This window comes from Gossypium hirsutum, chromosome D12 (assembly GCF_007990345.1).
Source record: "Gossypium hirsutum isolate 1008001.06 chromosome D12, Gossypium_hirsutum_v2.1, whole genome shotgun sequence".
NCBI classification, from domain to species: domain Eukaryota; kingdom Viridiplantae; phylum Streptophyta; class Magnoliopsida; order Malvales; family Malvaceae; genus Gossypium; species Gossypium hirsutum.
In genome coordinates, this window is record NC_053448.1 from 15,798,577 (window position 1) to 15,870,665 (window position 72,089).

Sequence of the window (72,089 nt, forward strand, 5' to 3'; positions counted from 1 at the left end):
ATTACAACAATTGCAATAGATACAACAATGTCCCTATTCTTTTTTCTAAGAAGGGTAAAAGTGCAAATTATTCTAAAATAGTATTTTCTAAAATCTAACCTAAAAGAGCTAGTGCTAAGAATCTATAAAAATTCTCCCAAAAATGTGTCATGAAGTATCTTTTATAGTCCGGCACAAATTGACTTCTAATTGACAATTTTATCCTCACTTAACACTTGACTTAAGCTTTGTTGGATTGAAAATTGCCCTTCATATTTTTTTCCTTGTCAGAGTTGGTGTCGTGACATCCTCAGCAGACTACTCCCTTGGTGTTTTGATCTTCAGTTTCATAACAAGAACCTTTTTGGTGTAGCGACATTGCCCTCAGGTGACACGACTTCTTTAACTTTGGAGACTGTGATCGATGTTGCAAATTGCTAGATCAGTGTTGTAACAACAAAAGGTTGGTGCCGCGACATCATGCCCTTTATGTTACGAATTTGGAAGGAGTTCCCTCGATTGTGCATTTTGTTTAATTCCAACTCTTTGATTGATGGTGAAGGCATTGGTGTTGTGACATCAACAACTTGATGTCACGACCTTGATTCTAGTTTAGGCCTTTCTACCCATTTTCACACTAACCAAGTGCCTGAAACAAGCTCAGTTTAAAGGTTAAGATCCTAATGGCAAAAACTTGCCATTTTATTCCAAAAAAATATATATATAAAAATGCAATAAAAACTAAAACTAAACATGAAATCTAATAAGTACAAAATTGTAATAAAAAGCACTATTAAATACTTGAGAATAAACTCTTCAAGTGTTTAAAGAACTTAATTAACATATATAAATACGACATATCACCCAACATTAGGGGTGTTCAAATGGTTGGTTCAGTTAATAATGCAACTAAATTACTATTAACCGAATTACCTCAAATGTAAAAATCTTTAAATGTTAACCGAACCGAATTTTTTTTCAAATACATTAACCGAATCAAAATATTTCTGTTAATTTGACCAGTTAACCAAAATTTATATGTTTTTGTCTTTTGGTTAAAATAAGTATAAAACATATAAAAAATACATTGCTAATAAAAAAATTATATTATATAATATATTATTTATTTTAGTTAATTCGGTTAATTACTTAATTTCAAACCAAATTAACCGATAGCTGAAATTTCAAAAACTCATTAAGCAACCTCTAACCGAACTAAATTTGGCCACCAATCGATTAACCAAATTAGGTCGGTTCGATCAGTTGATTCGGTTTTAACCAAACTATGAACACCCTTACCCAACATCGAGATTCCTCAAAAGAGTTTAAAATAGTAATAATGTGTATAAATGGAATGTGAATTAAATTGACTCGTAATCCAAATGTAGCATCACTTGCTCGGGTTATTGGATTAATCCGGGTAAGTAGGTGTTAAATCTAGGCACAAAAGCCAAGTAATGTTGTTCTTGACCATGTATGCTTTCCATTGGAAGGGGGAAATAAAGCTTGGGTAGTTAATTTTTTCCATGAGGCGGAGTTCATTATTCTCAATGCTATAGCACCCCAGAATAACTTGTGGACTTGGTTAGACTTTGGTGTCAAATGGCTCGTGATGTAGATGTCTCGAAGATTGAAAATAAGAACTGGACGATGTGTTTGATCAAATAGTCTGATCCTTGTTTTCGAATGAAGAAAAAACACAAATTTTCAAGTATCGATTAGAAGTTTTTCTATAGTGGTGACATTGATCACTCAGTTATGTAGGATTTGCATAATTTCCTTCTTCGTTCTTTTATTTTAATTGTTTTCATTTTATTTTCTATTATTCTATATGTTGTATTTGTTAATTTTCTATTATAGGTACCCAATAAGGATGAGTAAAGCAAGACAGATCAAAATCGGCCAACCAGATGCCACGCCACAATACTATGACTTGGGGGCATGAGGTCGTGACATGCTAGTGAGGGCACATTTCAAATAATGGGTTAAGTCGCAACTTGAAGGGGTATAACATCGTGGCTTTTTGTTTTGATGACATGACATAATGGATTGCCCGTGCCTTGGATATTGCATTTTTAATATGTGAAAGGGGACACCATTGCGATGTTGTGTTCAAAATTTAAATTTCTTGTAGCGCCGCAGTTTGGAGCCAATTAAAAAAGTTTCTTTTAATTTTCTTTTTATTATCTCAATCGTTTCTTTTTATTTTCCTTCCTTTTCTTTTATTCTTTTCTCATTTGAAACAAGGTTATCTCATTTTATCTTCCCTTTTGCCATTTGTGATTTTTCTCAAAAACCAAAAGAGTGATTCTCTTCTCGACTACTTTCCCCAATGTGTTATCCTTCCATCTTACATCTCCATTAATAGATAAGTTATTAGCATTGATGTTGATTGATGGTGACTTTTGGGGATTCCATTATTGATCTTTGCTTTAGAAATTTATCACCACTCTTATCTTTTCTTGCATATGCTTGTTGTCTTTTAAATTTCTAATGTTGATTACTAGGAAATATAACTAAGATTTACTCAAATTAGTGATTTCTAATGAGATTTTAAGCATTGATCAATTGTTCCTCTTGTAGCTAATGGCTTCACACTAAAATGATAGTAATGCTATGTTTTCCTTCTAACCAGTATCTCCACTTGGTCTAAATCAACTAACGGAAAGCCCTCGAGCTATCCATTCAGTCTCACTCAGTTAGTTGTCGCACCTCTCAGTGGTTGACATTTGGCTCAACTAATTTGGTTCTACACGATAAACTCTCATTCTGGTCTCATCTATCTATAATTTCCACATAGATTTGTCAAACCTAAATTATTAAGCATATCAAATCATTTATACATAGCATTAATACCAAATTCATGTAAAAGTAAACATTAACAACAATCTAAACAACCAATCACATGAAGAGTTCAACCCATAATCATATTACGCACATCAATAAAAATGATTTCCATATCATATTTATGAAATTGAATTAAAGGAAAGTCAAATTGAGTTTAGATCTACTCATTCAAGAAGAAGAATCATCTCTCATTGATCTCCATTGAAGTTGATCTCTATTCCAATCCCGTTGCCCATCAGAACTTATAGTAAAATGCAAGGGTTTATAAATGGAAACTAGGGAAATGAAATTATAAAAGAAATAGGAAATGCAGAGAAAACACTTCAACAAATCAAATTTTTTGTTCTATCTAATCTTTCCTCCTATTTTTTCAGCTATTATGAGGAGTAACATTTATATTAATGATTTAAAAATAGTTCAATTACATTTTCCCCTTAATTTGAAATTAAATTAAAGCTCAAAAAGTCAATGGTCGTGTCAAAATTTCCTGAAATTACCCTTAGTAACCGCTTTAGATCTTACAGTTATAATGGTCTTGTCGGGACAATGTCAAGCTTGTTGTCGCGACAATGATGGCCTATTTCATGTCTTTAAACAAAGAGGGCAGTGTCACATTAAGGTGTTTTTTGTGGTCGCAACAAGACATGGATCCTCCAAACTTCATAGCCAAGTCAGTGGGCATCTTGTCGCGACAAGGTTGTTTTCATGGTCTCGACAATGCCAGACACGAGGTCTCTATGACCAAGTCAGTAGACTCATTGCCGCGACAAGGGTTCTTCTTGTCCAATCTTCCAAGCCACTTTGTGTTCCTCACTATGCCATCATATGTTTTGACCTACAATGCCAATTTCACACAAGGTAGGTGCAATTTTATACTTAAATAATACTAAAATAGGTGCAAATTAACAAGTAAATGCCTATAAAGAGTAACAAAATTAATAATAAAACAAGAGTTATACAATATCTAAACAATAATAACAAAATAAAAGCAACATAATAATGAAATATGACAACAAAATAGTGGAAAACCAACAAGAAAATAAATTTTTTACATATTCGGGACCAAACTCTAATTAAAAAACTTTACCCAAAATTCAAACCAATTTTTAAATAAACTTTTTTTTCTTTGTTGAACTGTTTTTCGGATTTATATTCTTATTAAAGCACTCTGACTTTTGAGACGGATTGTCTAATTTAGACTCATTTATTTACTTTGAAGCGCATGCAAATATAATAATTCTTTTCGAGAAAGAGAGCAGCAGCATAGGAATTGAAGCATGAAAAAAATCACGTGAGTGGGACCCAGCAGTCAATTGGATGAGTGGGGACAGCAAACATGAACCAGTAATACTCTGTCATTCCTGAGCTTTTTTCTTTTCTTTTTTTCTTTTTCCCTCTCTATGAGCCTGCTCGGAATATTTCTTGTCTTCTTGTATGTTCTTTGCTATTTCATGTCCCAGTTCCAGTTCCAGTTCCAGTTTCATTTTCTCTTTTGGTCTTTAACATTTTCAAATCCTTTTAGGTATTATCTCCATCTTCACAATCACTTATTGCAAAGTATAAAACACCCATTTTATTTTTTTTGGTTGAAAAATGTTTTATGGCGGAAGGAAAGCATCAAGATCTCGCTCTCATTACTCATTATTGCTCCACATTATGTTTTTTTCTTTTTCCTTTTTATGCTTAATGGTTCGAATGATCACAGTCTCACATTGCCGCATTTGCACTGAATAATGCGAGCTTTTGACTCTCCAACGATATTGCATCTCACATTTCTCCATTTCACGTATTCTCTGCTCAATATTTTACTATGAAGTTTGGTGAGTCTTTTCTTTCACAATCTTGCCTCCCTTAACCTCTTCCTCTTTTTGCGGGTTATAAATTAATTACGGAAATATTAGGTTTTAGCTGTTTATTATTCAACAGATCAGTTGTTCTCATATGCTTTTTTTTTTTACTGCGTATGGTTCTTGTCTGTCTTTTCCTTTGATTTATTTTGTTATGTTGTCCGTATTTCAACCTAATTTGGTCGATTGGAGTGAATTACTATGAGTCTGATGTACTGATTGCTTTCTAATTGTTAAAAATGTGTTATAAAAGTTTCTAATGAGCAGCATTTGGCTCCAAGGACTCTTGTTTGCTTCAATTGTTTGCTAGAAATGAACTTGTGTATATTGTTGATACGAGATTAGATTGGTTATTCCCATTGTTTTATGCACCTGTTGTCACTTAAATTCCACAAAACAAATATATATATATTTATATCAATGGGGAACTATGAATTGTATGCAATAATTCGTGTTACTGTTGAATTGCTTACCTCAAACATGTAATGAGTCATTGTCATTAATGGTGACATAATTGATTCTATAAGAATTTTCCTTTTATTTCTCTATATGTTGTATTCTAATTCCTTGAGGATATGTTCAGCTCCTGGTTGGTCTTTCTAAATTTTCCATTAGAAGCCTGTTCAGAAGTTTTCTCTCTACTCTGAGACATTATTTTTAGAATACAAAAAAGTCTGCTCCTGAAGGCATCTCATCAAAATCACTGTTGTTTTTTTACCTCATATTCCTCAACTAATATCTCTAATGCATACTGCTGATTGTGTGTGCCTGATGTGGAGCAAGTACTCTCAAGTTAAACCCCTCAGAACTAATCTGAAATCTCAATAAAACTTCTCCAAAATCTCACCTTTTTACGACCAGTGCTTTGACATCTAGATTGCCACAGAATTATCTTATGAGTGCATGAATTGACTCAGGCTCTCAACAAAGTGATTTGGTGTCGTCCCATGAGCAAAGTGTAAATGGAAGTTTCAGAAAGTTTACATCTGGTCCGTATGTAATTTTAACATCCATTTTCTAACAACTAGTAGGTTACAAATTTACTAAATTTTTCTTTGTGATATCAAGTTAAGCCTATATTATTTTCATTTTTGTACCATATGCCCAGTTGTGGATCTGCAGACATTTTACTAGAACCATTACAACAATTTCTCATAGAACTAGAAAATGATATATCGGTATGATCCTTAATCAAATACGAACAAGTACATGTAATGGTCCTTGATTACTATGTTGTCTATAATTCCTGCAATCTTGTTTTTGCTTAAGTTCAGGGCAAGGTATAAATTTACTCCTAGAAAAGAAACTTGACTTTGACAGAAAGTTGCATTAGCATGTCATGTTTCACACAATAGAAAATATTAATATAGGAAATACATCCATCAGATCTAATTAACTTGATATTGTTTGCAAATCTTAATATCAGGCATGATTTATGTTGTTAATTTCACTTGTTACTTTCCTTGTTTCTGCAAAGTAAATATAATGCTTCATTTTTACTCTTATCAAATTCTTGGAATTTTTCCTTTTGTACTTTCCTTGATTTTGAAAGTAGAAATCAAGCTTTAGATGATTTTTTCCTTTCTCCTTTTCGATCTCTTTGGGCATCCAGCATGTTTTCCTTTATATTTTAGCATTTAACTTTTTGTTCTTCTCAAACATACTCCACTGCAAAACTAGAAATCTGGAATTAATGCAGACTCTAACAAATAATATGGGTCAGGTTTTGTGCGAAATGATTTAGACTCTTCTCCGGGGCAGAGCTTAGATGGAAGTTTCAGAAAATCCAACTCTGGTTAGTTCCACAACTTCCTTTTATTTGATTTTCTCTTGAGTTGTAAAAATTGTGTGCTATGTTATCTTTGTCTTGCTCAATTGTCACTGTGCATTATGAACTTATGGTTTTAAGCATGGTTTAGATGTGTATATTATGCTGTTCTTTCATTTAAAAGTTCATTAATAAAAATGTCAGACTGGGCACGTTGTGGATGAATCAGTCTGTACTGCAAGTTTCAGCCAGCCCTCATATGCAGTCAATATATCTAGAAAATCATAAAAATAAAGCACATTAGAAATACTTATAAACAAGAAAAAGGTGGCCAAACCTTGTACCATCTATCGAAAAAAGTTTTAGGTTGCCAAAGAACCATATGTAGAACTTAGATGTAGTGATCTGGAGTTCTAATCAGCACTCGAATCCTTGAACACCAAGAGACATCTCCTGGTTATAGCTACTCAATTGTTTGGGCTCCACATTATCCATATAGCAACCTTCTGAAGGTCGGATAATAAACTAGTGGCCAGTTTGTTTCATAAACAAAAGATGCTAAAACACTTCTCTTTCTCGACATAAACTCACAACGGAAAAATCTTTTCCTTTTCCTTTTGGTTGTGCGGGAAAATAAAGAAAAGCTAGAGCATGGTAGTGGGTGTAGCAAAAGCGTCAAATCATACTTTATGGTTCGCCTTAAGCAAAGTTTTGTGTACTTGCGTAAATTACAATCTTAATTACTTCTAAATGCAACTTTTGCAACCCTCATAAGCTTCAATCTAGTTCCTCTTTATTTAAGATTTAATCAATTAAGTCAAAGTTAATTCAAATTTTGGTTCTAATTTCAGGAATGTTACTTATTATGTGGCCCATTGGACTTCCAGTATGCTAACACTGAATATAAATTATATTTCAAACTATAAAAAAGGAAATTAATTTGTTCTCATAGGTTAGGGGATGTATCTAGCAATGCATTAGGATCTCTTGCATATTGAAGAGTCAAGGTAATCTCAACATAACCTTTTAGTGCTTAGTCTATCAATATAATTCATTCCTTTTACCATATTTCTTAGATGTGGTTCTTAGTTAGCTTTGTGAATTCTAGATTGTTCTTAATATCTTGAAATTATCATTTTTTGTTAAAAGACTTCATCTAATTGAGCAAAAAACAATTGAGATGTGTCTCGTTATTATCACCTGAAGTGATAAATCCTCCAGAAAGTACTAATTATTTCCACATGCTTCATGCAATATCCAAAATTATCTTATTACATCTTTTATTAGGACTATTCAAATAAATCTAAGTATGATGGTTCACGGACAAGATAACATGGCATCAAAGTCAGAAGACTACCACTTACATGATTGACACATAAAAACGATTCTAGAGATACTTGAGTAAGCTAAGAAATGGAGTTCTCATAGAAGCAGATATTTAGTTAACTTGTTCTTATTATTGTTACTTGAATTTTTTGGTTATGGTTTCCATGTTAATGTTGTTGCAATGTGAAACAACACTGGTATTAAAATGAAATTGCATCCATCACATGATAAAAAATGTGGACTTGGTCTTGTGTGGAGTGGGAAATCTGAGCAGCTAAGAAATGAAAGAAATTCACATGCATAATTGAATGAATAGGGTTTTGGGTTTTCTAGCAACATTTCACTAAAATTCTCTTATTGATAATGAAAAACCAATCCCATTAATATTCGAGTAGAGTATTTATACTAAGACTTTTACTAATAGTTCTATTAACCCTTTAGTAAAATATTTAAACCGTCACATTAAATATTTAATAAATAAAGTAAAACACTAATAGAATCAAATAAAATAATGTAAAATACAAACTTTAAATAATTAAACTAAATTTGATGCTCTTGCACATTTTCCCCTTGTTGAAAAAGAAAAAAAATGCCTACTTCAGTTGCAAAAACTTTGATTGCCTCCACATAAACTTCAAGATCAAGTATCCTTAACTCATCCTCTACAATCCAAGTAATTTCATGAGTTGGTCTTCTCAACCAGCTTAATAGGAATGGCCTATAGGCTTCACTCTTCCATGATCTCACCTTTTTAACATTGAGAACTTCTTGCATAACCTCGCTTTGCCTTGCAGAAAGTTGACTAGTTCGGTAACAACAATCATGTTTCCTTCTTTGAATTCTAAAGTGGAACCTCAAAATCTAAGCACAAATTTGGCCATTAATTCGGGTCTGGACAGCAAGTGGTAAGACACACTAGATCTAAGATTAAAATAAAGAGATCAATGAAAACCAACTAAAAGAGAAATAAATCTTATGATTAATGTGGTGATGGGTGGCCTTGAGTAGTCTTTATTGGGCCCTCCTGATATGGACACCTAAATGAAGCACAAGTTATATTTAATAATCAAGAAAATAAATTTGATTTGGAAATAAACAAGAATGAAATTGGGCTTATTGTTGAGTAATTGTGTAGCACCCTTCACCCATCCTAATGTACAGTATGAATAGGAGATGCCACCTATAACACCTCATACTTGACCTGATTGTCTTGCTTAAGTTACAGAATGCCACATTTGTTGCCGGAGCAACTACAATTCAATTTAACGACATAAATGTGCTATTAATCATAATACTCATTCAACATATGTTATATATTCATTTTTGGGTCCTTTATAAGCTTACGAAAGCTCTTAAGGTGACTTGGGGTTGAATAATGACTAAATTGTGAAGTTTTTAAAATATCGGGTTGGTGTTGTGACTTCAAGGATTCCTCGTCGCGACACAACTTACTGACTTGATCTCGTTGCGATGTTAAGGGGCCTAATGTTGCGACGTGACTGCCTGTTTCCAAATGGTTTAAATAATACCAATTCACAATGACTTAACAAGTTGACCAAATTCATATTCAACTTGTTTTTAACACAACATATACATCCAATACCTCAAATATTACATTAAATGTTTCATCACTAACCAAATCATCAAATTAATCATTCAATTCAAGAACAAACATTATCATACAAGACCATTCTACCATTCGAATCATTCAAACATTAGGCATTATATATATGCAAGTTTAACTTTTCAAATATTATACCCATTTCAATTACACAACTCACCATTTAACATATCAAAATTCACCATTTCTAGCATTAACTATCCACATAATCATATAATATACAAAATCGACTCACAACTTAGGTACATGTCATATATCGAAATGAAAATGGACTATAAAAATATTGCTGAGTCGAGGGTCGTTTGCTAAATGTTGAATCACACCTCGAAACTTCGAGATTTACCTAAACCTGCGCACGGAGTAAACAAACCGTATGCTGAGCGATAAAGCTCAGTGATACTTCCATGATTCAAGTCAATAAAACACAAGTATTAATTGAATGCATTTAACCAATTCAAATTCAATCTTTAGCCATATCACATACACATACATGCCCAAAGCTTTCAATATCATATGAAATATACATATAACCATTTTGTACATCAATTCATTTGATATTAACATTTAAACTTATCATATCATGTCATTCAACATTACAATAGAATGGACGAAATCATATCATTTGTTAAGTGCCAATTTTTATACCATTTAAACATTCAAAACCATTCATGTATCAAACATGTATACCTTTAATATTAAGCTATCAATTTTCATGTTCAATCAATATCATTTAACCATTTAACTTACTATTCAAATATCTTTCTGGAGTTTATTAACTCATTCGTATTCAATTCGCCCTTAGAGCTTGATTCTAAACGGATCACATAATCTTTTATATATTTTCTTATCGTAAATTACATATATGCATTCATATAGTTCTTTATTATCACATCATTTCATACACTATTATCAATTCACAATTTTATACCATATCAATTCAAATAATATATTATAGTAGTTTACTAAAATTCGGTTTATTTCATTTTTCAACGGATTCGGATACATGGTTGAACTACACCACACTAAGATACTCGTATGAGTGAAACTACACCACACCTAAACACCGAAATGCTAAGCCTGTAGGCATCAAATGCATATTCATATGCAAATACATCCCTCCACCACACCAAGGTTTCCGTAAAGACAAATAATACTCGATAATTCGCAACAGATGTTGGGTGTTGATATAACCTATCATAATCTTCATATCATCACATATCCTGTACAAGCGTGCATATGACGTTATTGGTATGTCAATCCTATCCTAACTTTTTACTAAGTTAAAATTGGCATCATATATTCTTATTTGCATTATCATACTTTGTAATCATTTACATTTTCCTGTCATACCCTATAATCGGTCACATTTGTATGTTCATACCTATGTACTGTACTATCACATAATAATTATTTATCTCATTTCATTTTAATTCATCATTAGCATACAATATATCTTATCTTATAACATGTTTCAATCCATTCTTACATTCAAATCATGTCCCACTAAATTATACTACTTTCCATTTTATTCAATTCAGTCAACTATCTCGATATTCAATATCAATCATAACAAATCAATTCATATGATTATTATGAAGTCACCTCGATGCTCAATCATGCAATATGACATGAATATTAAAGAAATAAATTGATCTCGAATAATAAAAGCATAAATCGTAATCTCGCGTCACTCATTGACGACTCTCACTTTTCTTTTTCCTCTTGACAGCCCGTCATCGTCTTTTACTACGATCAATAATTCAATAAATAAAACAATATAAGATTTTATTCAATCCACATTCAAATATAAAGCCACATATTTTGCATTTTATTTTATTTAGTTACTAAACTCGGGATAGGTATATCTTTCGATATTTAGCTTTAGATCAAAATTTAATTGTGCATTCTCTCATCAGGGATCTTATACTTTCTATTCCTAGCATAATTTCATAATAGGTTTTTAATTTATTTAATTTGGTCTCTAATGTAACAAAGTTATTAATCAAGCTTATTAAGCTTTACAATTTAGTCATTTTTATATTCTAAACTTAATATCTATCAATTTCAAGCCTAATTCATCATTTTCTCAAAAATGACATCTTACTAAAATTTCAACAATTGAACAAATTGATATATGAGCTAGTTAAATCAAACTCTCATGGGCACAAATCTATAAAAAATTTATGAATTTAACTTTGTTATGTTATAAATTTTGATGGTCAAATGTTAAAACAATTGAAGAATTCTCTGTTCTTTTCTTTCGAAAATGGAACTATCAAACTAATAAAGAAGATGATGCTCATCTCCACTAACTTTAATTTATATAGTTAGAATAGTTGTTAATTAAACTAAACTAACCATGATTACTTATTTAATTAAGTGATTTTTTAATTATAATTTGAGAACTTTAAAAACATTTTAAAATCATTTAGAAAAGGTTTGAGAGTGATAAAAAATGTCAAAAGGCCCAAAACAAGCTCTTGGAAGCCAAAACAAGTCAAAACAGTATAGTGGGAGACAATGTGGTGCATACTGTTGTTACATTGCATAATGTCGTAACGTTGTCTTACATGACATCGCGATGTCACTTATTGTAAGTTTAATGTCGCGACATTTGGAAAGACGATGTCGTGACATCACTCCTTGTATGCTTAATGTCGCGATGTTGCGAGAGACGATGACGCGACATTGTGCTAGAGCAAACAAAAAACTCTTTACATTCATATATCTAAACGCTTTCATATCATTTCAACAAATCCCGAACCAATTCAAAACATATTCTAAGCTCATTCTATCACTAATATAACTCATTAATATATTCAAGTATAACAAAGAACTCATTTCGGTAAGGAGACTATTTAAAAGGGTTTAAATGCGCTTGAAAAATTTCAAATGTTTGTGCCACACTTAATCTCTATGTACATGTCGATATCTTATTACAAAACCTTCTAAATTTAAACAATTCGACCTCAAGCGGTGATGTGATGCTTCCAAAACAAGTTCCCAGCTTCTCGGACAAGCCCCTTTACCTATGCGTTTAAACAACTAAAGTGTTGAGCTCGAACAACTTAATAAGTACTCAAGATAAACCTACTTATTCTATTTCTTATTAGTGTTGAACCACATTAGGAGTATTTATTACAAAATTCACATAAATCACATTTAGGAATATCTAGCGGATTCATTTCTCATACCATATTATAAGGGCCCAACTTACTAATTATTTATCATTAAGCGATCACATTTCCTAATTCAACTATATGACTCCTAACAAATATTTAATTAAATATGTCCTTTTTTTATCAGAGTTTGATGTATTATATAAATTATTTCCTTTCATTAAGAGCATATAGAAAACAAAGATTTCAATTTCTATCTTCATTTTATAGTCCTTGTAAACATTTCTTAGTTAATAGCTTTTCTTTTATTGTTGAATACCTAATTTCTCATCGTATTTAGCTTATCACAATTTCATTTATGCCACAATTGGTTGGAACGAGTTATCAAAATATAATCATTCTTAGCGTACCAATTGTTCAATTTCGTTTCACTTATTTATCCTAGTCCTTAGTACGTACCATTTAGTTCAAATATAACTAGTATACATAGGCAATTCTTACTAACAAGATTTTAATTCATTTTGCCTTTAGTAAACTCTAGCAAAATGACTCAAATGTACAGGATCCATTCAAACACTAGAGAGCACATAAGTGTTAATCCTCCAAAACACCAGAGAACACGTAAGTGCTAAGGTATCAAAGAACGGGCATTATTGTGGAGCCCGAAGGCAACAAAATTCCAGATGATAATAGAACACTAAATCACAACAAAATTCCATATCATATCAAAACTCAATATCAGATTAGATCTTCATATCATAACAAAACTTCATATCTAATCTCTATTGGTATGCGAATTGTATTCTAATTATTTCAATAAGTTTACTAGAGCATATTCAGTTCAGAAGTAACTTATTTCAATTAAGGTTATTAACACATTTATTGATCATACATAGTCGTTTCCAGAATTTTGCAGAATTCATAGGGTTCGGAGTATATTTAGGCAACCCCCTTGTCTAATTCAACATATAGGAGCCGAAGTGCTTTCACATACACATTCAAATCCATATTAACATAGGCTTTATAAATATGTTAATTATTTATATTATGGTTTTCATGAACCAAATATAACAAATTCATTTATTTATCAATATTTTCATAGCAATTTCTGAGTCGTCATAAACTCAAATATACATATTTCCACATTATCACATATCAAATCTCATCTAGTGTACAAAATGGTTATATTAGCATATTAATTTTTAAAATGACCATGGTGACATATTAACTTGCTTTCCATATTAATACCACATTTCATACATAATCACATAAATCAAATAATTCTCATTAACCATTCTCCATGGAAATCACACTTTCATAGAATATTTCTATTTAACACTTAACTTATAACCAATGCTTATTTAGCCAAAATTTTACAAACCACCCTAACAAATAACCAATGCTTATTTAATTCGTATAAAATATATGACCGACTATGGAAGAGCCTTGGCGTAATCATCCATCCTTGGTTTTATTCGTTCAAAACTCTTCAAACTTAGCTCTTAAGTAATTCCAACGTGGCTAGCTACTACATGGACCATTGGGTTAACACAACTTGATTCATTTATGGGCTTCATGGGTTGCGACACTTCTAATGGGCCTTGAGATGCAAAATCCAACAAAATATGAGTTTTAATGGCCCAACATGGGCGTCATATAATGGGCCTTTACCTCTAGCCCAAAGCTTAAGTCCATATGACCCAGTAACATTATCCAAATTTGTCCTAAAAACATAGAAGTTTACTACAAAAATTCCAATATGCAAGAAAAGCTCAAAAATTGTAAGTCCTCGAAATTGAATTTCATTTTCAGTAGTTATTACATCTTACCATGTTATATCTAACAAACTTTTGTATTGTTTAAAAACTTGCTTGGATTGTACAAAAGTGAGGTTTGTAAAAAAAAATAATGACATTTTTGTGCACCAAAAATGGAAAGGTTCCAAAATGGTAAGTTCCCAAGAGTAGGAACTACTAAAAACAGAACTTTCCTATTAGGGATGCATTTGTTGGTCAAATCTGTGAGAGAAAACAAATAACAAAAAAATCTACCATAATCAATGGAATAGTTGGCAGCAAGAATCAAGGGAATATGAAGGATTTGACCAAGCTTAGTCTATGCAAATTTGAAACTTTATTTTTTCTAGCAATTTATTTCCTATAATAATGGAATAAGCAAAGAAGTTTATTTCTAATGTTCTTTTAAGGTTTGAAGGTTTCCTCTTAAGAGCCTTTATTAGCTTTTTCTTTTCACCAAAAGTTCCTTCAAGAAGGGACACAATGCTAACAAAGGTAAATCCACTCTCTTTGAGGAGGATATTCCAGTTCATTACCTAGTGGCCTGGTCTTATTCTTGTGAATGCAACAATTTGGTATTCGAGCCAAGTGTCAGGGGAGATTCAAAATGGAAGACAATGGTGGACACACATACAAAAAACTGAAGCTATTTAGGAGAGCTGTCCAATCACATGTGAAAGTCCTACATCTACTCAACTAACAACCTAGGGGTGTGTTAGCAAGCTTGGGAAGCAATGGAAACCATCTTGCCTATGATGATAGACGTATTGGGGTTCAAACATCAACATTCATTCCCAGGTACACCAAACTTGATTTTCCCACCTATGATGGTATTAATGATCCATTGGGTTGGTTAAATAATTGTGAGCAGTTTTTGAATAACAAATGAACTAACGATGTTGACAAGGTTTCATTAGCAACCTTCCACATGACATAAGAGGCCTAGATGTGGTTTTACAAGATAGATTAAGAAGAACCAACCCTATCTTGTGTTATTCAAAGAATACTGCCATTTAAGGTTTGGTCCACCATTGAGGAAAAACCCCATTAGGAGAACTCTTTTAACCTTTGAAAAACTAGCATAGTTGATGATTATTTAAGGCAATTCCAAGTGCTACTAGCTCAAGCCACTTCAGTTCAATCATGCCAGCAAATTGGCATTTTTAACATAATTAAGAGTGGAAGTAGAGCTTCAAAGTCCCCAAAATCTAGTCACATTTGTGAGTTTAACTTGTGGCTTTGAAAGAAAATAGCAATGGGCTCTATCCAAGGAGAAAAATAGCAATGGGCTTTGAAAGACAGTTAACCAAGACTTAGACAACATCGAAGGCCATTTTCACACCATCAGTTCCTACAATGCGGCTGCAACTGTAGCAGGAGCAAAATCAACCTCAATCTCGAGGACGGGCAACACCAGGGAACCAATCTTCCAGTGCTTGACATGGGCTAAAATGGCCGAAGACAAGGCCATGGGGTTGTGCTTCAATTGCGATTAGCCCTACACTTTTGGACATCAATGAAAACAACTTTTTTGGCTAGAAGTAGACGATTGGGATCTAGAAGTGGATTAGCCAAACTCCTATGAAGTCCCTAAAATCTCCCTTCATGCGATCATTGGAGCTTGACATTCAAAAACCATGCAATTGTTAGCACAAGTTGAGAACTACCCTCTCACAATTCTAGTTGATTTAGGCAGCACCTGTAATTTTCTAAGTGAACAAGCGATTGAGAAATTGAGTCTTCCAATGAACTAAGAAGCAGGATTGAAGGTGATAGTAGCAAATGGTGCTAAAGCACTAAGCTTAGGAGTTTGTAAGTTGGTGAACTTCAAAGTGGCCCAAAACTCTTTTAATGCTAATTTTTGTCATTTCACTTGATGGGATTTGATTTCAAGGTTGAATACAAGGCATGGAAACTCAACCAGGTGGTAGATGCCTTGTTTTGCAATGATGAAGCTGAAATCTTTTCTAATCCTTCAATTCCATTATTTGATGCTATTCAAGAGGAAACAAATGCCTCGAACACACTCAAGGAGATGCATACTGGAGTTGAGAAAGATGCTCTCTATATTTGTTGAACCATTAGAGGGGCTGATTATGTACAAAGGGAAGGTATATATCTTACCCACTTCTCATGTTACTACTATAAATATCAACTTTGCATGGTAGCACACATGAAAGGGTGCAATGAACTCTCTAACAAATTTATCGAGACTTTTATTGGAAAGGAATGAAGGCAAATATTCAAGCTTTTGTGGCTTCTTATGTCACTTATTAGATGAACAAAGCAGAGCATTTGCATCTAGCTGGTTTTTTACAGCCACTACAAGTTCCTACCCACATTTGGTTTGACATCTCAATGGACTTCATTGACTGATTGCCAAAATCAAGAGGGAAGTCCATACCTTTTTTTGTGGTTAATAGATTTCCCAATATGCACATTTTATTCCTATGGCCCATACATACACTGCTGTTATTGTTGCTCACATTTTCTTTGAGTAGATCTCTCGTTTACATAGCCTGCCTCAATTAATTGTCTGTGAAGAAATGTCTTCACTAGCACATTTTGGAAGGAATTGTTCAAATTATGTGGCACTCAACTTAATTTCTCTTTTGCCTATCACCATAAACAAATGGTCAGATGGAAGTTGTCAACCATACAGTTGAGATTTATCTTTGTTGTTTTATAAAAGATATAACCCACGAAGTTGGGTCAGGTGGATTCCTTGGACTGAATATTGCTACAACACTGTTTTTCACACAACCCTCAAAACTTCACCTTTTCAAGTAGTTTATGGTCGTGATCCTCTTTGCTATCTTACATTATTAGGCCTAAAACGGTTGATGGAGTTGACCAAGCCTTAATCAAAAGAGATGAGATGTTGGTCATAATTTCACATTTTTTATTGCAAGCATAGAATCACATGAAGCCCACTTATGACAGGCCACGGTGATCTTGAATTTTCTCTTGGAGATTGGGTTTGGTTGCATCTACAACCCCGTCAAAAAACTTCACTGAAAGAACGGGTTCACTCCTAACTCTCACCTAAACTCCATGGACCTTTCCAAATTGTACGACGAGTTGGCCCTCTAGCTTATCAATTGGACCTTCTACCTAGTAGAGAGATTCATAATGTGTTTTATGTCTCTCGCCTCAAAGTTTTTAGTGGAGACCCCCTATTTCGTTCCTAGCTTGCCCCCACTATCGAATGACAAAGTAATTCCCCAACCTCATCATGTTTTGTGATCACGCCTTAATCGTGGAAAGTGGGAAATTCAATTGCAATGGCAAGGTATGATACTATAGATGCTACATGGGAAATTGTTTCTTAATTCCATAATGATTATCCTTAATTTGAGCTTGAGGACAAGCTTTTTCACTTGGAAGGGAGTAATGTTAAGGATGCATTTGTTGATCAAGTCTACATGAGAAGACAATAATAAAAGATCTACCAAAATCAATGGAATAGTTGGCAGCCAGAATCAAGGGATTATGAAGGATTTGACCAAGCTTAATCTATGCAAATTTGAATCTTTATTTTTGCTAGCAATTTATTCCTATAATTTTGCAATTTTATTAATGTTCTTTTTAAATGATGTAATGCCTACTATATAAAGGCCATCAAGAAAGGGAATGGAATAAGCAAAAAAGTTTATTTCTAATGTTCTTTTGAGGTCTGAAGGTTCCCCTTTCAAGAGCCTTCATTAGCTGTTTCTTTTCACCATAGGTTCCTCCAAAAAGGGACGCAACGTCAAGAAGGGTAAATCCTCCCTTTTAGAGGAGGATATTCTGGTTCACTGCCTAGTGACTTGGTCTTATTCCCATGCACACAACATTTCCAAAATGGAAAGCTTCCAAAAATGGATGTTTCCAGAAAATGTAACTTTTCAGAACTCCAAAATGAATCCACCGAGCTTCATCCTTGCACTTTGAAACGTCATGAACATCATGAGCTTGTTCAAAATGGCTAGAAACAAACTCTTGAACTCAAATGAGTTTACCCTTCCTGAGCTCGTGTCAAATTCTTTGAGCTGCCCATGTTGAGTGGTATCACACATCATTCCTACCTCCTTGTCTTTTGCCTTTTAAATCTTTCACTATTGAAAATACATTCAGTTTGTTGATTTTGGATGTAGCCATCTCCTTGTAAAGCTAGAGCATGAAATTTAGTTTAATTTTATAAAGTTTGCGTTTTAGGTTTTTTAAGTCTATTTGTGTTTTACATTATTTTATTAAATATTTAATTTTTCATTTGATTAACATAGGTCTCTTAGTAAGAGTTATAGTTTAAATATTCTACTAGAGGATTAATAAGACTTATAGTTAATAGAGGGTTAATAGGATTGGTTTCTCATTACCATTAGAAAGAGTTTTAATAGAAGAAGGTTGCTAGAAATCCCACAACCCTATTCCTTCAATTATGTTTGTCAATTTTTTCAATCCTTAGTTGTTCAAATTTCCCACTCCATCATTGTGGCTAGTTAAGACTGCTATATTCATGCAAAGAAAGCCCCATGGCTGTCTAAGAATGATGTGCCAAAGGAAGAAGCAAAATAAGTGGTTTGCAATGAAAAAAAAAACACTAAGAAAATGATGTGGTTATTGATTAAAAGTAGGCTAATATTAGGCTCTTGCCTAACTAATGAATTAAAATTATTTAAAATTAGTAATAGTGAAAATTGAACATGATAAAATTTATAGTTATAAAGAAAATATAAAAAATTTATTTATATAAAGTAATAATGTGTTGTATATTTTTAAAAATATTTAATATGATGGAATCACGTACTTGTATTTCATTTTCGAATCCTTTTTAGCCTAACCGAGGAGTTCAAAAATTTAAACAAAAGACGAACTGGACACTTAGATGTATAGGATATGGATGGACGCCCATCAAAGATATCCTCCAAGTATTCCTATTCTTCCTATGATATCGGGTGCATGTCTCACAAGAGGCTTGCCAATGCCATGCACTAGTCTTTGAGCATTTTCGATGCTTTGTAATGACAACATAATTTAGGAATATGCTTTTGAGATTAAAGATCTTACTATTATAGCCCTTCGTGGTTTCGTTGTGAGACCTTTATTTTCTATAATCTAAATTGTAACATAGCTCATAACAAGCACCTACATACTATCCAAACTATCCTATACTTCAACCTCTGAATCAATTTCATGTTTCTTAAGGAGATTTAGCATGTACTAGTCACAAGCATTTCCAATGATTTGCATTGAAAATACAAAGACCAAGAACAATTTACGAACATGCTTTGATGTATAAAGATCTTATTATTATAACTTTTTATAGTTTCTTTTTAAGAACTTGATTTTATAAGCTACATTGAATTAGTCCTTAATAACTCTTTATTGTATTAACAATGTAGGATAACCTTTTGACCATTTAGAATTACTGTTTGGTATGCACAATTGATGCTATCCTTGTCGATCTGATTTGTTCTAAGGCAAGTACAACATATACATTGTATCAGGCTTTTTTTTTTTTTTTTAATTCTCAGTAGAAAAAAGAAGTTAAATGTTAGAAAAAATGAGGAATAAGAAAAGGAAATGAACATATTAGAATATGCTGCTCTTGGTCATCATATTTCATGTTTTATTCGCGTAGATCATGTACATCAAGTCTTAATAAATTAAAATATATAACTATTTGTTGAATGTAAAAAAACTTGGAACCATTAAACATATCTTGAAAAGCATCATATCGTTATAAAGATATCGGATTGATTCAAAAATAACCGTGTGTATCAAGTAGAACTATCTTGCTAAATCCAACGGTTTGTATGTTAAACTATTATTCATATAAAAAAGTTATAGAAGTTCGTAAAATTAATTTAGTTTTTATCTATTTTAAGTAGATTACTTCTCTAATATGGAGGCATATATATCCTAAGATGCTAGAGAACACTATATTTTTTCCTTTTAAGATGAAATATTACAAAACTGTTAGCTCGCAGAGTCGTATTTGTATAAAAAAATGCATAACCATACTTACATGCACGCACAAGTGCATGGATGGAGCCTGAAAATTCTTTGGCCTTGCATCCTGAGCATTTAGCTCAATGATTGGTTCATGATCTCCCTGTTCAAAATAGTAGGGTTTGAATCCTCCTTTTCCTGAATAAACATAAAAAACTCTTTGGACTTTCCATGTTCAACCATAGAATAATTTGCCTGCAGTTGTCCATTTTCTCTCACATTAAACTTTTTCTGCATTCAATTATTACCCTCTAAATTAAAATTGCTTGGATTTTAATGTGATGTAGTTATCTCTACCCATTCTGTGTCTGGAGTTTCATCTTCAAGCAAGTATTTTCAAACTTCAAGAAGAGTCTACAAAGGGCTGAAGGACTTTGGAAGGGAATTCATAGACCAGGAGCTATTTAACCAGAGTCTTGATGATTGGATTTTGGAAAACTATGGTGTGGATCAAGTCACAGGGGAGCAGCCATTTTTAAAGCCCCCCTTTCTGACTGATGAACTACGCAAGCTTGATCTAGCATTGGAAGGGGTTTTTTTTCAGCAACTATTCCGAATGCCATGTTCTCCTCTTGCTTCTAAAAGTGTAAAGGAAGATGGGTATCATGCTTTGGAAGACTTTCTTCATGTTATTGTAAATGGTCTGTGGCGTACATTTTGGCGTAAAAGTGGACCACTGCCATTCTCTCTATGTTGTTTCCATCATCCTGGATCTAAGTTTTATGCTATTGAGAAAGCAATATCAAGAGGAAGGTTAGAAGAGCTACGCGGTTTAGCTTTAATATCTAAAAATGGGAATAATCTAAAAGTTCATTGGAACCAAGTAGTGGAGTTAGTCTTATTTAGACAAAACATACTCTCAGGAAATGAGTTAAAATTGTCCGTCAGCACCATATGTGAAGCCCTCTTTTATGGTGTTCACATACTTATTTCTAGGTGTCTGAGCAAGTCCAGAACCATCAGCGATGATTCTGTTTTTATTATGGTTTTTGATTCTAAATTTGGTGCAGTGATAAAACTTGGAGGTGATCTTAGTAAACTAGAATTGAACACAGGTGATCCGTACCAGTCTGTGGCCCATTGGATAAAATGTCATGCTGAAGTCCTCCTCTCATCAGTAGAGACAATATGGAATAGGCTTGGAAATGCAAATTGGGGAGATCTTGGGACTCTTCAAGTATTGTTAGCTGCTTTCTATTCCATTGTCCAGTGTAATGGACCACCAAGAAAGTCAATATCCTCATTGGCCTCAGCTCATAGCCTTCGTCTTCAGAAGCGTAGAATAGAATGCCGCCTAGCTGAGAATGAAAATGCCAAAATACCTTATCAACAGGATGGCTACCAACATGGAGAGATTGTTGAACTTGATCACAGTGATAATCCCCTGGTAAAAAATACATCACACTTGAAGCTTAGGCAGGGAGAAATATTGCTCTTGGAGGATCAACAACAGGGCCAGAAAAGTTTCCAGATACAGGAGTCCTTCATAGGAGGCAACTATTTTCTCTATGGTGCTATTTCTCTAGATTACCCCACACAGTTGTTAACATTGTATGTTGGTGCCCATCCATCCAGACTCGAGCCCTCTTGGGAGGATATGAGTCTGTGGTATCAAGTACAAAGACAAACAAAGGTACTAAACATATTGAAGCATCAAGGGGTTTCAAGCAAATATTTACCTGAAGTAATTGCCTCTGGCCGAATTTTGCATCCTGGTCCTTGCAAAAAGCAGACTCCTAGTGGGCGATGCGATCATCCTTGGTGCGGAACTCCAATTCTTGTCACGTTACCAGTTGGCGAACCACTTTCATATATAGTTGCTAGGGACGGCCCATTTTCCTCTGATGATGCATTACGCTGCTGCCGGGACTGCCTAGTTGCTCTAAGAAGTGCAGCAACGGCCAGTGTTCAGCATGGTGATATTTCCCCTGAAAATATAATCCGTGTTTTCAACATGCAAGGTACTAGACACAAAGTTCTGTATATCCCAGTTTCTTGGGGGCGTGCAGTTCTGGAAGACAGGGACAGCCCAGCAATAAATTTGCAGTTCTCGTCCTCTCATGCACTTCAGCATGGTAAACTCTGTCCTGCATCTGATGCTGAGAGCCTTGTGTACCTCCTATTCTTTGTGACAGGGGGCAGAATGCATCCACAGGATTCTATTGAATCAGCTTTGCAATGGAGGGAGAAAAGCTGGGCAACACGATCGATTCAGCAGCATCTTGGTGAAGTTTCGCCTTTACTTAAGGCCTTTAGTGATTATGTGGATAGCCTTTGTGGAACACCATACCCTGTTGATTATGATATTTGGGTGAAAAGGCTTAACAGAGCCGTGGACGGATCTGGGTCAGCTGATAGAGGTAAAATGATCGAAGAAGTTGCCATGACATTGAGACTGAAAAATGTGGCCGAGTCTTCAGGGACCTCTGGAGGTGGTACTTAATTTCCATTTCATGCTGGAGGACCGGAGTTCTAAGGAAACGTTTTGTTTTGTTTTTCCTCTTTTGTAACTATCCTTGGTTGAGATTCAATTTATTTTATTTTATTTTTTAAATGGCCTGGCAAAAGCTATATATTGTCAATATTATTCCTGTTGTTAAAACTCAGACACGTGAGAGCGAATTAATTCATTACTTTTAAGAGGCAAGGATTAATTCATCACAACCAACTGTATTTTAAGTAGTGAGCACAAACAATCCCGTATGCCCTGTTGTTAGGGGCCTAGGTTCGCCCCCATCATCATTGCGTAATAATGACCCGTAAAAGTACTGATAAGTTATCTAATGGAGGCTAAGATAATGTTAGTTTTTGTAAGAAAAAATTAGACTTATGATGGGTTTTCTAGGTGCTGTGGGTACAGACTGCATGGGGAAAAGTGGAGGTACCATGTAATGTGGAAATCCCCTTTATCTTGTAATAATGATTTTTCTATGTTGATACTAATATTTCCCTTTTTTGTGTGGATGAGCTTAGACGGTGTTTTAGGTCATCATGCGTCTATAGCCGTCCTATGGTAAGCGAGAGACAAAAGGTATGAGACAAATTGGTTGAATTTGCAAAGTAAGTTCAAAACATAATTGGATGATTACTGATCGAGTAAAATTCATAATGATATGTAATTAAGAAGAGTTGGTCAAGATATTATGCTAGAATGATTTCGTGAGTAAATAAATTTATTATTAATAGAAAAAAGGTTGGAACCTAATTATAAAATATATGATCCTTAATTATTCATGTCTAATCAGTCCCTCTAATAGTTCATTGAAATCAGAAACTAATTGTATAAAGAACAAAAGAAATGAAAATGGATGGAAATGATAAAGTTAGATAAATGGGTTACATTCGGAAAGGAATGTGTTTTTTCACTAAGCATACAAATGACTTTGAGAATTAATTTAAGTTTTTCAAATTATTATTTAATTAAATAATTAAAATTTAAAAATAGAATTAAATTAATTGGTCATTATGAATCCGTTGAATATGAAAAATTAAATATATTTTTATCACATATTCTTTTATGGTAAAATTGTCATTACTTTAACGAAATTAGAATTGGGTTGAGAAAATTATTTAATTGAAAAATTAATTAATTTAAATCAATTTAATAAATAATAATTATTTAAGAAAATAAAAACAGATATTGATTTGGATTAAATTATAAATTGTTGGGTTAAAAGTCCAGAAAGCATATATAATTTGACTCAATATAAGTGAGACCCCAAACTCTTCTCCTAGTTAAACTAGGAAACTAGTTTCCTATCAAATAAGTTTTATTTGTGTTCTACCAATTCAACCAGACTTCTTCTATCTCTCCTTATAAAAAGATCACACTAGTAGAGATAAAAAGACAACTTTGAGATATTGTTATTCTGCCCGAAAATAGTGATAATTTATTTTCTAAGTATAAATTCAATTTTCTGGGAATAACAGTTCTACTGGTTTCTATTGAGAGAGAATTATTTTTCTATTGAAAGTAAGAAATTGTTTCTAGTTCTGTGTTTGATTTGTGATTGTTCGAGCCCACACCCGAAGTGATTTGTGGTATGAGAATGGTGGAGAAGGTCATTCGGTTGAAAGTTAAAAATGTCTAGGATCCATCTCGCACAAAGCATGGGTATTTTTCGGGAAAACTTTATTGCTATAAATATCATAAACTGACTCATGTTTCAAAATTGTAATTTTTCGCTGTGGCAAAAAACTGTTTTCAAACTAGTTTTTTTTTTTAACAACTACATCAGATTGTAGGAGCCACTTACTTGAAACATTTCCTAACTAAATAACATATATTTATCATAATTTGGAAACAATCACAACTCATAATTATAAGCATATGTAATAGATGTTCAAGGACCCAACTAACATGTCTCAAGGTTATTCGAGGTCCAATTCAAAATCAAGACTCAAATCCAAACTCAGCTATCAAAGTACAACTGGATGTCTCGAGACATGCTTCCCCTATTTTGGACCCTTACATTCGATGTTCTGTCTCAAGACCATGAAGTTCATGTCTCAATACTAAGCTAACCCTGTATCAGGACATGTTCACCATGTCTTAAGACCATTACCCAAAAAATGCACAAAATTGTCATTTTTGTTATTGATGTCTCGAGACACTAGTGTTATTTCACCTACAATGTGCATTAAAACATTTTTAAATATACTCCAATACAAATCAAACTTAGGCCAACATGGAACCATATCATCAAGCATAAATTAGGTTCACGTATTAATTGGATTATGACCAAACGTGAAGCGATTATTAGTACGTGTGAATGCCTAAGGAATAAGGTTCACGTATTAATTGGATTATGACCAAACGTGAAGCTATTATTAGCACATGTGAATGCTTAAGGAATTAGGTTCACGTATTAATTGGATTATGACCAAACGTGAAGCGATTATTAATACCTGTGAATGCCTAAGGAATTAGGTTCACGTATTAATTGGATGGAAATTCATGTTCTTACTAGTTGATTAAGATTGCCCTAAGGTGACTTAATTCAATGAGTATAGGAATTATCGTTCCAATGACTTACAAATGTTTTCCAAGATTTAATGTAAGATGCATGCATTATCTTAATGCATATCGTCTGTTGCAAAAGGTTTTATAATATTTCCTTAATACAAAAATATTAATGAATGGATGTTTTATTTTTAGTTCGAAAAAATGACACCTACTCCCTTACTAAACATACTTATTGAGAACAAACTGAACAAAAATAACTATAAGGAATGGAAAAGGAACATCATGATTGTCTTAAGCTATGAGAAACTTGAAACAGTTCTTGATAATATATGCCCACGACCACTCAAAATAAGGCTAGAAAACATTGGGAAGAGTTTGATGAGATAGCTCATTGTCATATGCTGGCAAGTGTGACCAATACTCTTTATAAGCAATTGGAAAGATGTAAGGCTGCCAAAGTTATTCAAGACAAACTAGAGGACATGTTTGGAGGCCAAACTGCCTTGGCAAGACAGTCGGCTATAATTAGTTTGATGAATGTCCAACAAAAACCTGGTACTCTGGTCAAAGACCATATGATTGCTCTTATGGGTTGTTTTGTCAAGGCTGTAGATAATGAGGTTAATCTGGATTAGAATACACAAATAGAGACGATTTTCAAAAGCTTGTCCAAGGACTTTGTAGGATTTAGGACTGCATATAACCTTGGGAACAAGAATCTGACGCTTACACAACTCATTAAGGAGTTATAACCCTATGAGTTGATGTTGAATTGTGGTCAACTGATCCAAAAAGTAGAAGAAAACTTAATGATTATTGCTTCCTCTAAAGGGAAGGGAAAACATGCTAAAAGAAACAAGGGTTAAGTCCTTTAGCCCACCTAAAGTGGAAATGAGGAGAACCAAGAAGCCTAAAGACGTATCTAAGTCTAAGTGTTTCTTTTGCAATAAGAAAAGGCATTTCAAAGCCAACTGCAAAGAGTGAAAGAATTACCTACCCACTAAGGGCAAATAATGAAATTCTTAATGAAAGAAATTTGCTTAGTCGAAGATTCAATAGACCACTAGGTCATTGATTCTAGAGCCACTAACAATGTATGTATTTCTCTATAAGGGTTCAAGGAAACAAAAGATCTTAGAGATAAGAGCCTGTCATTTTAGACCAGAAGTGAGACAAGTGTGGCAGCTGAAGCAGTGGGAGATGTACATATTTATTTTGATAATTTTATGAAGATTAATTTGAAAGACATTTTCTATATATCAAGTTTCAAAAGAAACTTAATTTTTGTTGCACGTTTATTTAAAGATGGCTTGAACGTGACTTTTAATAATAATGTTGCAATATTTAGCTGTAACACCCCTAACCTGTCTCCATCACCAGATTAGGGTTACGGAGTATTACGGTACAATTAGAAACAATTAACTTCAATCATATATAATTAATCAAATTTAATAATAACATTCAAATATGCCTTTTAATTAAATAAGTATACACTTATGAACCATAAATCGAGCTTACGGAGACCTAAAAATAGTTTGGGAACATTCGGGATCATTTTGAAACAAAAAAAATATTTTGGAAAATTTGAAAACTTTTGGAAACAGGGGCCACAAGGCTGTGTGACAAAGCCTAGGCCGTGTGGTTTAAAAACATGGACATGTGGCCAATTGTGTACAATTCAAACTATGGGACATGGGACCTAGCTCGTGTGTCCGCCCATATAAGTATTCGCAATAGGGTCACACAATTGTGTCACAGGCCGTGTGCCAGACCAGGTGTGCACTTGAAGTTTGGTCACACGACCATGTCGCTAGGCCGTGTAACTCTTTGAGACTATGTGGTTCATCCTGCACTCAAAATTTAAATAACATACGGCCGTGTGGTGTGGCCATGAGACGATAGCTCGTGTCTCAATCCATGTGCTCCCTAAATAACCCTTAATGCAAGTCATTTCAACACCATTTCTTGGACATTAAACCAAACAATTTCAAAACACTTTCACACATTAAAAACACAAACATACCTAAAACATGCCAAAATCAATCAACCTATATGCCTAACCAATATGCCATCACTTGGCACCACAAGTCATAAACCAAATCAATTCAATTTCAATGTTAAAAGACTAACCTTAAACATACATCACACATACTGTTTGACCATTTCATTCACATCTCAATTCTACAACAAGTCACCTACTTCAAAAGGGCATGAAAAAATGACCAAAGACACATATTTACATAAACATTTACAAGCCAAAATCAATGACATATATATATACAAATAAGCTAGGCATAAGCTCAAACCATACCATATTAACAAAATAGTATAAAAGCGCATATTACATGCCTTTTATAACCATCAACATAATAACCAAAATCTACCAAAGTGAGAGATGAATAGTATGCATGTTCTCCGACTAGATTCCAACTGGTCGAGCTTTCTGATGATCTACAGGAAAAGAAAACAACTAACGTAAGGAAATAGTACTTAGTAAGCTCGTATAAATCTTAAATGTAAACTTACCGAATAGGCTCAATTTATGTAATTCATACATAATTCCTTTGACATGCTTAAGAGATTATCCATTTCTTATTTCAATAATGAAACATCAAACATCCATCCATATCAATGAACATATACTGGGAGCATATCCATATACATAACATTCATCACATCTCTAATATGTAACATCCATACCTTCAAAGCTCTTATGTTAACACTTTCCATTCCATCTATTATAATTTCATAAAATTTTATATAATTAAGTTCATTCATTTAAGCCTTTATTACCCGTTAAACCAAATGAAACAACGTTGGATATACAGGAACCATGCTCACACAAAGTGTGCTTATATCTGTAACTGTAAACGTATATGTAATGTTCACACAAGCTATGAAGTAGGCCTGCTCACATGAGCTTTAGGTCGAGGTGTTAAGCTACACGATGCAGTTCACACGAGCTATGGAGAATTCACAACAAATGCAGGACCTTAGCCATCGGTAGGACATCCAAAACTAGCGCCCGAAACTATATAACCCCTAATAACATGGCATTTGTATCTTAGGTATTCACAAGGTTCAAGCGGTTCAAGCGGGATACATTATTTGCTTTGATTCCTTTTTTGATATAACATTTCATATACATATTCATGAAATTTACATTTTCCACAATTCGTCAATTGATCACCATAATTTAGTCTCATTAAGCATATAACATATAATAATCACTTAAGATATTACTAACATAATTATTCATTAACATTTTACAAAATATACAAATAATGAATTAGCCATTATACGAATTTACCTCAACCAAAACAGTTATAAAATTGAAGCCGTGAACTAGTCCGATACTTTAGCTTTTTCATGATTTAAATTCAATTGGCCCGTTTCTTTATCTAAATAATAGTTTTCATTCAATTAAATCATTCAAATAACATAAAATACTGAGATTCATATATTTTTCCCTTAATCGTTATTTTACACTTTTACCCTAAAATTTTACTTTTTATTCAATTTAGTCCTTAAACCTAAAACTATATAAAATTCCATAATTAACCCCCAACACACTAAATCGATTTTACTAGCACCTCAAAACAGTCTCTACACATAAAAATTACAGAATTCTCATGCTAAAATTTAATTATTTTCACATTAGTCTCTAAACTCAAAACTAGCAAAATTTCCTTTATAAAGTAGCCCTAATGAACAACCAAGCTTATAAATTTATCATAAAATTTTAAAAACATCATTGACTCATCAATGGCATAATCTGAAACATGTGATATTTTTTCAAATTAGTCCCTGAGTTAGCTAGATTAAGCTACAACGATCACAAAAACATAAAAATTACTAAAAACGGGCTTGAAAATCACTTACATGCATGAACTTTTGCTAAGTTGAAGCTTCAAAGTCTTCAATTGTGTTTTTCTTTTCTATTTTTGGTGGTTGAAGGTTAAAGAAGATGATAGTTTGTTTATTATTATTATTTCTTTAATTTATGCTTATTTTTAACTTAAGTACTACATTACCTTTAATGATTTCATTCAACTAACAAATTTCCTAACCCTTAACCGTCCATTTGTATTACCAAAGTATATTTTCCTTTTAAGTCCATTCACTTATAACAACGAAACCATTTAATCCATAAAATTATTCAGTGATTAACTTTTACACCTTTTACGATTTAGTTATTTTTCTTTAATTAACTATCCAAACGTTAAAATTTCTGGACCATATTTTAATACACCTATATAATCACTCCATAAATATTTAATAAAAATATATATGGGCTCGGTTTATAAAAACAAGGTCCTGATACCTCATTTTCTAAAACCACTTGAACCTAATTATTCGTTCAATAAGCAAAAATCATTAAATCAAATTTCAACGTAATTCTATACTTGACTCGTAAATATTAAATAATAATATTTACGAACTCACTTGTCGGATTTGTGGACCTGAAACCACTGTTTTTGACACCACTGAAAAATAAGATGTTACAACTCTCCCCCTTAGGAAATTTCGTCTTCGAAATTTCTTACTTAGAATAAGTTTGGTTATTGTAAACGCAAACTCTTTTGTCTTCCAAATCTAATATGTCTCCCCTTGGTTATTCTCGTTCAATTCTTAGAACTCGATGATATATCACTATAATATATATCCTCTAGAAACTGAATTACCCGCTTCGACTGTCCGTCTGTTTGCACCATAACTTCGTGAATTTTGGATACATACAACTCAATTAGCTTTCAAACGAATAATCTGTTCTGGCCGGAAAACAATAAAAAAATAAAAAAAAAATGAGTTGTTTACATTAGTCTGACAATAATAATCTTGATCGGTTTTCCCTTTCTCAACATCAAAGATAGTCCAGATACGGTATCCACCAACTGGCCTTCACATACCATCAAAATTATAACAAACCATAATAACTCATACAGGACTTGATATTTAACTTTTCCATACTAGATATCTCTGTAAAAACTCTAAAATTTCACATTTTATTTCCAGCAATCAGTAACTTTGTCTCAAGTCATTTCACAGTTTGTCACACTTAACTGAATCAAATAGCAACTGCAATAAGCCTCTAGTAAAATGTGTTGTATAATCTCAGAATTGTTCAATACATACATTTGATTTAAGAAATATAGACTATTATCACAATCCGTACTGAAATTAGTTATTTGATCATTCTGAATCTATTCCAGTTTAGCTAACAAATTCAAATATTTTCTTTGCATCTAACAAATTCTCTAAAGAATAAATGGTTCGACTCTTATCTCTGTACTAATCGAACGAGCATAATTCAAGGTTACCCGAGTAAAATATTATTGTCAATAATGAACTTTTTTCCCTAAATGTAAATTGATTTTGAATCAAAGCTTATGTCAATAGAGTTTTCAATTGATCAAAACTTTGTTGGGACTTATCTGATCAAAGAAATTTAAAAATTTCTTGTAATAAATTTTTCCTCGGCAACTATAACGCATGGTTTGTGCAAGTTTAAACAGTCGTTATCAAGTAATAAGTAAGTAAAAGTGTTATCCTCTCTACAAGGACTGTGTATGTTAATCAATTAATGGTAAAATTAATATTAACAATTTGGTAAGAAAAAAAGAATATTCTTATGGTGATTAATCATTAAATTAAATTAAATAATCTAGATGCAAAGTGATCCCTAATGCAAATTAATCTAAATGCAAAGTATGCAATAAGATGAATGAGATGGGTTTAGCAACAAATTCACAAACTTCAACAATCAGTAGAATGAATAGGCTAGAATAATTACATCATTCAACTTAATTCATTTTTGTCATGCTTAATAATGTTTCGAAAAGTATTCCATGGCAACTCGATCTTTCATGAGCTTGAAACCGATTTTAAGTCATTTTGGAATCTTTCACTTAGAAAAGAAATGCATACTACCATGATCATAATTAACTAAGGGTTTCTTAGAATTCATTTGAAGTGACAGGGACGGGTTAGGTTTGAAACAATTTAATCACATAAATCTAAAAGTTATGCAAGGTAATAGAGCTCTCTCAAGTTATTATGAATCTTTGATTTAATTGGGTTAGGATCTAAATTAAGCATGCACCTTTCAATTATTGTGTCCATTAATCGCCATCTAGTTAGGATTGATCAACTAATTCTAATGCATTCAATCACATTTTCATGAATGAAATACATGCTTGAGTTTAATTAAAAGCATGAACGAATGAGGCATAGAACATCATAAACATGATTTAAATGAACTTTATTTAATTGATGCAATCATTCTAGCTAAACAAATTTAAGCTGCCATTATTGATGAAAAAATAACAAAAAAATTTCGAATATGATTAATATTAAAATTAAAACAACGATAAGAAAGAATAAACTCTGATTGATTCGGTAGTTCTCCGGAATATGATTGTAGCAGCTTCCTCCAATTCTCGTGTTGCTCCTTCGCAAAGTGCTCCTCAAGGTGGTTGACCAAAATAGTATTTTCTCAAGGATTTGCTAGCTAATGGAAAGGGAAAATGGGGGTGGCTATGCATGTAAGGGAGAAGAAAATGTGATGAAGGAAAAAATTAGAAATGAAGAATGAATGTTAAGTGAATGATGATTGATAAGGGATATAGAGGGTAGTATTTATAGTGGATGGATGGCTAGTAGGTTTGCTAAAAATAGCTTAAAATCCCTTAGGTTTCTGTTTCCCATGGCTGGCCATAAATTGTGGAGATTGAGGGTTATTTAGTTGCTTGATTCATGCTTGAATTATGCAAGGTGGTAGATGGTTTCTAGGGTAAAGCTTGTGTGCTGATTTCTGATTTATTTGCAATTGTAAAGACCTCTAATAAATCTCCCATAAAAGGATTTTGAGTTACCAAAATGCCCTTGTCGACTTGGGCTTCTTTCTTCATTATTTGGATGGGTTGAGGACCTAAATGCTTGCAAGACTTGTTCATCAATTGCACCAACTTTAATTGGATCAAATTAATTTCTTTATGACCTATTTTTCCTTGCCTTTGCCGTCCATATAGAGTGAATTTGGCTCATGTCCATGCAGCTTTAATAAATAAGTTATGCATAAGTCTTTGGTCCAACTGCAACAATTAAATCAAGATTAATATGTATCATAAAATAATTAAATTATGCACAAATTTAATGTAAAATAGCACAAAATTGTATTCTTAATTAAACCATGCCCATCATCTGAATATGAATAAAATTCACCTAGTTAATTATTAAATACTTGGAATTAATATTTTTTAAGTAAAAAAGTGTCATAAACTACTTAAGAAACCTATATAATTTAGAGTTTACACACCCTCAAACTTAATCTATTGCTCTTGCCGAGTAATGGAAACCAAAAATTTAGATAAGGCAATCTTGCAATAAGCTTAAATAGAACCGTTAAGTAGAATCAACTTTTGCACATAAACATACATCAACAAAGTCATGCTCACAAACTCTTTTTGTTGACAAGTCACTCATATGGAAACATTATTTCAAAATTTTATACTAAGTGAGGGAAAATGCTAACATAATTCATAGAGTGCATACTTTTCAAGGTCATACATAACAATTAAACAAAAAATCACAAGGTTTAATTTAGTGGTCCTCATATGTTGAACTTAGCAATTCCTCTCCATAATGTAGTTGACATAATTGTCAAAATCAATAGGTATTTTATAGGGTTGTAATGGGGTTAGGCTTAAGGTAGGGATAAAGAGAAGTGAATTTTTAGGTTCAATAATCTTAACCTTAACTTTCCTTGGATCTTTTTGAGGTACTTGCTTCCTACTAACGAGTTTTACCACCCCCCAAACTTAATTTGAAGCTTTATGCCCAACAATACTTATCAATATTTTGAGTATTTATTTTGCTCTTTTTGCTTTGACATTTGAACAGAGTTTTTTCTCTCTTTTTTTATGTCATGGAGAACATATACATCTTTTTGAATTTTTTCTCAATCTTTGCGTACCAAGACAAGTATAGTTAAGATTGATGCAAAAGAATATGATAAAACTTAAAAATATGGTAATATGGCTTATGATGTAGGTGATTAACAATAAAATAGGTTTAAAGGCTTAAACTAAAGTTTCAATGGTCAAATACATATGGTAGGCTTGAAAGCCTCAAACGATCCAAAGAAAATGTGCCTATATCATGTTTAGATTCTTATGCCTCCTAGGATTTCGCCTCAAGAAAGTTACTAAGTCAATTTTAAGGACTTAAAACTTTATGTATGTCTATTTCTAAGAAAATTAATTTTTCATGGAAAAACTACATAAGACGTAAGAACATGCAAGCATTCAATACCTGAAGATAACATAAAAAAACTCAGATAAAATCAGAAATCATACTTGTATTTGAGCTGACTTATGAACAAAGAAAATTTTCTGAACATTATTTTATTTTAGCATACTTATGTGTAAACATTGAATCATACTTAAGAAAAAATTTAAAATTCATGCAAATATTACCTTAGCCCCTTTAAAAAGAAGCAATGTCCTTATTGTGGCAACAAAGTAATGAATGAAAACCGAACACCAAAGAGGATAGCAAGAAAAGAGAGGTAAGTCATGAAGACTGCTTAAGTACTAAGTCTTTCTTAACAATTCAATCCTAAACATATTCATTCACATTACCACACTACTTCATTTTTTATGAAGAGGCATTGAGTTTAATTTATTCATGTTTGCAATTCCCTATTTATTATGCAAAAGTAAAATACTAACAAAGAAAAGAAGTATAAATGCCTAAAAATAAATACTTTAAAAAAAAGAAATTTCCCCTTTTTAATTCGTGTGTTCATCTATGTCTTTCTCCTTTCCCTTTTTGGTTGCACTTGATTCCACAAGCTCTTCCTGTCATGTCTCGAAGATATGATCTGGGAACTCAGGAACAAAACTGTTAGAGATATTTTTAAAAGTATTTTGCTTGGTATCATCTCTAACTTTTGCATATCTCTAGTAAGCTTGTTGTTGGTTATGCATGAATTTCCACATATCCATCATAGTTGAAATTTTCTATTTCTTCAAAGTGCTTGAAAAAGTAGGAATTGGAATGGTCAACTCAGGATTAACACTTGGCTCTACTAGTTCAGCAACATTTGGTTCCACCCTCGGTTTAAGGTTGTTTGGTTCCTCTTCAGTTTCTGCTTCTTCTGTTTCATTTACTGAGTCACCTTCTGGTTGAGATTTGGTTGACGACTCATCAAATTCTGGTTCATTTCGCTTGATCTGGTTCAACATTTCAACTTTCTTCACTAACCTTTCAAGATCATACCTTGTTATGCAACCTTGAACATAACTACCCTTCATATTTGCTTTTGTTTTATTTGGGCCTTCAAGCAAAGTGAAGTAATTAATGATGGAAAGTAGGCATTTCATACCTCTTTTTCTAGTGCAATCTTAAATTTCCTTGAGTATAATTCTCCTAACAGTAATAGACTTTTTTGTCATAATTACATACAATAAAAGCATTTGTTCCATCAAGATGGTGGAACTATGTGAGATAGGCATGAAGCTATATTGAACAAAGTAAAATCATACCTTAGCCCCGATTTGTAACAACATTAAGTACTTGTTGAAGAAAATCCCAACTAATATTTGTCATCATGGCAGAGTACCCATCTTCTTCAACATCAGGTAAGTTAAAAAAATCATTAATGGACCTAGAAGTAAGGGGTACCTTCTTTTTACGAACAAGAACTTCATTAGCATCTGACGTGGTCAAATTGGTATAGAACTCCCGCACTAATTCCTCTTCAAGCATTGATCGTGCATCATAGAATTGATTCCAATTTAAAGCGTCAAATTTTTTTTGAATTGACAAAGGCATAATCATCTTATCATTGCTCTCTAAATTGAAACATTTTTTCGACATCATGGGTTAATTTTTAAAGATGGAATTGAATCTTTCCATCGCTTCCTCATCTTTAATCAAAATTGGATTTTCGGCAGTAGTTTTGGAAGATCTAGCTCTTTTGCGAGACATGGTAACTTTTCCCCAAGAAAAAGAGAAATTTCAGCAAATGAAGATGAAGGAATCAGCATCATCTGAAGATGCAAGATTTGCGGCAGCGATGGAATTGAGATGGAGACAAGGTTGCTTCGGCAATAAGCTTGCAATAGCGGAAGGGTTGCAGCAGCAATAGATAGGTTTTGTGATAATGAAGGGAAATTGGGGGAAACTTTCATGATTTCAAGCCGACGGCAGAGAGAAGAAGAGTAGGTGGCTAGGGTTAAAGCTAATTGCTTGAATGGTGTGAAAAATATGATGGCAAAAAGGGGATTATATAATAGTAAATTAAGGTAAATTTGTAGCAAAAATTTTGCTACAAGGGATGCTTGGACGGCAAGGCATGGAGGGAAGGAAAGTGGCAAAAAAGATTAGGGTTTTGAGGGTTTATGGATGGAAATTGTACGGGTAATTTCCTCCTCTTCACTATTCTAGGCCTCGAGCCCAAACTGCAATTATTTGAAAATTTGAACTGAACTAGAAGAATAAACTGATTAGTACTTGGGCCAAATTTGACCATCTTATTAAACATAAACAATTAAATTAAAGTTAAAAATTTATTTTGGATTACTTAAAAATTTTATTCTCAAAAATTTACATTAAATTAATATCTCAAGAAATGCTAAAAGGGTCACAAATGGTCCTGCTTAAGTTCCAATCTCCTTAGACAGATTTAATTTAATGTACTAATTCAAGAAAAATAATTTCTAAATATGTCGTTTATTAAAAATAAAAATATGAAAAATCATGGGTCTATTAAATTGAACGAGGTTTCCACTCACTCAAATTCCTCATCCCAATAATGTTTGAGACGTTGATCATTAACTTTAAATGTACCTCTATTGTTGTCACGCAATTCTATGGCTCCATATGGATAAACTTTGTAAATGGTATAAGACCCTTTCCATCAAGTTTTGAGTTTACCCAGAAATAGTTTTAGCCTCGAATTGAACAACAACACATTTTACCTGCTCTGAATTCACCAGGTTGGATACGACTATCATGTCATCTCTTAATCTTTTCTTTACACATCTTAGCATTCTTGTATAAAAATAACCTCAACTTCTCAAGCTCATCAATTTGTAACATTCTTCTTTCACTGGCTTACTTTAGATCCAAATTTAATTGTTCCAAGGCCTAGTGAGCTTTACTTTCCAACTCAAACGGCAACTGACATACATTTTCAAAGACTAATCGATAAGAAGTCATTCCTAATTGTGTCTTAACAGAAGTTCGATAGGCCCATAGAGCATCATCGAGTCGTCGAGACCAATCTTTTCTATTAGATCGAACCACCTTCTCAAGGATCATTTGATCTCACGATTTACCCATTCAACTTTCCCATTTGACTGTGGATGATAGGTAGTGGCAATTTTGTGTTTCACATCATACTTGTCAAGTAATCACTTAAGCCATTTATTTACAAAGTGAGATCTTTCATTGCTAATTATAGCACTAGGAGTCCCAAACCGTGTAAATACATGCTTATGTAGAAATCGCATGACAACCTTAGCATTATTGTTGGGTTTGTCTTGGCTTCAACCCACTTAGTTACATAATCCACAACTACTAAGATATACTTGTTACCATAAGAAGAAGAAAATGGACCTAGAAAATCAATGCCCCATGCGTCAAATAATTTTACCCCTAAAATATTTGTCAATGTCATCTCTTTCCTCCTTGATATGATTCCGGTCCTTTGGCATCTATCACAATATGCATACGCATTCTTAAACACTGTAGGCCAAAGGAATCCTGCTTGTAAAATCTTTGCTGCAATACGGCAACCACCAAAGTGTCCCCCACTTGGTGATGAATGACAGTGGTATAGGATCTCATCAATCTCACTTCAAGCTACACACTTCCTTATTATGTTATCTGTACATTGTTTAAACAAAAATAGATCCTCCCAAAAATAATATCGACTATCATGAAGGAAAATCTGTCTCTGTTGGTATGTCATTCCTTAAGGTATTATTCCACACGCTAAATAATTCGCATAATCAACAAACTAAGGTATTTCATGAATTCGAATTACCTCAAAGATATGCTCATCTGGAAAATTCTCATTAATTGGAACAAGTGAATGAGTTACATCGTTTTGTTCCAACCTCAACAGATGATCAACTACTTTATTTTCAACACCTTTTCTATATTGGATCTCAAGGTCAAATTCTTGGAGTAAAAGAATCCATCGAATTAGCTTTGATTTAACATCTTTCATTATGAGTAAGTATTTAATGGCCGCATGATCGGTAAATACTATGATCGATTAATCGCTTGCATCACACGTCAACTCAAACGGTGAGTTCCAACCAGGTGTAACGATTATTGGGGGTAAGATTAACTAACTTTTTAACTCTTCAAAAACTTCGAAACATACTTTGTTAAAGTAAAAAATGGTGTCTTTGTCTAATAGCATACACAAAGGATTGAAAATTTTTGAATAATCTTTAATAAACCTTCGGTAAAAACTGGCATGGCCTAAACAACTCCGAACTCCTTTAACAGTGACTAGTGGTAACAATTTTTCAATTACATCCACCTTCACTTTGTCGACTTCAATCCCATTTTTGAAAATTTTGTGTCCTAAGACAATCCCTTCTTTAACCATAAAATGATATCTCTCCTGGTTAAGGACAAGATTTGTCTCCTCGCATCTTTTCAGTATCTTAGCCAAATGACTCAAACAAGCATCATAAGTATTACCAGAAACAGAAAAATCATCCATGAATACCTCAACAATTTTTTCTATCATATCAGTAAATATTGCCATCATGCATCGTTGAAATGTGGTAGCTGCCTTACATAAATCGAAAGGCCTTCGCCTAAAATGCAAATGTATCTTACAGGCAAGTAAAAGTCATTTTGTGGTAGTCTTCCGGCTGTAACTATTTGGTTATATCCCAAATATCCATCTAAGAAATAATAAAATTCATTACCTTCCAGTTAGTCAACATCTGATTCATAAAAGGCAGCGAAAAATGATCTTTTCAAATAGTTTTGTTCGATTTTATGTAGTCAATACAAATTCTCCAAATCGTAATCGTACTTGTCAGGATTAACTCGTTTCATTCATTCTTAATAATCATGATTCCACCTTTCTTTGGTACATACTGTGTCAGACTTACCCATGAACTATTGAAATGGGGTAAATAATTCCGGCATCTAACCATTTGATAACTTCCTTTCAAACTACCTGTTTTATGATAGGATTAAGTCTAATTTGCCCATCGATTCTACCTCGCTTGCCCTCCTTTAGGATAATCTTGTGCATACAAAAGGAATGGCTTATTCCTCGGATATTAGCTATGGTCCAACCAATCGCCTTTTGTAAATTTCTTTAAAACTTCGATCAGCTACTCCTCTTGGTGTTTTGTTAGTTCTGCTGAAACAATCACAGGCAAAGTATAACTGCTACCCAAATAAATGTATTTCAAATGAGAAGAATGTACATTTAGTTTGAGTTTTGGTGGTTCCTCAATTCACAACTTCATTTGTGTAAATTCCTGAGCTTCCAACTCTAATGGTTCAAACCATGCTGGTTGAACATAGTTCCTCAGATTAGCTTCCATCAAGGCCATACTTTCATTACCTTCTTGATCTTCCAATAGTTTAGACCCTGAGGTGTTCTCCAATGGGTCATCTACAAAATTATTCTCACATTCCATATAAACTAAAGTTTCTAACTCCTCCATCACTGAACATTCCTCCGTCGGATCAGGAAATTTCATTACTTTAAGAACATTAAGTGTTACCTGATTATCTTGAACTCTCATGGTGAGTTCACATTTTTGCACATCTATTAACATGCTTCCTACGCCTAGGAAAGGTCTCCCTAAGATGATCGACACTTCCTTATCTTCTTCAAAATTTAAGACAATGAAATCAACAATAAAAACAAACTTATCTACACATACCAAAATATCATCGATCTTTCCTTCTAGGTATGCCAAAGATCGATCTGCGAACTGGAGTGTCATAATCGTGGGTCTTGCTTCACCTATCCCTAACATCTTCAAAATAGATTTGGGCATCAAGTTGATGCTTGCCTCTAGATTGCATAAAACTTTACCATAGTAAGATTCTCTAATATTATAGGGTATAGTAAAGCTTCTGGGGTCCTTCAATTTCAAAGGTAGCTTGTTCTGTAAGAACGTGCTGCACTCCTTCGTTAATGCTATACTCTCCTACTCATTAAGTTTCTTCTTCTTGGATAGAATGGACTTAATGAACTTGACATAATTGGGTTTTTATTCTAAAGCCCCCACCAATGGTATATTGATGTGAAGCTGTTTTAGAACATCCAAAAACTTCTTGAATTGCACCTCTTGTTTCTGCTTATGTTGTTCGAATCTTTGAGGATATAGAGGTGATGGAACTTTGGCTTGGACTGGACAATTTTTCTGAGGGGATAAATCTACATCTAAAGAAGGTGTTAGCTTATTTGACATAGCCTAGGCCGTGTGGTTTAAAAACATGGTCGTGTGCCTACCGTGTAAAATTTGAACTATGGGACACACGACCGTGTCCCAGCTCATGTGTCCACCCATATGGGTATTGGTAATAGGGTCACACGGTCGTGTCGCAGGCCGTGTGTCAGACCGTGTATGCACTTGAAGTTTGGTCACACGGTCATGTCACTAGGCGATGTAACTCTTTGAGACCGTGTGGTTCATCCTGTACTTAAAATTTAAATAACACATGGTCGTATGGTGTGGCCGTGTGCCGACAGCTTGTTTCTCAAGCCATGTGCTCCCTAAATAACCCCTAATGCAGGTCATTTCAACACCATTTCTTGCACACCAAACCAAACCATTTCAAAACACTTTCACACATTAAAAATGCAGTCAAACATACCTAAAACATGCCAAAATCAATCAACCTATATGTCTAACCAATATGCCATCACTTGGCACCACAATTCATATACCAAATAAATTCAATCTCAATGGTAAAAGACTAACCTTAAACATACATCACACATACTATTTGACTATTTCATTCACATCCTAATTCTACCACAAGTCATCTACTTCAAAAGAGCATGAAAAAAATGACCAAAAAATCCTATTACATGCCATTTACAAGCTAAAATCAATGGCATATATATATACAAATAAGCTAGGCATAAGCTCAAACCATACCATATTAACAAAATAGTATAAAAACTCCTATTACAAGCCATTTACAACCATCAACAAAATAACCAAAATCTACCAAAGTGAGATGGATAGTGTGTATGTTCTTCGACTAGGTTCCAACCGATCGAGCTTTTCGATGATCTACAAGAAAAGAAAACAACTAACGTAAGCAAATAGTGCTTAGTAAGCTCGTATAAATCTTAAACGTAAACTTACCGAATAGACTCAGTTTATATAATTCATACATAATTCTTTTGACTTGGTTAAAAGATTATCCATTTCCTATTACAACACCAACCTCACAAGTTAGTGAGTTCAATAATGAAACATCAAACATCCATCCATATCAAGGAACATATACTGGGAGCATATCCATATACATAACATTCATCACATCTCTAATATGTAACATTCATACCTTCAAAGATCTTATGTCAACACTTTCCATTCCATCTATTATAATTTCATAACATTTTATATAATTTGTGACAGCCCAAAATTGACCCTAGTCGGGAAGTGGTTTCGAGACCGCTAAACCGAGTCACCGAAAGGTTCGAATGTGATGTTTATTGTCTAGAATATGTAATCATGAATGTGTGAAAATTTCAAGCTTCGATTTAGTCGATTGCATGTGAATTTAGTCAATAGGACTTATATGAGAAAATTTTAAAATGTGATAGGTCAATGCATGAGGACCTATTAGTGCATGTGGAAGAAAAAGGGGACTTGCATGTCAAATTCCCCCTCCCTAATATGTAGTGGCCGGCCATGCTATGGGTGGAAACATGTCACCAACATGTTGTGTTAGTGATGTATGGTAAGGAAAATAAAATAATAAGCATGATAATTAAATAATGAAAGGAAGGGTGATGAAAAAAAAAAGAAAAAAATAATAATAATGGTCTCATGCATACACCCCATTGCCGTGAGCTAAAGGAAGGAAAAAGAAAGGTTTTGTTCATCCTTTTTCAACCTCTTTTGACCGAAAATCCTAAGGAAGAGGATTAGGAGGAAGTTTGGCCATGCATGTAACTAGATTGAGGTATGTTTAATGTTATTCTTTGAGATTCATGTATATTTTAAGTTGTAAGTTCAAAATCTACCTAGCCATGGTTCAAACTTTGTTAAATGATGGAGATGACATTCGGCCATGAATGTTACGTTCTTGGTTGGTATTTTGATGTCTTTGGTGATGAGGTAAGGAGATGGTTGACTTTGGGTGTTTAATAAAAGGGTTTGGATGTGAGAGTGTGTGAGAAGTAGAAATGAGGAGTCTTAGCAACTCCATGAAGGTTCGGCCATGGTAGTTTGAGGATTAGAGATTTTATTTCTTGTTAAAAAAATTTGATGAATCCTAGTGTGTGAAGTGTTTGAACCAACTAAGGATTAATAGATGCATGGGTACAAAGTAGGAAGAATCGGCTACTATGGTTGACACCAATGCCGAATGTAAAGATGTTATAGTAAATAATGTATGTGATTTGAGTTGATAATGTGAAAAAGGATAATTAGATGTATTATAAATGATATAAAGATTTTAGAAATTATTTTGGTTAGGTGTGTGTATGATTAAGTATATTCGGCAATATACTTAAAGTGAGTACTTGATATTATATGGGAGTATGTATATTCGGCCACATGAGTAAATATATATATGATGTTAAATTTGATTATGTATAATGGGCATTAAGATGTGGAACTTAAGAAATGTAGTCATATGTGGAATTACATGATGTTATAGTTGACATTGTACACACATACATCCATTCGGCCATCAACATGAGTAATTAGTGAGGATGGTTGCCAAATATACAAACATACATAAGCATGTGTAATTGAATTATGAATGTTTAACAAGATGGTTAAACTAGTGAATTTTTGATTAAGCTCAAGGAGCTAAAGGAGGAGAATCAAGCAAAGGCAAAGAAAAGATCACTGAGTAGCCGAGTTGGAACCGTCTTACCCAACACAAGGTAAGTCATTAAGCATGTAGTTGGTATTATTTCAAATGGTCATAATGTTTATGTATTGATGCTGAATGGAATGAATAAATATACATATATATATGCATGTACGTATGTGATGATGAAATTGTTGAATGAAAAGAAAAGAGGTAAGATGTACTGAGTTGTTGATCTCGGCACTAAACGTGCGGGTATAACCATTTATGACCATGAGATTGGCGCTAAGTGCGCGGGATTAAATTGTACAGCACTAAGTGTGCGATTTGACTATGTTGCACTAAGTGTGCGAAATGAATATGATGCACTAAGTGTGCGAATTGACCATGCGGCACTAAGTGTGCGAGTTTGACTATGTAGCACTAAGTGTGCGATTTGATTACGTAGCACTAAGTGTGCGAGTTGATTATATAGCACTGAGTGTGCGGACTCAATATACATTCGTGAATCATTATGGACACTATGTGTGCGACACTATTGAGTCGATCGCGGACAGCGGATCGGGTAAGTGTCTTGAGTACATGGCTAATAGGTGCTATGCTTATACTTGGTGTTGAGCTCGGTAAGTTTGAACCTATGTGACAAATATACTTGAAGTCACGTACATAAAATTTATCGTAGGATGGGTGAAAGGCCGTTTAGTCGTTTGATTGTAACGAAAATAAATTGATTTATGAAAATGCTTCAATGTCCTATTGATGAGTATATGGAATGTGAATGCATGAATTGATATGAAACTGAATCGATAGGTTGGAGGAACTATGGTATGGTTCGGTATGGATGGAGTAAATTGTCTCGTTCCATTTTGTTTCCTCTTGTGATAATGTTATTGATGGATGGTAGTGCATTTCTTATGACTTACTGAGTTATAAACTCACTCGGTGTTTCCTTGTCACCCATTATAGGTTGCTTGGACTCATCTATTTTTGCGGGGTCAGGCCGTCATCGAAGTCATCACACCGGATAGCAAGTTTTGGTACTTTCTTCTTAGTTGGCCTAGAAGAACATTTTGGCATGTATAAGCTATTACGTTGTATTTGAACTTTGGCATGTAAACTTTAAGCCATGCGAAAATGGCACGAATGTTCGATTGAGTTGGATCAAGGGTAGGCATGAAATGGACCTAGTTACTTTCGTAACAGATGCTGGCAGCAGCAGTGTCATGAGATTGAAAAATCACTAAAAATAGTAGGAGTGGAATTAATTGATGAATAAATTATGTAATCGAAGCTCGATGAGTCTGTTTTCATGAGGAAGTAACGAAAAGATCATATGGGCAGTATATTAAGAGATAAACAGATTTTTGTGGGACAGGGCCAGAACGGTTTCTGGATTCCCTGCTCCGACTTTGGAAATTCATTATAAATTAACCAGAGATAATTAGGGGTCGTACCATATATGTACAGATTCCTCTCTGAGTCTAGTTTTCATAGAAACAAACGGCATCAGTATTGAAGCCCCGTGCAGGGAGATATCCAAGTCGTAATGGGCAAAGGTCAGTGTAGTCGACCCCTGTAACATGGGAGACTTTGACTAATAAACTGTACTAATTGGCCCGACCAAAAATTCTAGAAAAAACTACATAGATGGACACATGAGTCTAGTTTCTGGGAAAAATTACGAAACTGATTTTTGAGTTACGAAACTCAAGATATGATTTTTAAAACGACTAGTACACAGATTGGGCAGTGTCTGGAAAATAAATTTTATAAGGGGTTAAAGTCAGTTAACACCTCGTGTTCGACTCCGGTGTCGGTTTCGGGTTCGGGGTGTTACATTTGATTGGTATCAGAGCCATGGTTTAGTCGGTTCTAGGACTACCATAGCGCGTATGAGTCTAGCTATACATGCCGAATGTTAATGTTTAAATGTGTGATGACTTCTGACGGTTGAAATGTTTTTGTTTTGATTAGTAAATGGACCCCGGTGAAGAAAGAACCCTAGCGGATGACGTTGAGAGTGTAGCGGCTGCTCCTGCACAAGGGACGCCGCCTGTTGAACCTCAGTCATCTGCGAATAATCAAGGTGAGGGGGCTAAACAAGCCTTCTTTACCATGATGAATGAGTGGGTCGCGCAATATGCCCGAACCAACCCGGCTGTCCAACAATTCCCAAATTTGAATAATCCACCCCAAGAGCCTGTAATGCCATCAGTCGCTGATCCTGTGAGGCTGAGTAAGCCACCTGTAGACTTGATTAGGAAGCGTGGGGCCGAGGAGTTCAAGGCCATAGTAACTGATGATGCCGAAAGGGCCGAGTTCTGGCTTGATAACACCATTCGGGTGTTCGATGAATTGTCATGCACACCCGACGAATGTCTAAAATGTGCTGTATCTTTGTTGCGAGACTCAGCCTACTATTGGTGGAGGACCTTGATTTCCATAGTCCCGAACGAGCGAGTAACTTGGGACTACTTTCAAACGGAATTCCGAAAGAAATTTATTAGCCAACGGTTCATTGATCAGAAGCGTAAGGAGTTCTTGGAACTCAAGCAAGGCCGTATGACTGTATCTGAATACGAACATGAATTCGTAAGACTCAGTAGGTATGCCCGGGAGTGTGTAGCTGATGAGGTTGCTATGTGTAAAAGATTCGAGAAAGGATTGAATGAAGATTTAAAGCTACTAATGGGTATTTTGGAAATAAAAGAATTCGTAACACTAGTCGAACGAGCCTGCAAGGCGGAAGAACTTGGAAAGGAGAAGAGGAAGGCTGAATTTGAAGCTAGAGATTATCGTAAAAGATCGACGGGTAAAGCTCCGTTCTCAGCTGTAAAGAAGTTCAGGGAGGACATTAATAAGTCGAGGGCGACTGCGGGAATTTCCATCAGGGCAAGACCATCGATGGGCTCCCGAGCTACTTCGGTAGCTAGTGTGGGCAATAATCGTCACGAGAAACCTGAATGTCCCCAATGTGGAAGACGACACCTAGGTGAATGTTGGGGCAAGTCTACTAGCAGGGCCTGTTACGGATGCGGTTCGAAGGACCACTTCATTAGAGATTGCACGGAGCTGGATGAGAAGAATAAGATTCAAGGTGCAAGACCTAGTGGAGTGACATCTAGAGGTAGACCACCGAGAATTTTAGGAGGCAGGGGTGGTAGTCAGAGGGGGGCCTCTGATACGGCCGATCGAGCCGAGAACCGTACTCCTGCTAGAGCATATGCCATTCGCGCACGAGAGGAGGCATCCTCCCCCGACGTCATCACTGGTACCTTCACTCTCTTTGATACTAATGTGATTGCATTGGTTGACCCTGGTTCTACTCATTCATATGTATGCGAAACCTTAGCAACCAGTAAGACTCTACCTGTTGAGTCTACTGAGCTCGTAATTCGAGTATCAAACCCTTTGGGTCAATGCGTACTTGTTGATAAAGTGTGTAAGAGATGCCCTCTAATAATCCGAGAATCCTGTTTACCGGCCGATTTGATGCTTTTGTCGTTCGACGAGTTTGATGTTATTCTTGGTTTGGATTGGTTAACCGCGCATGATGCGGTTGTGAATTGCAAAAGCAAGACTATCGATTTGAGGTGCGCAAATAACGAAATAATCCGAGTTGAGTCTGCGGACTTAAGGGGGTTGCCAGCTGTAATATCAGCAATGTTGGCCCAGAAATATGTAAGGAAAGGGTGCGAAGCATACCTCGCGTATGTACTTGATGACAAGGAGTTAGAAAAGAAACCCGAATCGGTGCCGGTGGTTTGTGAATACCCGAATGTTTTTCCTGAAGAGTTACCGGGTTTGCCACCTGTTCGGGAGGTAGAGTTTGGTATTGAGCTTGTACCTGGAACTACGCCAATTTCGATCGCTCCGTATCGTATGGCACTAACCGAGTTAAAAGAGTTGAAAGCTCAGTTGCAAGAATTGACGGATAGAGGTTTCGCTCGACCGAGTTTCTCACCTTGGGGTGCACCAGTATTGTTCGTGAAAAAGAAGGACGGAACCATGAGGTTGTGCATTGACTATCGTCAACTGAATAAAGTGACGATAAAGAATAAGTATCCGTTACCGCGTATTGATGATCTGTTCGATCAATTAAAGGGAGCATCGGTGTTTTCAAAGATAGATTTGAGATCGGGTTATTATCAGTTGCGGATTCGAGATTCGGACGTACCCAAAACTGCTTTCAGAACGAGGTACGGTCACTACGAGTTCTTAGTGATGCCGTTTGGGCTCACTAATGCCCCTGCGGTGTTTATGGATTTGATGAATCGGATCTTCAGGCCGTATTTGGATCGGTTCGTAGTTGTGTTTATTGATGACATCTTGGTCTATTCAAGAGATGGGACCGAACATGCTGAGCATCTGAGGCTAGTGTTGCAAATTTTGCGGGATAAGCAGTTATATGCTAAGTTCAGTAAGTGTGAGTTCTGGTTAAGAGAGGTTAGCTTCTTGGGTCATGTGGTATCCGCATCGGGTATTCGAGTTGACCCGAGCAAAATTTCAGCCATACTTAACTGGAAGCCTCCGAGAAATGTTACCGAAGTCCGGAGCTTTCTAGGGCTCGCCGGTTATTACCGACGATTTGTCAAAGGTTTCTCGACGATAGCCACACCAATGACGAAGCTACTTCAAAAGGATGTTAAGTTCGAATGGACGGTGAAATGTCAGAAAAGCTTCGATCAACTGAAAACTCATTTGACTGAAGCTCCAATTTTGGTGCAACCCGAATCGGGTAAAGAGTTTGTCATTTATAGTGACGCATCCCTACTTGGGTTGGGTTGCGTATTGATGCAAGAAGGTCGAGTTGTGGCCTATGCGTCGAGACAATTGAAGCCACACGAGAGAAATTATCCGACCCATGATCTCGAACTAGCCGCCATTGTGTTTGCATTGAAAATATGGTGACATTATTTGTTTGGTGAGAAGTGCCATGTGTTTTCGGATCACAAAAGTCTCAAATATTTGATGACTCAACGAGACTTGAATCTGCGACAAAGACGTTGGCTTGAGTTGTTGAAAGATTACGAGCTTGTCATTGATTACCACCCGGGAAAGGCTAATGTGGTTGCGGACGCCTTAAGCCGGAAATCACTGTTTGCTTTGCGAGCGATGAATGTACACTTGTCTGTTCTACCTGACAATGTGTTAGTAGCTGAATTAAAAGCCAAACCATTATTGACTCATCAAATTCGTGAAGCTCAGAAAGTCGATGATGAATTGGTTGCAAAACGAGCTGAGTGTGTCCCGAACAAGGAATCGGAGTTTCAGATTGATGATGATGGTTGTTTGAGGTTTAGAAGTCGTTTGTGTGTTCCAAGGAATTCGAAACTCATTCCGATGATTCTGAACGAAGCCTATTGTAGCCGAATGTCAATTCACCCGGGGAGCACGAAAATGTACAACGACTTGAAACGTCGGTTTTGGTGGCATGGTATGAAACGAGACATCTCCGACTTTGTTTCGAGATGTTTAATATGTCAACAAGTGAAAGCGGAACATCAAGTGCCTTCAGGGTTACTTCAGCCGATCATGATACCCGAGTGGAAATGGGACCGAGTCACAATGGACTTTGTGTCCGGACTGCCATTGTCCGCAAGTAAGAAGGATGCGATTTGGGTTGTTGTTGATAGGCTGACTAAGTCGGCTCACTTTATCCCCGTGCGTACGGATCTTTCATTGGATAAACTAGCCGAATTGTATGTCTCTCAGATTGTGAGATTACATGGAGTACCTATTTCTATCGTGTCGGATAGAGATCCGAGATTCACCTCACGATTTTGGAAGAAATTGCAAGAAGCTTTGGGTACCAAGCTGCATTTTAGCACCGCTTTTCACCCCCAAACCGATGGTCAATCCGAGCGGATAATTCAGATACTTGAGGATATGTTGAGATGTTGCATCCTCGAGTTCAGTAGTTCATGGGAACGGTATTTACCTTTGATTGAATTCGCTTACAACAATAGTTTTCAATCAAGTATTAAGATGGCACCTTATGAGGCTTTGTACGGTCGTAAATGCCGTACGCCATTGTTTTGGACCGAGCTTGGTGAAAGTAAAATTTTCAGAGTTGATTTGATTAAAGATGCCGAACAAAAAGTAAAGGTAATCCGCGAAAGTCTGAAGGTAGCCACAGATCGTCAAAAATCGTATGCGGATTTAAAACGAAAGGACATTGAATATCAGGTGGGAGATAAAGTGTTTCTTAAAGTGTCACCTTGGAAGAAGGTACTCAGATTTGGCCGTAAAGGCAAGTTGAGCCCGAGATTCATTGGGCCGTACGAAATTTCCGAACGAGTGGGGCCGGTTGCATATAGATTGATTTTGCCCCCTGAACTTGAAAGGATGCACGATGTCTTCCATGTTTCAATGCTTCGACGTTATAGATCCGATCCGTCACATGTGATTAATCCCTCAGAAGTTGAAATTCAATTGACTTGAGCTATGAAGAAGAACCGATTCGTATCCTAGCTCGTGAAGTGAAAGAGTTGCGAAATAAAAGGGTTCCGTTGGTTAAGGTGTTGTGGCTCAAACACGGGATCGAGGAAGCAACATGGGAACCCGAGAGCTCGATGAAAGAACGATATCCAAACCTATTTACCGGTAAGATTTTCGAGGACGAAAATTTCTTAAGTGAGGGAGAGTTGTGACAGCCCAAAATTGACCCTAGTCGGGAAGTGGTTTCGGGACCGCTAAACCGAGTCACCGAAAGGTTCGAATGTGATGTTTATTGTCTAGAATATGTAATCATGAATGTGTGAAAATTTCAAGCTTCGATTTAGTCGATTGCATGTGAATTTAGTCAATAGGACTTATATGAGAAAATTTTAAAATGTGATAGGTCAATGCATGAGGACCTATTAGTGCATGTGGAAGAAAAAGGGGACTTGCATGTCAAATTCCCCCTCCCTAATATGTAGTGGCCGGCCATGCTATGGGTGGAAACATGTCACCAACATGTTGTGTTAGTGATGTATGGTAAGGAAAATAAAATAATAAGCATGATAATTAAATAATGAAAGGAAGGGTGATGAAAAAAAAAAGAAAAAAAAATAATAATGGTCTCATGCATACACCCCATTGCCGTGAGCTAAAGGAAGGAAAAAGAAAGGTTTTGTTCATCCTTTTTCAACCTCTTTTGACCGAAAATCCTAAGGAAGAGGATTAGGAGGAAGTTTGGCCATGCATGTAACTAGATTGATGTATGTTTAATGTTATTCTTTGAGATTCATGTATATTTTAAGTTGTAAGTTCAAAATCTACCTAGCCATGGTTCAAACTTTGTTAAATGATGGAGATGACATTCGGCCATGAATGTTACGTTCTTGGTTGGTATTTTGATGTCTTTGGTGATGAGGTAAGGAGATGGTTGACTTTGGGTGTTTAATAAAAGGGTTTGGATGTGAGAGCGTGTGAGAAGTAGAAATGAGGAGTCTTAGCAACTCCATGAAGGTTCGGCCATGGTAGTTTGAGGATTAGAGATTTTATTTCTTGTTAAAAAAATTTGATGAATCCTAGTGTGTGAAGTGTTTGAACCAACTAAGGATTAATAGATGCATGGGTACAAAGTAGGAAGAATCGGCTACTATGGTTGACACCAATGCCGAATGTAAAGATGTTATAGTAAATAATGTATGTGATTTGAGTTGATAATGTGAAAAAGGATAATTAGATGTATTATAAATGATATAAAGATTTTAGAAATTATTTTGGTTAGGTGTGTGTATGATTAAGTATATTCGGCAATATACTTAAAGTGAGTACTTGATATTATATGGGAGTATGTATATTCGGCCACATAAGTAAATATATATATGATGTTAAATTTGATTATGTATAATGGGCATTAAGATGTGGAACTTAAGAAATGTAGTCATATGTGGAATTACATGATGTTATAGTTGACATTGTACACACATACATCCATTCGGCCATCAACATGAGTAATTAGTGAGGATGGTTGCCAAATATACAAACATACATAAGCATGTGTAATTGAATTATGAATGTTTAACAAGATGGTTAAACTAGTGAATTTTTGATTAAGCTCAAGGAGCTAAAGGAGGAGAATCAAGCAAAGGCAAAGAAAAGATCACTGAGTAGCCGAGTTGGAACCGTCTTACCCAACACAAGGTAAGTCATTAAGCATGTAGTTGGTATTATTTCAAATGGTCATAATGTTTATGTATTGATGCTGAATGGAATGAATAAATATACATATATATATGCATGTACGTATGTGATGATGAAATTGTTGAATGAAAAGAAAAGAGGTAAGATGTACTGAGTTGTTGATCTCGGCACTAAACGTGCGGGTATAACCATTTATGACCATGAGATTGGCGCTAAGTGCGCGGGATTAAATTGTACAGCACTAAGTGTGCGATTTGACTATGTTGCACTAAGTGTGCGAAATGAATATGATGCACTAAGTGTGCGAATTGACCATGCGGCACTAAGTGTGCGAGTTTGACTATGTAGCACTAAGTGTGCGATTTGATTACGTAGCACTAAGTGTGCGAGTTGATTATATAGCACTGAGTGTGCGGACTCAATATACATTCGTGAATCATTATGGACACTATGTGTGCGACACTATTGAGTCGATCGCGGACAGCGGATCGGGTAAGTGTCTTGAGTACATGGCTAATAGGTGCTATGCTTATACTTGGTGTTGAGCTCGGTAAGTTTGAACCTATGTGACAAATATACTTGAAGTCACGTACATAAAATTTATCGTAGGATGGGTGAAAGGCCGTTTAGTCGTTTGATTGTAACGAAAATAAATTGATTTATGAAAATGCTTCAATGTCCTATTGATGAGTATATGGAATGTGAATGCATGAATTGATATGAAACTGAATCGATAGGTTGGAGGAACTATGGTATGGTTCGGTATGGATGGAGTAAATTGTCTCGTTCCATTTTGTTTCCTCTTGTGATAATGTTATTGATGGATGGTAGTGCATTGCTTATGACTTACTGAGTTATAAACTCACTCGGTGTTTCCTTGTCACCCATTATAGGTTGCTTGGACTCATCTATTTTTGCGGGGTCAGGCCGTCATCGAAGTCATCACACCGGATAGCAAGTTTTGGTACTTTCTTCTTAGTTGGCTTAGAAGAACATTTTGGCATGTATAAGCTATTACGTTGTGTTTGAACTTTGGCATGTAAACTTTAAGCCATGCGAAAATGGCACGAATGTTCGATTGAGTTGGATCAAGGGTAGGCATGAAATGGACCTAGTTACTTTCGTAACAGATGCTGGCAGCAGCAGTGTCATGAGATTGAAAAATCACTAAAATAGTAGGAGTGGAATTAATTGATGAATAAATTATGTAATCGAAGCTCGATGAGTCTGTTTTCATGAGGAAGTAACGAAAAGATCATATGAGCAGTATATTAAGAGATAAACAGATTTTGTGGGACAGGGCCAGAACGGTTTCTGGATTCCCTGCTCCGACTTTGGAAATTCATTATAAATAAACCAGAGATAATTAGGGGTCGTACCATATATGTACAGATTCCTCTCTGAGTCTAGTTTTCATAGAAACAAACAGCATCAGTATTGAAGCCCCGTGCAGGGAGATATCCAAGTCGTAATGGGAAAAGGTCAGTGTAGTCGACCCCTGCAACATGGGAGACTTTGACTAATAAACTGTACTAATTGGCCCGACCAAAAATTCTAGAAAAAAATACATAGATGGGCACATGAGTCTAGTTTCTGGGAAAAATTACGAAACTGATTTTTGAGTTACGAAACTCAAGATATGATTTTTAAAACGACTAGTACACAGATTGGGCAGTGTCTGGAAAATAAATTTTATAAGGGGTTAAAGTCAGTTAACACCTCGTGTTCGACTCCGGTGTCGGTTTCGGGTTAGGGGTGTTACATAATTAAGTTCATTCATTTAAGCCTTTATTACCCGTTAAAGCAAATGAAACAACGTCAGATACACAGGAACCTTGCTCACACAAATTGTGCATGTATCTGTAACTGTAAACATATCTATAATGCTCACACGAGCTATGAAGTGAGCCTACTCACACGAGCTGTGGGTCGGGATGTTAAGCTACACGATGCTGCTCACACGAGCTATGGAGAATCAGCAACAAATACGGGACCTCAACTATCGGTAGGACATCCAAGACCGACACCCGAAATCATATAACCCTTAATGACATGCCATTTGTATCCTAGGTATTCACAAGGTTCAAACGGTACTCATTACATCCTTTGATTCCTTTTTCGATATAATATTTCAAATACATATTCATGAAATTTACATTTTCCACAATTCATCAATTGATCACCACGACCATTTAATCTCATTATGCATATAACACAATAATCATTTAAGATATAACTAACATAATTATTCTTTAACATTTAAACAAATATCCAAATAATGAATTAAACATTACACGAATTTACCTTAACCAAAATAGTTGTAAAATCGAAGCTGACAACTAGTCTAATACTTTAGCTTTTCCACAATTTAACTCTGGTTAACCTATTTCTTTATCTAAATAATAGTTTTCATTCAATTAAATAATTAAAATAGAATAAAATATCGAGATTCATATATTTGACCCTTAATTGACATTTTACACTTTTACCCTAAACTTTTATTTTTTATTCAATTTAGTCCCTAAACCCGAAACTATCTAAAATTCCATAATTAACCCCCAACACTCTAAACCAATTTTACTAGAAAATCAAAATAGTCCCTAAACACATAAAAATTACAGAATTCTCACGCTAAAATCTAATTATTTTCACATTAGTTCCTAAACTCAAAACTAACAAAATTTCCTTTATAAAATAGTCCTAATCAACAACCAAGATTATAAATTTATCATAAAATTTCAAAAACATCATTGACTTATCAATGGCACGATCCAAAACATGTGATATTTTTGCAAATTAGTCCCCAAGTTAGCTAGATTAAGCTACAACGATACAAAAACATAAAAATTACTAAAAACGAGCTTAAAAATCACTTACATGCATGAACTCTTGCTAAGCCAAAGCTTCAAAGTCTTCAATGGTGTTTTTATTTTCTATTTTTGATGGTTTAAGGTTAGAGAAGATGATAGTTTTTTTTTTATTTTTTCTTTAACTTATGCTTATTTTTAACTTAATTACTATATTACCCTTAATGATTTCATTCAACTAACAAATTTCCTAGCCCTTAACAGTCCATTTGTATTACCAAATGTATATTTTTGTTTTAAATCCACTCACTTATAACAACTAAACCATTTAATCCATAAAATTCTATAGTGATTAACTTTTACACCTTTTGCGATTTAGTCCTTTTTCTTTAATTAACTATCCAAACGTTAAAATTTCTGGACCAAATTTTAGTACACCTATATAATCACTCAGTAAATATTTAATAAAAATATTTACGGGCTCGGTTTATAGAAACGAGGTCCTGATACCTTATTTTCAAAAATCACTTGACTTTAGGCATATAACACTTGAACCTAATTATTCATTCAATTAACAAAAATCATTAAATCAAATTTCAACGTAATTTTATACTTTACTTTTAAATATTAAATAGCAATATTTACGGACTCACTTGTCAGATTTATGGCCTCGAAACCACCGTTTTTGACACCATTGAAAAACATGTTGTTACATTAGAAATCATACTTTAATATGTAATGGATGAATAGATGAATAATCTCTATTTTATGAAACCAAAGATGTACACATTACTTGAAACTGAATTATCGAATAAAAGACTTAAAAATTCTCTATCTAATGAGGTGTACATTTGACATTTGAGACTTGGTTATATTAACTAAGAAAGAATCACTAGACTTATGAAAGATGACACATTAAGTTCACTTAAGAAAATTGATCTCCCACAATGTGAATCTTGCTTGGAATGTAAGATGACTAAGCGATCTTTTAATGCAAAAGGAACGAGTGCCACAAAACTCTTAGAACTTGTGAACACTAATGTATGTGGCCCCATGAATGTTAGTGCAAAAGGTGGTTACGATTATTACTTAAATTTTATAAATGATTTTCCAGATATGGGTATGTGTACCTAATGTATTGCAGAAGTGAAACCTTTGATAAATTCAAATAGTTTCGTGCGGAAGTGGTGAAATAATTAGGTTTACCCATAAAGACATTTTGGTCTGATCGAGATGGGGAATACTTATTGGATGAGCTCTTAGGGTATCTCATAGAGAATGAGATATTATCTTAATTAACTACGTTGAGAACTCTACAATAGAATGGAGTGACAAGGAGAAAGAATCGAACTTTGTTAGACATGGTTCGATCAATATTAAGTTATTCAAAGTTGCTAGTCTCATTTTGAGGATATGCCTTACAAACGAATTGCTATATTCTAAATGTTGTACCAACTAAAGTCACATCTAAAACTCCATATGAATTGTGGCAAGACAAGAAGCCAAGTCTAAACCATTTAAGGATTTGGGGATGCCCAACCCATGTATTGGATAAAGATGAGAAGAAGTTAGATTCACGGATAAAGTTGTGCATGTTTGTGAGATATCCTAAAGGAACAAAGGGTGGTTTATTTTATAATCTAAAAAAGCAAACAATTATAGTGTTGACTCGTGCTACCTTCTTTGACGAAAGCTACATAAACAACTTTAAACCTCGAAGTAAAGAATTACTTAAGGAACTTTCGGGAAATACACAAAGCCCTACAGTAACAGTTCCATAACCAACTCTTAATAGTAGACTTGCAATTAATCAACAACATAGGAAGCTTTGTTGCAGTGGAAGGTCTCTCGTAAACTTGAGTTCTTCCAATCTGACGGAAGTGTTTTAAACACTAAGTCTGTGGAGTGGAACATGAAGATGATGACCCACTCACATTTTATGAAGTGATGTAGAGTATAAATTTCAAGCTCTGGGAAATAACTATGAAAGTTGAGATGAATTCTATGCAATCCAACTCAGTGTGGGAACTTGTAGACTTGCCGAAATGGATAAAACCCATAGGGTGTAAGTGGATCTACAAGAAGAAAAAGAAATGTGGGTGGAAAAGTGGAAACTTACAAGGCCAGACTTGTAGCAAAAGGTTATACTCATAAAGAAGATATTGATTATGAAGAAACCTTCTCTCCAGTTGTCATTCTCAAGTTAATCTACATATTGTTATCCATTGCGACGGCTCTCGATTATGTGGTCTAAAAAATGGATGTCAAGACAACGTTCTTAAATAGCTATCTTGAGAAAGCATATATATCATGTAACCCACCATATATATAGCTAAAGGAAATGAACATAGAGTTTACAAACTGCTTAGATCTATATATGGACTTTAAATAAGCATTCCACTCATAGAATCAAAGATTTGATCAAGCAATCAAAACTTTTAGATTTGAGCAAAACATAAATGAACCTTTTGTTTATAAATATATTGGAGATGGAAATGTGGTCTTTCTCGTTCTATATGTTGATGGCATTGTACTCACTGGAAATGGCGTAGGGACATTCTCATCGATTAAACTGTCATTAACTCAACAGTTTCGCATGAAGGACTTGAGAGAAACTAATTTTGTTATAGGTATTCGAATCCTAAGGGATTAAAAGAACAAAGTGATAGCATTATCACAAGCTTCATGCATATATAAGATATTGGAATGTTACGCAATGGTCAATTCTAATAAGGGAACTTAATCTTCTGTACCGAGATTTCATCTTTTTTTGGAGGGCTATCCTAATACAATAAAATAAAGAGAAAACATGAGAAAATTTTCTTATGCTTCTACAATAGGATGTCTCATGTATGCTATGTTATGCACAAGTCTAGATATTTGTTTCACAACACCCCAAATTCAGTGGATCCGAGAGGAAGGTGTATAGATGTGAAAGTTACCTATTTTGGCACACTATGGTAGCATAGGCCGCCATTTTTTAATTTTATGGTAAACTAAAGTTTGGCGCATAAATTTTTTATTCCTTAAAAGTTTGCTAAAAAGTGTTGTGCACTGTTTTCTCAAAACCTCACTAAGTTTAATTGGACTTACAAACTTGTCGTTTATTTGCAGGGCAAAGGTTTGACTCAAAAATCGAGGGGAGGGGCTAAGCCAGACATCATCAGTTTGAGGGGTGAACATAGATGTTGCTTATGTGTATATAAGGGTGAGTTCCTAGAGGCTATGCTTCATAGATTAAATTAGATGCATTCGTTTTATAGACTTAAGTAAAAAATGTAAATATTGTTAGATTTGCTATTGTAATAAAATTGTAGCAATAAAATGATGAGGATTTTAGCTGAAGCTAAATCTTGTAATTTAATAGAGCCAAAATACTTATAAAAAGTCAAGCTAGAATTCGTGCCAAGTTACTCAAGTTGACTGTGACATTCAGTACTTGGACTTGACAATCGGGTTGGGTATAGGGTGTTACAATGTGGGAAGGGACCAAGCCAAACTTCACGGAATCCATGTGAATTTTCTTCGAAGCAGTATCATGCATATAGAGGGTCTTCCTTAGAGGCTATGCCTTGAGGATTGAATATGTAATTAAGTAGAATCCAATTTGTCAAAATTACGTGTATAGGAATATTTAGTAGATGGGTATGCTGTAAAAGAAAACTTTTTACTTGGTTAGTCACTCGAATAATAAGAGATTTCATATGATGTGCATTTATAGAAATGTTTTGGTTAGTTAATTAATTGGGTTAAATGTTTATGTGAATGTAATATTAAGTCCGACGGAGAATTAAATAAATTAGAAGTATGTTGTTAAGTAACACGGTTTAATTGTGACATTTGGTACCCGAATCTAGCGATCGTATCGGGTATAGGTTGTTACACGTAAACTATTAATCTAAAATTGTGTTTTAAATGGGACTAAGTTGAATTCATGATATGTGGGTTTTTTATGAATTTGTGAAATAACTCGACTTTAAGTTGAAGTTATTAAACATGAACTTGAATAATAAGGTTATGTATCGCCCATTCTATGTGTGATTGCTTTTAATCACTCTTTGAGTTATACAATAGATGACATGCTCTAAGATTAACTTTTTAACTTTCTTTTTTATTTGGTATTTACATAATCAATTAAATTTGTATGCTCACCCTAAGGCAATGTGAGTATACTATTTTTTTCATTTGAACTTACTAAGCATGATTCTGCTAAGGTGTTGTTGTTTTTGCGCGTAGATTGCACCTCTAGATCATTGAAGCCCAAAACCCTTTTGGAGCATCACACTAACACCAAGACTACAAGAGTATGAAATTTGTGTACTTATGTATTGTGGCCTGTACCTAGGGCATATGCATGTATAAATGTGTCTATTTCATATTCCATTTAGTACTTGAAGCATTGGTTACGATATGGTAGTTGAAGGCTTAATTATTTTGTTAAACTCATGGGTGTAAGAAAACTTCATTTTGCATGCATGCATATAGCTTTCTTATATTTAAGCTATGATTTGGGACTGATATTAACTTATTTTAAATGTTTTTTTATGAAAGTTTATTTATGCTAGTAATGATTTAAACATGTTTTGATGGATGAAGATGTAGTTTAAGTATGTTTTTGATAGGTGTCTTGCTCATATAATGTCGTTCTTTAAGCATGTTTCATGTTTGCTATGTTTGGCGTTTTTGGGCTCCCAAAGTTAAAGTTTTCATAATAAACTTTTTGGGAATGAAACAAGTGCATTTCAGGTCAATTTTTTGCTCTAGGGGCTATGATTTTTATACTTGGCCCTAGGCGTATCAACACAAGTCAAATAAAAAAGCCAACATGACTAATATCAAGGAGAAGTATTAGTACTTCTCCCTTAAGTACTGATGCCACAGTGTCAAGGAGAAGTCCCTCCATTATTTTGGTGATTCTAATCCCTTTAAGGCTTGTATTTGGTCCATGACACCTTCGAACACCTATAAATCGATTATGAATGGTTTAAATATGATTTTAAAGTCCTAAAATTTATTTTATTTATTTTTTATGATTTTATAAATATGTTTTAATATTTAATTTCTTTAAAAAATTAAAGAAATTTGTCTCAAAACTATTCTGGTAGAATCTCCCATTCGTACTGTATGTCGGGACGGGTGAAAAGTGTTACAGTATAACAATTTTATCTTTTTTTTAGTAATATAAGATTTAGACTAATAAATTAAAATTTATGAATGGCCTAATGATTTTAGTATACATCTCAAATGTGCTAGAGTTTTCTTTTATTTTTCTTATAGAAGTTTTTTCTGTTTAATTTTTTGTATAATATTTAGAACTATTTATAACTCCTCTCCAACCTTTAAATAAGAGGACAAATACACTTTAATGTGCTCGAACCCACGTCCTTTTAAACTGACCATAATATCAGTGTTAACCGAGTTAAGACTTAATTGATGTAATTATTTTACTATGCATTTAAACTATTTTAAACTTTATGAACGGCCTAGTGTTTTAAACTTTTTTCAATCATATCAAGATTGTATCATCATGCGCAAATATTAAATATGTATTTATTTTTTTCTGAAATTATTTTAGTTTAAGGGCGAGAGTTCATCCAAATATGGTTATAATGTTCTTCTGTGGTTTCTGCATTGAGTTTATTCTAACTTTTGTATCAAGCATGTATTGCTTGTTATTTGTATTGGTACCTAAAATTCTATTTATAAACTCTTTTAATTTTTTTTATCTCGAGTTTAAATTTCCCTAAATTTGTGTGTGATTTTAATTTTTCTAATTCAAATTAAAATTTTTGAATAAATTTAAATTACCATAAATGAATGTCATTAACCACCATCCATATTTTGTTTTACATTTTCAATGTAATTTGTATAAAAAAAATTTTAAATATCCTATTTGAGCCTTGCATGACCAACGGAATTATTCACAAATTAGTACTCCATCCTTTTTGTTTATAGGGTAATGAATTTTTTAGTCTTTGAATTTTATAAAAAAAATTATCTCTTTATTTATTTATTTATTTATTTATTTATTAACATTTAAATTTGTATTTTTTATCAAATCACTCCAAAATAGAAAGAAAAGTTAGCATTAGTTAATTTTACTGATGTGACATACACGTGATTGTTATTTGTCATGTAGATGATACGTTAGCATTTAGTTAATTTTTTAAATTTTAAAAATATTTAAAAAAATATTTTTTATAATTTTTATACTTTTGAATAATTTTAATTAAATTTTTTTTATATTTTTTGAATTTTTTAAATTTTAAAAATTAATTAAATATTGACATGTCATCGTTAGCAAAATAAAAAAAGATTAACTTTTTTTGTTTATTTTAAGGTAATTTGGTAAAAAAACGTAAATTTAAAAGCTAAAATGACTTCTTTAAATTATTATGCCTTGTTGATAATAAACCTCCTATGGCTTTAAAGCTACAACTTTGTTAGTGTTGTATAATAAATAGGCTTTTAACGCATAGAGGTGTAAAGAAAGTTAGAAATATGAAAAGTTGAAAGAGAGAAAATTTAGAAGTAGAAAATATAATAAACTTTTCTTTTTGTAAGTGTGTTGAGTAGGAAATATAGAAGTATTGAAAGAAAAAGTAAATTTCTTTTCAAATATTGTTTGATAGAGTTGAAAAATAAAAAATATATATATAATTTTGAACTAATATATACATCTTTCTCATTTATTCTCTTTTTATCATCTTAATTTAGAATGATTAATTTTTACGCAGTAAGATAAAAAATAACCACCTCTCCTATTTTCTTTAATCAAGTACAGTTAAAATTTATTTTTTTGGGTGTGCTTCAATAGTGAAGAAGTGAAAAAAGAAAAAGAAAATAAATTTGAAGATAATAACTCCTCCACTTTTATTTTGTCCTTCAAGAGTCACATCCTAGAGAATACTTGGTCACCTACAAATGTTCTGGCTGGCTTTTCAGATAAGCCAACTTCCAACAAAGATTCTTCTCCCATTATTATTACATTAAGCATATGCCTATCACATTCCCTGCTCAGCCCAAAGATTCTCTTTGCCCCTCGGATTTAAACAGATCATTGTATTTTCGATCATATCAAGTTTACTGTAATCATGAATGAAAATATTATTTCCATTAATTGCGATTAATAATATCAGGCTTAATTTAAATTATACCAATTTTTTTAAGTTGGTGTTTAATTTTTTATTGTAAGTAGTATTTAAATTATTTTTTATTATCTATTTACATCAAAATTTTATATCTATTAAAACAAATCCAGTTAATAATAAATTATCATATCATATAAACTTTTCAAAGAATCAATTCTTTTTTTTCTCTTTTCTTACTTTATAATGTTTGAAATGTTAACAATGCTAAGAATTCTCCATTCCAAGGTTGAGATACTGGCAATTTTATTTTCAAATTTCATTGCCTACTTATTCGACTTGACAGGATCGAACAAATTCTTTCATCGATCAAAATTAGTATTTTCAAAATTTGATTGGGCTAACCAACCAAACTTGTTGGACTAAGCGCCATACTGAAGATAGGAGTTGATTGACTCGCAATTCGAGACAAGAGGATTGAACCGAGTTAAAAAATCGGTTGAATCAATTTTCTATATTATTAAGTATTTGTTTGATTGAATGGGACGATCTAATCAAATTACAAACTAGTGTCTTGACCGGTTCAATTATCGGTCCGATTTTGACAACTTTAATCAAAACCATGAAGCCCTAAATGCCCACACTCGTAAAAGAAGTCCAAGATGGGAGGAAGAAGAAAGAAGAAAAGATAATATTGTCTTTTTTTGGCACATGAAAATTTTAATTGATTATTTATTTTTTTGAAAGAAATTGATTTTTTTAAATGCTGAATTAAGAGATATTAAGATGATTTATATACCATTTGTAAATAAATAAATATTTAAGTAGAAAAATGAAAAAAAATATAAATTGATAGGTTAATCCATATTATTACAGTTTCTTAGCATAAAATTCTAACTTTGGATTTAAAAATCAGTATTAAATGATTCAACTGTCCAATTATATAATTTGAGCTAGAAAATTAGAGAATCGGTTGGAATTCGTGAAATAAGGAAAAGTTAAAACTTAAAAACCGGTAATATAGTTTAGAGTTTTTAACAAAAGAATCCGATATTTTCATTTCGTTTTAATCCATTTCATCTTCCCTTTTTTTGGCATATATATTTCGTAATTATCTGATTTTTTTAATATTTTGTTGATTTTTATGAATGCTTTAATTTTTATCGAATGTCAAAATTTTCTTAATTCAGTCATTAACGTTAACAATCAATTATGCCTCCTAATATTTAGTTCTTCATGGAAGCTCTTAACCAACCATTAAAAATGTGACATTTTATATATAAAAAAATGTTGATTAGGAGAGTTTATTTGATTTTTAAATAATTTACAAAAGATTAATTAATTTTTTAATTATAAAAAGTATTAAACTGATAAAAGAGTATAAAATTTATAAAAGTAGTATTTTTTAAATTTTTATAATATTTAATAATTACATAATTTATCTAATTTTGTTTTTTTTTTACATTCTCTAATAATTTTTTTAAAAATAAAAAAAGTATTACTTTTTGTTTCATTTCAAACACTATCTACATCCCTCGCACTACCTTAAGCCACCGAACACCATCTAAACCTAAAAACCCTAAACCCTAACATCAACCAAATTGTTACTCAAACCCCACACCCCACAACTTATAAGAGTTTGAACACCATCACGCTTTAAATTTCTTATTTTTAAAACCAAAAACTTCAAACCTTTAAAATAGTAAAAAATATTATAAATTTTTCATAACTTTTTTAATAGCTTTTAATAAATTTTTAATAATTTTATTACTTTTTATCATTTCAATAATTTCTATATAACTTATAAAATTTTTATAATTCTATATTTTTTTTTATAATTTCTAAGCTTAAATAATTAAAAATAATTAAGGCTCATAAAATAATAAAAAAAACTAAGCATTCACTACACCAAAACAGGGTTTTAGCGGCATTTTTAGCGGCGTTTGGACAAAAAACGCCACTAGAAATCGAGCATTAGCGGCGCTTTACGTAAAACTCCGCTAAAGATTGAGAATTAGAGGCGCATTTTGAAAAACGCCGCTAAAAATAAGTATTAGCGGCGTTTTCCAAGAAGCGCCACAAAAAAAAAGCCGAATGACGCCGTTTTCAAAGTTTTGAGGAGCGCCGCTAATGCTCGGGGCTTTAGCGGCGTTTTTGAGAAAGCGCCGCTAATGCTCGGGGCTTTAGCGGCGTTTTTGAGAAAGCGCCGCTAATGCTCGTGCCTTTAGCGGCGTTTTTGAAGAAGCGCCACTAATGCTCGTGCCTTTAGCAGTGTTTTTGAGAAAGCGCCGCTAATGCTCGTGCCTTTAGCGGCGTTTTTTCAAAAACGCCGCTAATAATAAAATCTAAAACCATTTCAATTATCTCATTCTTTAATATATTCTCAAGTAATGTTTCAATTATATTTTTTTATTATAAGTTGAAAAAAATTAATATTTCGTTGTATTTATTATATATTGGTCAAATTTACATTAAAATGATAACAAATAATATTGTTTAATCCAGAATGTTTTTGTTAAAGAGAAGTCCTAACTCCTAACTATTTATTATTATTTTTCAATCACAGTTTATTTAAACTACTTTACTAGAAAAATATATTAAATTAGGAGTAAAATAAAATAGCATAAAACTTAAATTGTTGTGTTGTAAAGAATAAAAAATAGAATAAATTTTTATAAGAATAATAAATTTTGATAGTTCGACTATATAAATAAAAGAAAGTAATATAAAACACCAAATATCGTGATAAATAATGAATTAATGAAAGAGTAAGGTAATACATGAACACAACAATGACCTAATATATAGTACCTACTCAAGAGTAAGAACTGAAAATGAATGAAAAGGGACAAATAAGGTTGTTACTTGGTCTAATACCCACAAGAAATTAATACTAGGTTTTTTAGGCTGAGAAAGGGTTATAGGAAAATATTATAAATATTGAAATTCGAATAAAATTTATTAAATATTGAATTTTAGAAAATAATTAAGTGAAGTTGGGATTCAATTTAGCTAGTAGAGTTGGTGGGGTTAGTTGGACGATTTGCTCCCGAAAAGAAAAAGCTGTTTGTTTTTTCTTGATAACAAAAATTTGTTAGCTGAGTCTCAAGTCTAGAGCCGAATGCTGCTTCAGGCGGTATAGTGGTAGTAGTGGACAAGTAGGTCTAATTTATCTGAATAGCCCAAGGGCAAAAGAAAGCAAATATCTTATATTTGCAATCATTAATCGAATTACGTTAGGTACTTCGTTAGGGTGGGTGAGTGGCGAGTGCTGAGGTCCAGGGTTGGGAAAACAAAATGAGCAGAGCAGAGCAGGGTTTGCATTTGGATTTGGGTCGGGTTAGTGGATAATGATGAATAAATATCATCATAATGTTTATTATTTTAGGATTACAGTTTTGAGTTCAGGGTTTAGGTTTAGGGCTTGGGGATTGGGGTTTAAGGTTTAGAGTTTACATTTTAGTGTTAATATGAGGTTAGTGTTTACGGCTTATAAGATAATGATCAAATTTATTGTTTTAGGGCTTGATGTTTATGGTTTACGGTTTAGCGTTAATGATTTGACTATTATAATGCATGGTTTAGAGTTTAAGATTTAGGTGTTACCATTTTAAGGTTTATGGATTAGGTGTTACCAATGTCCAATTTTAAAAACTTTTTCAACTTCAAGCTCGTTTTACCCGAATCACCAATTTCATTGTTTAAAAACAATAAAAAATATAAATCTAAGCCTAACCATATTTTGGACTAGGTGTGTTGTATGGGTAGTGAACATTTATAATTATCATTTAAAAGTAAATAACATATATTTTTCTAAATTTTGAAAGGTTTTATATTTTTCGTGATTTAAAATTTTAAAATGAATTTTAAAAGATTTTAATTTTTTTAAAAAATTTTAAAAATATTTTAAACTTTTATTTTTATAATATTTATATACTTTTAAAGAAAAGACCAAATTAATAAAAATTACAAACATTAAAGACTACAAAATTATTTTATCATTTTTTAATTGCTACATTGATGATTTTAACCGTAAAATTAGATGTTTAAATTAAAAAATAAAAAATTTAATATCTCAAAATTTTAACCTCAAAATTAGATGTTTAAATTAAAAAATTTTAACCACAAAACAGTATAATAAAAAGTAATAGAAATGCCACAAAAATTAATTTTACTTCAAAAAAAAAGCGCCATTTTATAAATTTTCCCCACTGAAATCCCTCCCTAATTTCCCCCCTTGAAACCCCCAACTTTACAAACACACCGTCCTTCAAAACTTTTAACGCCATACCTATTGCTATTTTTTCTTCCTTAACCTCAATTCTTAAACGCCCAAATTTGGAACCCTAGATTTTTCTCTGCAGAACTTTTCTTAATCCACAAGCTTTAGCTGCTCTATGCGATTCCATCACAGATCCGAAGAAGTTTTCAAATGTACAGCTCCATTTCACTGCGCCCCCTCTTCCTGATCCTGGTACCATCTTTTAATTTAAGAATAAGCAAAACCCATGTTTCATTTTCTTCAGTTTCTGTTAACGACTGTTCATACCAGTGTTTATGTTAACACCTGTCACCATCTCTTCTTCTTTCCTTGTTTTTCTATCCATCTCGTGGAAACCGCAGTTTGGCATTCTCAGGGTGGCACCAAAGCTCCTAACAAAATAAAAAAAAAAATAGAAACACTTTTTTTTGGATCATTGGGTTTTCAAAGTTTTTGGGGTTGGTTTATCTTTTCCTTTTTGGTTTTGAAAGATTGTTGTGGGTGGTTTTGATTGTTTATTTTTCTTCTTTGTTTTCCTTTCTATAAGAGAGTGAAGATCATCCAGGTGTTGGCGGTGGACCCAGACGGGAGTAATCCATTGGTCTCTGTTCAACCCAATGCCCTCAAGTTCGTTTGTAAGTTCTACCTTATCTCTGTTTTCACTCCTATGCATGCATGTAATGCATACATTCATGATTCAATTCCAAGGTTATGTGATCAACTTGTACATGGGACTGGAGATGACTGTTCCTTTGATAAGTTTATGGAATTAGATTATGAAGACTCTAGTGACTGATATGTTTTTTTGGATGCTAGCACATACCCATTCAGCATCCTCCCCCAATCAGAGGAAATGACAAAATAATTTGTGAAGCTTGACATGGTGTTCTTTACAAGATGCCAGTTTTATCTTTGTATCAATTCTTCAATGTGTGGCTAGTTTATATTTTGCTCTTAGATGCTGGTTTCTTTGAAATGCTAAATGTCAATGCGATCTTTGTCTTCAGCATATGGTTATTCTGGAAAGTTTTGAGGAACAAATTTTTAAGCTTAGTTAACCTATGTTTTCAGTTGAGCTTGAAAAACCAAGCTTTTGTTAAAGTGGTGAACACAAAAATCAAACTATTTTGATTTTATCTTTTAGGCAAATAGTGTGGGCTTTTGATGCACCTAGAAAGTAATGGTTTTGATTTTATAAGGTCAGTGTTCTTTCATTGATTTTTCGCTCTAGAATGTGCTGATAAGAATTTGATCATAAAATTGTTGTTATATGCACCTTCAGCTTTTTAATTCTTTTGTATGACTAGGGGAACTTGTACATGTTTTACTTTTATAGAACTTTTGGAAGTTTTGTTTTTCTTTTAATTTTTATTTTCCGCCTTCCCTTGTCAACGGTTTAATTAAATTTATGATGCATATGTACTTTAAATTTTTTGATTCTTGCAGGTTCTTCAATGCAATTGTAAATTTTGATAGCAATACTGCTAACAGAAGCCTGTAACTAGAAAGACAAAGAGCATGTCGAGATTCTCATTTCAGTGACGGTGCTTCTATTTGCAACAATAATGAAAAATTTAAAGGTCAGAAAACTTATTTTGAATACGAACATGCCTAACGTTTTACCAACTCAAACCAAAAGAAAAACCGGATAGCTTATTTGTTTAATTATTACGTAAAAGATGATTATTTGCTGTCCATTTTCCTATTAGTAGCCTTGTGCACTTCTCTTACATGTCCTCGGAATTCATAACTTCGAATAGTACTCAAAATTATGCTCTTTAAGTCCAAAACAAAATTACGTATTTTCTTAACTCTCTAAGGTCATGCAATTAACCTTTTTTTTTTCTTATTTCTGCTTTCCTTCTATTCTTTTATGTATTATTTTCTTATTATTGAAACCAGAATGTGTTTTATTGGACAGGTGTGTGCAGTTCGCCGTGACAATGGAGAAAAGACTAATATCTCTAGAGTCTTTTTGGTTGAACAAGTAAAAGGAATGTTGGATAAGATTCAACAGAACTTATTCGATGTGGCAAAACAAAAAAGAGATGCCTGCATTGAAGTTGTAAAAATGTGGGATGAGTTTGTAAAAGCTCTTGGGCAAAAGAAACTGATCTTAGCTCATTGGTGTGATGAGGAGGTATGACTTTAATTTGTAGAATCCTTATTATTTATAGGGATCATGATAATTTAGCATTTAATTGGTATTGTTTTAATGCTTATTTGTTACCCTTTTTTCTCAGAACTGCATCATTAATCATCATTAATCTCAAGTATTTTGTTAGGCAACAACATGAGCTGGATCATATTCTAATCTCTCGAGGCATATGTAGCTCATTTTTCTTAAATGATGTTTTATGTTTTGTATATATAGGAGGTGGAGAAAGATGTGAAAGCTCGAACAAGGGGTGAGATGGGAGCAGCTAAGTCTCTTTGTACCCCATTCGAACAGCCTGAACTCCCAGAAGGTACTTGACTCCATCCATGCAAGCATTTATTTTAAATAATTTAAAGAATATGAAATTAACCCTTTTCCATCCAAATTTATTTAGAGCAAACAAAGTTTTATATATAAAATTATATATATTGTCAATGATTATGTTTGATTGATTCTGCTGGAGTTCAGAACCTTGACAGAGCTGCTATATAAGAAGCTTAGTTGGCATTTCAATTCATCTATAGATAAAATAACATTTAGTCTTTAAATTTGTCAAATTTAAACCCTGATTAAAAAATAATTTATAAAATAATTTTTTATTTTTTTAATCAAATAGATAAACCCTGATTTTGTTTTGGACTGCATTGATAACATTGACACAAAGGTATCATCATGACTTATGAACTTTCAGTTTTACCTATTGGCTATAAGAATTTTATATAACGTTGCAGTCAAATATTGGCTTTTCACCATATATAGAACTCCTACTTTTTTTATGTGGTTCATGTTATGCTCTAATTTATGTTTTATTTTTCATTATTATGATAGTGCATGGCTAATCCTTCTATATGCTTGTTTGATATTGCACCCATCTAAATCATGAGTAAGCAAGCAACATAAGTTATTCAACTGATTGCTAATAATCTGTCAGCATAAAACACTGTTTCTGGAATTGATGCTTTTGGATAGGCAATAACAAGTTAAAAAGTATAATGTAGTATAGGGTGGATGGAGAGGGTTACTGCATATTGATAGGACATAGGTTGCAAAGCTATATGGAAAGAAAATTGAGGGGTTAATAATAGGATTTTTTTTAATGGCAGAATGATGGAAAATACTAGGAAGATTTGGTGCTTATTGTTGAGTCCAGCATTGTGTTTTATTTAGGGTGTAAAAAAATTGCTCAAGGAATTTAATTATCTACAGTTTTTGCTTCTTTCCAATATTTTAGGGGTTTGGCAATACTTTTTTTTTTATATATTTAAGATTGGTTAGTTTATTCAGTAATAGAGGATTAGGATCAGCTTTGCTACTTAGTATGTACGAAGGTTAGGTTTTGCTAGATACGTATTTTATTTTAGTATCAGTAGCTTTGGGTTATGCCATATTTATGTTTTTGTATTTTTATTATTTATTGTGATTTGAGCTTCTGGCATTTTATATTATTGATTCTGAATACGGTGAAGTTGTTTTGGAGTTGTCAATCATTCTAAAATGGGGGCTCTTTGAGTCTGTGGCTTTTGAATCTACACTTGCTACTGCAGTTTTCTGGTGGTTGCTGATCTTATGATTGGTGTTTACTTTGGGGCCTTGTCCAATTAGATTTTATTTGGTTTGGAAAAACTTTAATATCTTATGCTTGTATTTCTTATTTTGGATATCCAATTTTACTCTTGTTTATCTATTGCATTAAGAAGACATTGTTTAGGGGTTTATTTCCTGCTATCATTCACTTTACTCTTTCTCAAATTTTTGCTTCTAGGTGAGACACAGTTTAAGGAAAGATCATGGGATTGAGGGTGGAATTCGTGTTGTTTTCTCTTTAGAGAAACCTAAAGCTCAACTGCTTCCTTTTAGAGGACCAAGTGGTGAGGAAGACAACCCTTCAGATTATCAAGTGAGGATGCTTGCTTCTTACTTTTGCAGTTTTAAAGTACTCTGTTTGATCACCTAACATCATGCAGTGGGGAAATTCATCCAATATATTGAAGCAGAATTTGAAATGAGAATTGAAAGTACATTTGGATGGAGCTAAAGTTGTGTTTCTTTTAGCGATATATTTGAACTTGCTGGTGTTAGGTCCCTGGTTTTTGCTATCTCTAGATTTAAGGGTAGAAGGAAAAGGAAAATATTTTGGTCTACATTAGTATGTAATCTACATGTTTAATCCAACAATTTAAGGTGTTATTCTGCTGTCAGATAGTACCTGGGCAGGTTCAACAATTTAATGCATTGTACTTTTTATTACCTTGCAATGTGTATAGTCATAGGTAGGTTTAACTAATCAGTCTGTTTTTCTTATGTATTATTTATTTTAGTTTTGATTTTAAATTTTTATATTTACTTTAATATTTACGACAACTTGAGTTTTAACTTTTGGATTTTAATTGTGTTATTAATTTATTATTTAAAATTTAAAACTAAATTCATTAATTTTTATATTTAGTTTTAAAGTTAAAAATTTCATAGAAAATTTAATTTAAATAATATTTATTTATCCTTAAAAAAGCATATTTAAAGTTCAAATTTAAAAAATAAAACATAATATAATATTTATCATAAAAATAAATATTATTTGATTAAAATAATTTTTTTAAAGGTTATGTTTTTAGTGGCATTTTTGTGAGAAGCGTCGCTAAAGGTTTGTTCTTTAGTGGCGTTTGTAAAAAAAGCGCTGCTAAAGATAGTATTTGATTAAAATAATTTTTTTTAAAGGTTATGTTTTTAGCGGCGTTTTTGCGAGAAGCGCTGCTAAAGGTCGTGATCTTTAGTGGTGTTTGTGGGAAAAGCGCCGCTAAAGGTCGCGGTCTATAGCGGCGTTTGTGGGAAAAATGCCGCTAAAGGTCGCGATCTATAGCGGCGTTTCTGGAAAAGCGCCTCTAAAGGTCTTGGTCTATAGCGGCGTTTGTGGGAAAAGCGCCGCTAAAGGTCTTGGTCTTTAGCTGCGTTTGTAAGAAAAGCGCCGTTGAAGATCTTGGTCTTTAGCGGCGTTTGTAGGAAAAGTACCGCTAAAGGTCTTGGTCTTTAGCGGCATTTTTTTGGCGCTTGTCAAAGCGCCGCAAATACTTTTAGCGGCGCTAAAAGCCTGTTTTAGTGTAGTGATTGGGGAATATTGTTTCACATTTAAGTCATTTCAACACCCTTATCTTACAATTTTCTTTAATTATTTTACGAAAACTTTTAAATGTTTAAATAATATTAGTATTGTTATAAAATAAAGAAAGATAGAGAGAATAAAAAATAAAGAAAATATGAAAGCAATAAAGAATGTACTTTATTGATCAAAGGGATGATTACAATACTTCATTAGAATATTTATTTATAGGCATAAGAAATATAATAGAAGTAGAGAACTAATTCTAATAACTATTAGAATTTAAAGTACATTAAAACTTTATCTTAATCATGATGGATACCCACTTAATAAGATATTCATAACACTCCCCCTTAGATGTCGATTGATAGATAATGTGCCTCGTTAAAACCTTATTAGGAAAAACCCTGTGAGATAAAAACCTAATGAAGAAAAAAGAGTACACAATTTATAATATGCATAATATGCTACCTCATTAAAAACCTTACCAAGAAAACCCAATGGGACAAAACCTCGATTAAGGGAAAAAGAGTGCAACACGTATTTACTCTCCCTCATGAAAGCATCACATATTTTCTCATATTCTACGTATTCAATCTTGAATACTAGTTTTTCAAATGACTATTTGAATGTATTTGCTAAGCATTTATATTACCATTCTTTTAAAAGTCATGAGTGAGGAAAATTTGGGGAAATATATTTTGATCTCTTCAGGAGATTCAACAATAATCATAACAAACTTTAATCATAATTCTTTTATAAAAACACAAATAGGTATTTTGGATCATTTTATAATCCTCCTTCAACTACTATTCACTAAGTCAAATTTACCACATATGTTCAAATTAGTACAATTCATATAAATAAAAAATTTCTCGAGAATTTTAATATGCTTTTAGCATCCTAAATCCTTCAAGGATTTTAATATAAACTTTACTATATAGTGATTCATAAAAGGTTGTAACAATAACCATTAGACGGAAGTTAAATCTTTTATGAATTGTCAATTTAATAATATATCTAAAGGTTATTGCATCCACCACAAAAGAATATTATATCTTTTTATAATCAATGCCAAGACTTAGCGAAAAATTTTATATTTTATTCCACTTTTGCAAAATTACTTCAATTGCACCCTCACTGACTTTATACCTTTAGATATTTGGACTACTGGTCCAAAAACTCCACGAATTTAATTGTACTTGAGTTGCATCTTTCTATTTTGATCAATTTATTTCATATATATATTTCTCAATATATTTATTCAAGATCCTCATTTTATTTCATTATTTCAATAATAATATTGCATGCAAAATCATTGTCGACCACTTTTATTATTCAGTTCCACATTTTCTCGAATTGACATAACTTATTGAGGTATCTTATTTTCATTATTTTAAAATTCAGTTTCAGATGCCGGAATCTCTTCTAAAGTTTTACTTATTAGTTATGTCTTAGGTCTCTTCTGGAGCACCCGCCTCTACTATATGACCATCTAGAAGAATTTTCATCTTTGGAACCGATCAATCTATTATTTATTCTAACTGATTGTTCTACTGGGACTTTGATTCAAATTAAAATATTAGATGGCACATAACACTTGGTTATTCTCATTAAGTTTGTAAATACATCTAACAGTTAACTTGTAATGAGTTATCCTTATTGAACTTCTGGTTCAAATTATTCTCCCCTAACTCATTACAAGTTATTATTTCTCTCCCCCTAATGTCAGGAAAACTATCGAATCAAAATTGTAATTACAAATCATGTCATAATTGAATCTCGAATACATTCAAAACATCTAATAATATAAAGAAACTTGTAATTAATATATAATCGCAACTTTCTTTGAGGATTCACTCATCTTTGTGCGTTGTGGTGGAGCAATTGGAACATATACGCACATACAAAAATTCAAAGATGAGAAATATTTAGCTTTTGATCAAAAACCAATTATAATGAGGAGTATTTATAACTTATTAGCTTGATGCGTACAACACGTAAATCAATATAATCTCATATTGAAATAGGAAGATTTATTCTCATAAGTAATAATTTAGCTATTAGTTGGAGGCATTTGATAAACAATTCAGCTAAATCATTTTGTGTGTGAACATGAGTTACAGGATGTTCAACTTTTATCCCAATTGACATGCAATAATCATTGGAAACTTGGGATGTAAACTCACCAACATTAGCAAGATGAATTGTTTTAATTGCA

General features: G+C 33.4%; 2 protein-coding genes across 10 annotated transcripts; both read left to right on the forward strand.

The window, feature by feature from the left end:
* Positions 1-4,196: 4,196 nt before the first annotated feature.
* Positions 4,197-22,944, forward strand: LOC107945444 (uncharacterized). Of its 4 annotated transcripts, XM_016879458.2 has the most exons (5): positions 4,197-4,348; positions 4,532-4,646; positions 5,591-5,662; positions 6,397-6,468; positions 20,585-22,944. In XM_016879458.2, exons 2-5 carry the CDS (start codon positions 4,637-4,639, stop codon positions 22,738-22,740), a joined length of 2,310 nt encoding a protein of 769 aa, XP_016734947.1. In that variant the 5' UTR covers positions 4,197-4,348; positions 4,532-4,636; the 3' UTR covers positions 22,741-22,944. The 4 variants fall into 4 exon arrangements, with proteins under 4 accessions (XP_016734947.1, XP_016734949.1, XP_016734948.1 ...); XM_016879460.2 differs by lacking the exon at positions 5,591-5,662; XM_016879459.2 differs by having other exon boundaries at positions 4,244-4,646.
* A 41,575-nt stretch (positions 22,945-64,519) lies between these two features.
* Positions 64,520-69,021, forward strand: LOC107942525 (proline--tRNA ligase, cytoplasmic). Of its 6 annotated transcripts, XR_005922446.1 has the most exons (8): positions 64,582-64,829; positions 64,979-65,074; positions 65,164-65,251; positions 66,063-66,196; positions 66,538-66,756; positions 66,991-67,084; positions 68,537-68,671; positions 68,739-69,021. XR_005922446.1 is itself a non-coding variant. In XM_016876218.2 (7 exons), the coding sequence occupies exons 4-7, from the start codon at positions 66,182-66,184 to the stop codon at positions 68,569-68,571; spliced, it is 363 nt and encodes a 120-aa protein (XP_016731707.1). In that variant the 5' UTR covers positions 64,582-64,829; positions 64,979-65,074; positions 65,164-65,251; positions 66,063-66,181; the 3' UTR covers positions 68,572-69,021. The 6 variants fall into 6 exon arrangements, 4 of the variants coding, with proteins under 4 accessions (XP_016731706.1, XP_016731707.1, XP_016731705.1 ...); XR_005922445.1 differs by lacking the exon at positions 64,979-65,074; XM_016876218.2 differs by having other exon boundaries at positions 68,537-69,021.
* The last annotated feature ends 3,068 nt before the right edge of the window (positions 69,022-72,089 follow it).

Coding starts and splice junctions, on each gene's coding strand:
- LOC107945444 (XM_016879458.2), top strand. Junction 5,663..6,396: donor TTTCAGAAAGTTTACATCTG/GTCCGTATGTAA, acceptor AATATGGGTCAG/GTTTTGTGCGAAATGATTTA. Junction 6,469..20,584: donor TTTCAGAAAATCCAACTCTG/GTTAGTTCCACA, acceptor AATGTGATGTAG/TTATCTCTACCCATTCTGTG.
- LOC107942525 (XM_016876217.2), top strand. Junction 66,757..66,990: donor CTCATTGGTGTGATGAGGAG/GTATGACTTTAA, acceptor TTGTATATATAG/GAGGTGGAGAAAGATGTGAA. Junction 67,085..68,536: donor ACAGCCTGAACTCCCAGAAG/GTACTTGACTCC, acceptor TTTTGCTTCTAG/GTGAGACACAGTTTAAGGAA.